This window comes from Macaca mulatta, chromosome 5 (genome assembly GCF_049350105.2).
Source record: "Macaca mulatta isolate MMU2019108-1 chromosome 5, T2T-MMU8v2.0, whole genome shotgun sequence".
In the NCBI taxonomy this organism is placed as follows: Eukaryota; Metazoa; Chordata; class Mammalia; order Primates; family Cercopithecidae; genus Macaca; species Macaca mulatta.
Genome location: NC_133410.1, coordinates 37047437 through 37105993, shown reverse-complemented (window position 1 = coordinate 37105993; position 58557 = coordinate 37047437). Strand labels below are relative to the sequence as shown.

The 58557-nt window shown below is 40.7% G+C and overlaps 1 protein-coding gene and 1 long non-coding RNA gene across 2 annotated transcripts; both read right to left on the bottom strand.

The window, feature by feature from the left end:
- Positions 1 to 11506: 11506 nt before the first annotated feature.
- On the bottom strand, positions 11507 to 14745 carry LOC114678276 (uncharacterized). Its single transcript, XR_003729598.2, has 2 exons — positions 12866 to 14745; positions 11507 to 12430 (listed from the first exon to the last, which is right to left on the bottom strand). It is a non-coding gene; the product is annotated as an uncharacterized LOC114678276 (long non-coding RNA).
- Positions 14746 to 18982: 4237 nt separating this feature from the next.
- On the bottom strand, positions 18983 to 54136 carry PGM2 (phosphoglucomutase 2). Its single transcript, XM_015138198.3, has 14 exons — positions 54041 to 54136; positions 50622 to 50789; positions 46013 to 46119; positions 43014 to 43098; positions 40699 to 40782; positions 40371 to 40564; positions 36165 to 36354; positions 35002 to 35099; positions 33628 to 33808; positions 33444 to 33537; positions 32095 to 32224; positions 30357 to 30546; positions 24983 to 25116; positions 18983 to 19562 (listed from the first exon to the last, which is right to left on the bottom strand). The coding sequence occupies exons 1-14, from the start codon at positions 54119 to 54121 to the stop codon at positions 19460 to 19462; spliced, it is 1839 nt and encodes a 612-aa protein (XP_014993684.1). The 5' UTR covers positions 54122 to 54136; the 3' UTR covers positions 18983 to 19459.
- Between the last annotated feature and the right edge of the window lie 4421 nt (positions 54137 to 58557).

Genomic DNA, 58557 nt, shown 5'->3' with positions numbered 1-58557 from the left:
CCCTGCTCTAGAGTAAGCGTTCTTAACTGTTTTTGTGGTATAGATCCCTTTGCCTGTGTAATGAAGCCTATGGAACCTTCCTCAGAATAATATTTGTAAATGCCTAAAATAAAATAAACTACATTAATAATGAAGTTCATATGTTATGATATCATGCTTTTAAAAATATATGTTGATATCTGTACTTCCATGTAATTGGCTACAAAGTATATGGAAGGCTGAGCTACATTCAGCCTTCTTCTCATTCTCTTGTTGCTAAATATAAAATGTAGGATGACGTTCTCCTTTACGAGAAGTTCTCTTTTAGGTAACCAATTATGTAACCAATTATATAAAGTTCTCCTTTAAGTAACCAATTATATGGAAATACAGACATCAACATATACTTTTAAAAGCATAATATTGTAATATATGGACATCATTATTAATGTATTAAATAACAAGATCTGCCCACAGGTGTAATAACTACCATGATTTTGAGATAGTGATAAAGATATATGATATTCTGAGATACTTGTTACAACCAAAATGTGACGTGAAAATCAATGATTTCTGTTGATGACAATGTCATGGGGAGTGATAATACTATTATGGTTTGTTATCTAAATTTGTAAAGGCAGAAAAATCTAAATTGTGATTAGAACTGCTAGAAGTAACTTAAAAAATGTATTTTTATTTTCCATCCAAGTTCACTGACCCCTTGGAGTCTATGCACAGAACCATCAGAGAGAACCTCTGATCTTAGGTTAAGCACCCATAAGAAATCAGTGACAAGACTCCCTACATCTGTGCATAATCCCTCCTTAATGTTCTGGAACCACAAGAGGCTAAAGCCTCTTTAGATTTGAACATTTCTTGAAAGGAAGAACTCATACTTGTCTCATTGACCAGCATCGGATGGTCTCAGACCACTTCCTGGCTACATGAACTTGAACAAGTTATTTTCACTGAACTCTGGTGTGTCTATGTGTCCCCTCTTTAAGATGATGGGAATAAAAATAATAGTACTTACCTTATGTTGTTGATAGGGTTAATGAGTTAGTAAATGTAAAACACTTGGAACAGAACTGGCACGCAGTATAGCATATCATGATCATTGTCATTTTTCAGTGATGTAATTCTCTCTTGTTCTTCCTTCTCTGGATGCTATCAGCTCTTTCACGTAGACTTCTCTCTCTTCTCTTCCTCCTTCTGCAGGGGGGAACAGGAAGCTAACCCAAGAGGATGTTTTCTTTCAGGTAAAAATTCAAATAACTTCAATCTCAGCCGGGCTCAGTGGCTCATGTCTGTAATCCCAGCACCTTGGGAGGCTGAGAAGGGTGGATCACCTGAGGTCAGGAGTTCAAGACCAGCCTGACCAACATGGTGAAAACCTGTCTCTACCGAAAATACAAAAGTTGGCCAGGTGTGGTGGTGCACGCCTGTAATCCCAGCTACTCAGGAGGTTGAGACAGGAGAATTGCTTGAATCTGGGAGGCGGAGGTTGCGGTGAGCCAAGATTGAGCATTGCCAAGATCGAGCATTGTACTCCAGCCTGGGCAACAAGAGTGAAACTCCGTATCAAAACAAAACAGAACAAAAAACCCTTCAATCTTTTGGAAAATTAAGACTTCAGGAATTCAGTGGTTGTGCTGCTGCAGAAACGCTATAATGATTGCTTTAAGGAAAAAGTTCGGAACATTCTTCCCGCTTTAAATGGCCAACGTTTTGCCAGGGAGGGCAGGGGAAGCTTATCCAAACTGAGTAACATTTTTAAAGTTAAAATTTAACAATGTAAGTAGTCTTTCAAACCCTGTTTCCCCTCCCACGATGAGATGTTGTAGGGAGCTAACAGGTACAGGGCAAGCACAGTCAGGGTCAGGCAGTTCCGGCAAGAAGCAGACTAGCAGGTGTGGAGAAGACTCACAAGTCAAATGCATATAGTGCAGGATAAAATATAACAATTTTTTTTCTTTTTTCGGGATGGAGTCTTGCTCTGTCGCCCAGGCTGGAGTGCAGTGGCACGATTTCGGCTCACTTCAACCTTCGCCTCCTAGGTTCAAGCACTTCTCCTGTCTCAGCCTCCTGAGTAGCTGGGATTACAGGTGCGCGCCACCACGCTTGGCTAATTTTTGTATTCTTGGTAGAGATGGGGTTTCACCATGTTGGCCAGGCTGGTCTCAAACTCCTGACCTCAAGTGATCCACCCACCTCAGGCTCCCGAAGTGCTGGGATTACAGGCATTGAGCCACTGTGCCCAGCCAACAAAATGTTTTAAGACGCACAGTTATACCCCCAAAGAAAGAGATGTTTCCTAGGTGCTTAAACTAGCGTGAACTGTCCGGGCGCAGTGGCTCACACCTACAATCCTAGCACTCTGGGAAGCTGGGACAGGTAGATCCCTTGACCCCAGAAGTTCGAGACCTGCCTGGCCAACATGGTGAAATCCTGTCTCTATAAAAAATTCAAAACATTAGCCAGGCGTGGTGGTGCATGCCTGTAGTCCCAGCTACTTGGGAGGCTGAGGTGAGAGGATGGCTCGAGCCCGGGAGGTCAAGGCTGCAGTGAGCCAAGATAGTGCCACTGCACTCTAGCCTGAGTGACAGAGTGAGACCCTGTCTGAAAAAAAAAATTTTTTTTTTGGAAAGTGTGAACTAAGAGGAAGAGCAAAAAGCAGCAGCTGAAGTGGCCACAGCCTTGGGAATGTATGAGACCAAGTGTGGCCTCTAGGACTAGGGGTTTAACATTGATACCTGACTGGAAACTGGCCCCGGGGCTGCTAAAAGGCAGGAATTCAAACTAACTCAGTTGTTACTGTTTTTTCAATCAAAAATTACTATTGGATTCTCTTTCAAGCGGCCAGTTCTTTTTTTTCTTTTTCAATTATACTTTAAGTTCTAGGGTACATGTGCACAATGTGCAGGTTTGTTACATATGTATACATATGCCATGTTGGTGTGCTGCATCCATTAACTCATCATTTACATTAGGTATATCTCGTAATGCCATCCCTCCCACCTCCCCCCACCCCACAACAGGCCCCGGTGTGTGATGTTCCCCTTCCTGGGTCCAAGTTCCCACCTATGAGTGAGAACATGCGGTGTTTGGTTTTCTGTTCTTGCGATAGTTTGCTGAGAATGATGGTTTCCAGCTGCATCCATGTCCCTACAAAGGACACGAACTCATCCTTTGTTATGGCTGCATAGTATTCCATGGTGAATATGTGCCACATTTTCTTAATCCAGTCTGTCATTGATGGACATTTGGTTTGGTTCCAAATCTTTGCTATTGTGAATAGTGCCGCAATAAACATACGTGTGCATGTGTCTTTATAGCAGCATGATTTATAATCCTTTGGGTATATACCCAGTAATGGGATGACTGGGTCAAAAGGTATTTCTAGTTCTAGATCCTTGAGGAATCGCCACACTGTCTTCCACAATTGTTGAACTAGTTTACAGTCCTACCGACAGTATAAAAGTGTTCCTATTTCTCCACATCCTCTCCAGCACCTGTTGTTTCCTGATTTTTTAATGATTGCCATTCTAAGTGGTGTGAGATGGTCTCTCATTGTGGTTTTGATTTGCATTTCTCTGATGGCCAGTGACGATGAGCATTTTTTCATGTGTCTGTTGGCTGCATAAATGTCTTCTTTTGAGAATTGTCTGTTCATATCCTTTGCCCACTTTTTGATGGGGTTGTTTTTTTCTTGTAAATTTGTTTGAGTTCTTTGTAGGTTCTGGATATTAAGGTGGCCAGTTCTTATTTATGGTGTCCTATTCTTTCCCCTAGAGTGCTAGAAACCTGAGAGGACTGCCTACTTTATGAAAAAAGGATCCTGGATTCCCTGATACAGGACTAGAGAAGCTTGTACTTTGCTTGAGACTCTGGGTAGGGATTGAGTGGGCCAAGCTGGGGGGAGTTCATGATCAGAAATAAAAACTCCAAGCCTGTGTCACACAGAAGCAAAACATGTGATTTATGCTCACAAATTAGTGCCAGAATCCTAAGCTAATAAAGCTATGTAAAAACGCCCCAGTAACTGTGTTAGTTAGAGAAGTTATAAATATCTTCTCCCAGATTGTCAATTGTGTTTTAAATGTTTATACGGTCTTGTTGTACAGAAGTTTTAAATTCTAATGTGGCTGTATCTTTTGCTTTATGGCTTAGGCTTTTTGTGTCTTGAAAAATCTTTCTCTATCATCATATCCTAAAGACAATCTCCTACAATTTCCTCTAAAACATTTAAAGTTTGTTGTTCATATTTAGATCTTGAATTTAACTGGGATTTATTTATTTATTTATTTATTTATTTATTTATTTATTTTAGAGGCAAGGTCTCTCTCTGTCACCGAGACTGGTGTGCAGTGGTATGATCACAGCTCACTGCAGCCTCAGTCTCCTGTGCTCAAGTGATCCTCCTGCCTCAGCCTCCCGAGTAGCTGGGATTACAGGCACATGCCACGACACCCAACTAATTTTTTTGTTTAACTTTTTGGCAGAGACAAGGTCTCACTATTTTGCGCAGGCTGGTCTCAAACTCCTGGGCTCAATCAAGCAATCCTCCCAGGTCGGCCTAAAGTGCAGAGATTACAGGCATGACCTACCATGCCCAGCCTTGGGATTTTATTTTTGATCTGGTTTTGGATATGACTTGAGGCAGGGATCTAATTCTAGCTTTTCCACTTGGATAGCTAACTGCCCCAGATTTTTGTATTCAATAGCTCTTTTTCTTATAGACCTATGATACCGTGTTTGTCTTATACCATTTTCCTTTCATACATATGCCTATTCATTATTCTTTTCTATTGGTTTACTTGTCCATTTATTTGCCAATTTTACTTCCTGTACCTTTATAATACATACTACTATTTGGTAGTATAATTTCGTTCTTCTTAGTGTGAAGAATTGTGAAGGGTCTGAGAATTTATTCCACTTGCAAACTAACAAGTTAGCCTGTCATGGGTACAATAAAAATGGTGAGTCAGAGGCAAATGATTTTGTTGCTCAGAGTACAGCAATTCTAAGCTTCATGTTCACCTCATTTACCCTTGCACCCAAGTCCTATGAGTGACATGGAAGGGCTAAGAGGATGCCACACACAATACAGTGAAGAACTCAAGTTTAGGAAACCCCACACTTGCTAGCAAATCTGCCAATCCTTTATCCAAGAGGAAGCCATTTCTTCATTATCCTGGACATCAAACAAATCTGCCATTGCCCTGGAGGGAGACACTACTTCTACCTTCCCAAGCTGTTTTCTGTACAAACATCCTTGAAACATAGTACAGAAACACACACACACACACACACACATCTGTCAATGCCTCTCCTGAGAAGATGTGCAGAAATACAAGAGACCAATGGAGAATTGTCTCCTAACACTTACTTACTCTTTTTCTGTATTATTTTGCCTGTTTTGGTCCTTTACTCTTCTTTAGGAATACACAGATCAATTTTTATAGTTGTTTCAAGTAGCACTATGTTGCTAAATATAAATTTATAATTTAAATTCACATATGTTATTTAAATGTGTTCTTTACAACCACATGTAAATAGTATCTTATAATTGTTATTGTAAGTGTATAAAGCAATATTAACAGTTTAAAAAAGACCACAAAACAAAAAGTTTTAAAAAAGTAAACAAAACAGTGACAGTAACAACAGAAACAAACTAGAAAAACCCCTGAGGCCTTGCAGAAGCAAACCCAAAATTGCTTTGTAATCGCATTCCTGCAGGGTAGGGCACAAAGAGCTCTCACCAACTCAACAAACAAACAAAACACTCTGCCAAAGATCGAAAACAAGAAAGCTCAAAACACTAGCAAGTAACTGACTCTGAGGGACAGTCAACACGCACACCCAAGTGCAGAAATAACATTTCAAGAACTTCAGGTTATAGAACAAATGGAAAGAATAAAAGAAGTATTTAGAAATTATTCCAAAACTGAAAGCAAAAACAGGAACCACAAGAATGGATTTGGGCACTAATCGAAAAGAAAAGGAAGATCTGAAAAGAGAGTGAATAGAACTTTGAGGAGTTTGTAAAAAGTCACTGAAATTCAAAACCCCCAAGAAAAGTTAGCAGATTAGAAACAGCTAGAGAGGCTGGGTGCAATGGCTCACGCCTCTGATCCCATCACTTTGGGAGGTGGAGGTGGGCGGATCACTTGAGGTCAGGAGATCGAGACCATCTTGGCCAACATGGTGAAACCCTATTTCTACTAAAATATAAAAAATTAGCCAGGCATGGTGGCTATAGTCCCAGCTACTCAGGTGGCTGAGGCAGGGGAATCGCTTGAACCCAAGGGGCGGAGGTTGCAGTGAGCCGAGATTGTGCCACTGCACTCCAGCCTGGCAACAGAGCAAGATTCTTAAAAAAAAAAAAAAAAAAGAGCCAGAGAGAGATTAGTAAACTAGAAGACTGCTCCAATGGAGTTGCTAAGAAAGTAGCACAGAGATAAAGTAGTGGAAAACAATAAATATGTACCCAATGAAACTGCAAAATACTGAAGACAAAAGTCTTAAAAGCAATCACAGTGATCAAAAGACACAATCTCCCTTATGTGAAGTTCAAGATCAGGCAAAAACTCATCTATCTGTTCGCTGTCAGAATAGTGGTTATTTCTGGTAATTAAGGGCAGGGTTCCAACTGGGAGGAGGCATAGGGTATCCTTTGAAATGCTGAGATTGTTTCATGTCTTCCTGGTTACATGCTGTATAAATATGTAAGAAGTCACTGAGCTGTACATGCAAGACTTTGTGCACTTTATTAAATGTATATTATAGATCAATAAAAATACTTTTAAAAAAGTAATCAGAAAAAAAGAAAGACTACCTATAAAGGTGTAACAGCTGGATTAGCAGCCCACTTTGGTCAGAAACAAAAAAGTCCAGAATGTTATCCAATAGTTACTTCAAAATGCCATGGAAAATAAGCATCAACTTAGGTCCTTTACCTAACAGAACTATTATTAGGTGACTAAAGACATTTTCAGACCAAGACTAAAACAACGTCAACAGGTTGGTGAATCTATATAAGCATTAACCTTCAAAAATTGTAATTATAGGCCAGATGCAGTGGTTCATGCCTGTAGTCCAGCACTTTGGGAGGCTAAGGTGGAAGGGTCACTTGAGCCCAGGAATTTGAGACCAGCCTGGGCAACAAAATACAAAAATTAGCCAGATGTAGTGGTGTGTGCGTGTAGTCCCAGCTACTTGGGGGGCTGAGGTGAGAGGATTGCTTGAGTTTAGGAGGCAGAGGCTGCAGTGAGCTGTGATCATGCCATTGCACTCCAGCCGGTGTGACAGAATGAAACCCTGACTCAAAAACTTTTTTATAATTTTGAAGGGTTTTTGAATTATCCTGCATGCACACACAGATACACACATACACACACACCGAGAGAGAGAGAGAGAGAGAGAGAGAGAGAGAGAGAGAGAGGGCTGTGAAATGATGCATGGGAAGAGTATTCATTGCAGCATTGTTTGAAACAGCATAAATTAAAAACAACCTCAATATTCATCAAGAAGGGAACGGATTAAATAGATTATATTACACCCATATATTGGAATATCGTTTAGGGATTAAAAATAATGAAATATATTTTTGAGTATGATATAGAATAAATATATTTCTATATGAGTTAGATTTTCTGCATTAACAACTGCAAAATCTCAGTGGGTTATAACAATGAACATGAATTTCTCATATACTCCATCTACACAGGAGGAGAAAGTGAATCATTGCAAACATCAAACATGATTTCACAATTGCTAGGTTAAACAACGAGAGTGAAGAACAGTGTGTACAGTGCCCTACCACTTCTATAAAAGAAATCGAGCCAAAATAATTCATCATATAATTGTTTTGCATATAAGATCTCTGGAAGAACACGCATGAAACTGGCAAAGATGGCTGCTTTAGGGCATGGGAACTAGGTGGCTGCACTAGGGATATGCTGGACTTATTTCACTGTTTACCCTTGGCACCTTTTGAATTTTATGCCATTTGAATATATTATCTAAGAAAAAAATTAAATTTCCTGTATTGTTTGGGTGGAGGCTAGAGATAACAACTTTAGACTTGATCCAGCAGGTATAGATGGTAAGATTTTAAGAGTAATCACAGAAAGAATTGGAATTGAGCATACAACTAAAATGGCACAGGAAAAGAGGGGTAAAAATATTCTCTTGGGCACGTAAAAAAAAAAATATATATATATATATATATTTAAGAATCATTCGTGTTTTTTTCTGTAAAACTACCTTTGCATCTCATTTGACCCTTTTTCTATCAGGTTATTACTGTTTCTTTTCTTTTTTTTTTTTTTTTTTTTTGGCATTGATATGTAGGGTCTCCTTTTACATTAGGGAGATAAGGCCTTTGTCTGTGACACAGTTGCAAATATATTTTCCTAGTTTGTTGCAGGATTTTATGGAATGTAGGTGAATTTTTCAGTCTTTTAAAAAAATAACTTGAGTCATAGTTAGAAAGCCTTTCCCATTTTAAGATTATAAAAGAATTATCTAATATTGTCTTTCAATACTTCCTGTATGAGTCTCATTGTTTTCTCCAGGAAACTTTTATGTAGGCAGAAACAATACTGAGTACAACTGCATGTCTTTTAAGGGGCCTAATACCTCCTGTGTGTCTTCTCCAGTAGAGAATCCATTTCTACTGATGATCTTACATTTTTCCCTAATCACTGATTAGTGTCCTCTACGCAACTGGAAAAAAAATGGGTTTCACAATGATTTTGAAAAAACAACTTGATTTTATTCTCATTATAGAGGAAGAAATTAAAGTTTAGAGATGTTAGGAAACTTGTTCAGTATTACATAGAAAGTAGTGGTGTTGGAACGGAAACTCAGGCTGAAATCTTAACTCCTACAGGCTGTGATGGGCACAACTTAGAAATGGTATTTCTTTGCAGCTTGATTGAGGTATAACTGACAAACTGTGTGAATGTAAGATACATAATGCGATGAATTGTATACAAATACATTGTGAAATGATTACCACAATCAAGTCAGTTAACACACTAATCGCTGTAGTTACCATTTTGTGTGATGATAACATTTGAGATCTACTCTGTTAGTAAATTTCAAGTATACAATACAGTATTGTTAACCATAGCTGTCATGTTGTACATTAGACCCCCAGAACTTGTTCATCTTATAAGTGGAAGTGTGTACCCTTTGAACAACATCTTCCCAATCCGTTCATGGCCCAGCTCCTGGTAACCACCATTCTACTCTCTGCTTCTATGAGTTTGACTGTTTTTAGATTCCACATTTGAGATCACACAGTATTTGTCTTTCTGGGTCTGGCTTATTTCACTTAGGATAATGTCCTCCAGGTTCATCCATGTTATCACAAAATGCCAGATTTCCTTCTTTTTTAAGGCTGAATAGTATATCACAGTATCTCTATCCATCATTCATCGGCACTTAGGTGGCTTCCCTGTCTTGGTTGCTGTGAATAATGCTACAGTGAACATAGAGTGCAGATATCTCTTTAAGATAGTAATCTCACTTTCTTCGAATATATACCCAGAAGTGGAATTCCTGGATCATATGGTAATTCCATTTTTAATTTTTTGAGGAGCCTTCATACTGTTTTCGATAATAGCTGTGCCAATTTACATTCCCACCAACAGTGTACAAGGGTTCCCTTTTCTCCACACTCTTGCCGACACTTGTTATCTCTTCTTGTCTTTTTGAATAATAACCACCCTAACAGGTGTGAGATAATACCTCGTTGTGGTTTTGAGTTTTGCGGATAGTTAGTGACAGTGAGCACCTTGTTATATAGCTGGTGGCCATTTGTATGTATCTGGAGAAATGTCTATTCAATTATTTGACCACAAAAAAGAACGAAATTATGTTATTTGCAGCAACGTGAATGGAACTGGAGGTCATGTTAAATGAAACAAGCCAGGCACAGAAAGACAAACATCGCATGTATCTCACTCATATTTGGTAGCTTAAAAAGTTGATCTCCGAGGTCAGGAGATCGAGACCATCCTGGATAACGTGGTGAAATGCCGTCTCTACTAAAAACACAAAAAATTAGCTGGGCGTGTGGCGAGTGCCTGTAGTCCCAGCTACTCAGGAGGCTAAGCCAGGAGAATGGCGTGAACCCAGGAGGTGGAGCTTGCAGTGAGCCGAGATCATGCTACTGCACTCCAGCCTGGGTGACAGAGTGAGACTCCATCTCAAACAAAACAAAACAAAACAAAACAAAAAAAACAGTTGATCTCGTAGAAGTAGAGAGTAGAATGAGAGATACCAGAAGCTGGAAAGGGTGGGGGCAGTGGAGGACGAAAAGAGGTTGGTTAACTGTACAAACACATAGTTATATAGAGAGAATAAGTTCCAGTGTTTGATAGAAAAGTAGGGTGACTATAGTTAAAAACAATGTATTGTAGATTTCAAAATAGCTAGGAAAGAAATGTTCCCAACACATAGAAATGATCAATACTGTAGGTGATGGATACCCTAAATACCCTGACTTGATCATTACACATTGTATGCATGTTATAAAATATCACATCTACTCCATGAATATGTACAAATATTATATATCAATAAAACATTTTAAAACTCCATTCATGAATTTTGCCTGTTTTAAAGTCTGACTCTTTTTCGTTATTGAGTTGTATGAGTTCCTAATATATTTTGGATGTTAACCCCTTATCAGATATATGGTTTGCAAATACTAGAAATGATACTGATTATTCTTTTCTTTTACGTATTACTGTCAATATCAGTAAACGAGGCAGCGAAAAGATACCAGTTTTCGAAAACAGAGCTGTACACACTAAATGGGGAGATTATGAAACATGGTTTAGAAATCTAATTTGCTCATTTGTCCAATGATATTAATACTTAGCAATTTATAAATTGTTCTCACATGGATTATCTCATGCCATCCTACAACAAAAAGATATTTCAGTTGTTAAAATAGCATTTGTTCTCTAGGAAAATGGGAGGAAAGCGACATATATACAATGTTATTCATAGCAACAATGAATTAGCAAAAGATTGGAAATAAATGTCTATCTTTTAACTAAGGGACTGCAAAGTGTGTGCAGAACAGTGTGTACAGTATGCTCCCACTTGTGAGCAAATGCGTAATACTTCAACTTCTTCATCCTTTCAAGTTTTCTAAATTCAGGAAATGGTACATTCAATATATTTTTTTAAATCACCATGATAGTCAAGATTCTCCCAAATAAAAGGATACCTTGGCCACAAGTTCTGGGTCTCTTTAGTCTACAGGGTTAGTTCATTCAATCTGAAGTATACTTCACTAATATTTTAGGCTTTCACTCATTACCTAGGCTCTGGCTTGTGCAGCTAACTGGCAATTCTCAAAGAAGTAGAAGCCTGACCAGCCTGACCAAATCCCGTCTCTACTAAAAATACAAAAATTAGCCGGGCGTGGTGGCATATGCCTGTAATCCCAGCTACTCGGGAGGCTGAGCCAGGAGAATTGCTTGAACCCGGGAGGTGGAGGTTGCAGTGAGCTGAGATCGAGCCATTGCACTCCAGCCTGGGCAACAAGAGGGAGACTCTATCTAAAAAAAACCCAAAAAACAAAGAGGGCTGGGTGCTGGTGGCTCAGGCCTATAATCCCAACACTTTGGGAGGCCAAGACGGGTGGATCACAGCCAAGAGATCGAGACCATCCTGGCCAACATGGTGAAATCCCATCTCTACCAAAAATATAAAAATTAGCTGGGCATGGTGGCACGCACCTGTAGTCCCAGCTACTCGGGAGTCTGAGGCAGGAGAATCGCTTGAACCAGGGAGGCAGAGGTTGCAGTGAGCCGAGATCGCGCCACTGCACTCCAGCCTGGCGACAGAGCGAGACCCCATCTTAAAAAAAAAAAAAAAAAAAAGAAAGAAAGAAAAAAGAAATTGATGATAGAAAATAGATGATAGAGAATAACCCGGACCAAACTGTGTAACATCACAGATGTCTTTTGGAATCTTTTTCTTTGTCTTACATAGTGGACTCGCTCCAGCCTATTGCTTGCCACAGAAATGCAGACTCCAGGGCAAACTCTGTGGCTATCACACAGTGCAGTGTCCTTTCACAGAAGATCCACAAGATCCTAAATGCATACTTTCTGTTCGGACTAGTCACAGGATATGGATCTCAAGTGGGTCCATCCTTAAAAGCACCACAAACTCATCCTCAGTTAAATCTCTTGGTGTCTTATCAACAAAAGTAATGGTTCCAGTTCCAGGCAGCACACCAAAGTACATGCCATCCGAAGGCAGACTGCCCCGTCTCCTCTGACCTGTGGTTGCATCCAACACACAGCTGATCCACTCAACCAAAGCCTTCATCAGATCTCTTCGTGGATTCTCACAATGTGCTCACATTTCTTCCTTTGTGTGCTGATCTTCATAACTTGACACAGAAATGTATTTTGTTCTAGAACAGACAAATAATCAGCGAAAACAAATCTCTAAGGGCCTAAGGTGTGAGAAATCACTTTCTTTGAACTATTGAAGCCCCAAGGAGCTATCTGAGGGCATTAAGTACTTGTTCATCAAGCTTGACGTAAATTACCAAGCCTGCTTGAAATAGCTCACCAGTCCTTTCTGCCTGCTTCTAAGGGTGACCTGCCTCCATCAGTCTGACAGTATTCTGTGTGAGTGACACAAGACACGTCGATTCATGTTTTCTTTTTAACTGATTCCCATTGATAATTTTGATAATTCTCATTATGCAGAGCAAAGCAGGAGAAGGCACACTGGCCACTAATAACTATCCTTGGTACTTTGAAAACAACTGGATGGTGGAAGTGCCACCCTCCTCCGCTCCCATCAAGTATTTTTGCCAAAAAAAAAAAAAAAAAAGTCAAACCTGAATCAGATCATGCTTCTTGATTTAGTTGTACTAGTTTACAGGAAATCCAGGGCATATAGGAACATGTTACACCATGAGGAGACAACCAGCAATATCCAAAATGCAGGAAACTCTGAAGGACAAATGATTTGGTAGTTTGGAATAAACTACAAGAAAAATTAAAGAGATGAAGAATGTTTAGATTGAAAGATTTCAGAGGCTATCCATCAAATGCAATGAGTGAATGTTATTTGAATCCTGATTCAAGCAAAGTGTAAACAAAACGTATGAGAGAAATGGGGAAACTTGTACACTGAGTAATTGATATTAAGGAACTGTCAACTTTTTTAGGAGTGACAACAGTAGTATGGTTGTCTTGATGCAGGAGTTTTGCTTCTTCACTCAGCTACATCCGGGCTCTTGTCTCACCAGGAAGAATTAGGCATGCAGACATTGAGGAGTGAGTGGAGTAGAATATATTAAGAGAAAGGAAAGCTCTCAGGACAAAGAGGGGACGTCGGGGGTGCTTCTCCGATCTGAAGACAGGAAAGTTCCCCCCAATATAGCTGAGCCCGGGGTTTTTTTATGGGCCCAGAATAGAGAGCGTGTGCTGACTGGTTTGTGAGTATGCAAAAAAGGTCAAAGCGAAGACTCTACTCAAAGGTGGGAACAACAGTGTAGAAAACAAATTAAGAAAAACTAGGTATATGTAAAATAGGTGAAAGATAGGGATCAATAAGAGGAAAGCACATCAAATGGGAAGGCAAGTTCTCAATCCAGTCTGAGGATTTACCTGGGACAGTTTCCGGCTTGAAGGTTGGGTTTCACTGGGAACCTGCCCCTATCTGCCTAGGCATTTGCCTGCCTTTATCAGTGTGTGTAAACAAGTCCCCATCTTTTATATATACTGAAATATTTACTGATATAAATACTGAAATACTTACAGATACAATGACAGGCCTGGGATATGCTCCAGAATTGCCCAGTGGAAAGATGGGGAGCAAGGAACATATAGGTGAAACTAGATTAGTCATGAATTGAGTTTTGCTACAGCTGGGTGATGGCTACTTGGGTGTCCACCGTACTATTGTTTGTGTAAGTTTGACATTCTCTGTAAGATGGATAAGTAAGAAGAAATTCTCAAGATCAGAAAAAGACAAGTAAAAAGTCGCCAAAGGTCCTGGGCAAGTGTTTTGAAGTGTCGACGTACAGAGTAGACTGCAGGGTAGGGAGGTGGGGAACTTGGTGGGAAAACCTAACTTGAGGCCAGACTACATTTAAAGCAATTTAAGGACTTCGGAGTGGGAAAGTCCAAGTAGGGAAATGGTGATACAAGGATGGGGCTTGGCAGAGACGTTTGTAGTCCTGCACTTAGGATAATGAAAGCCACAAACGTAAAGAAGTGTTCAGGGGGCAGAGAAACCCTTACACCATAGGGAATGAACCAACTAGGAAAGGAAAAAAAAGAAAGCCTGTTGAGCTCATAAAGGAGGTAATTAGCCCAAGCTCCCATCTCCAGTTTACTCTTGTTTTAGTAAACCAAGAAACACCTCTCAGAAACGGAGCTCCATTTCACTCTTGCCACCTAGAGATTTAAAAAATCTCGGTGGCTCACACCTGTAATCCCAGCGCTTTGGGAGGCCGAGGTGGGTGGATCACGAGGTCAGGAGATCCAGACCATCCTGGCTAACACGGTGAAACCTCATCTCTATTAAAAATACAAAAAATGAGCCAGGCGTGGTGGCGGGTGCCTGTAGTCCCAGCTACTTGGGAGGCTGAGGCAGGAGAATGGCGTAAACCCGGTAGGCGGAGCTTGCAGTGAGCCAAGATCACACCACTGCACTCCAGCCTGGGCGACAGAGCAAGACTCTGTCTCCAAAAAAAAAAAAAAAAAAAAACCAAAACTGTCTTTTTCCAGTTAAGGTGAAATAGTTCGGAACAACGCATTTTAAGGACATAATCAGGCTCTGTCATCTCTGTAACTTGCAACCCTAACTTCCCTTTGGAAGTTGCGCAATGCTATTTTGAAATGGTTTCAAAAGCTATTTAGACCTGGAGCTGGCTCTTTGGTCTGTGTGCCCAACTTCATTCCACACCGGGTTTGGGCCAAACACTAAAGTGGCCTTCACTGGACTCAAGCAGGAGGTGGCCGACAGCTCTGCTTCTCAACAAGAATCTACACAAGGGAGCCAGGTGGGAAAACACCAGATTCTCCATTACTGTTCTCCATCCTGATGACCTTGAGCATGAGCACGATGGTGTTGGAGGGCCTCGTCTCTCCAGTATTCTTTCTCCTCCAATTAATCTGAGTAGTCACCATGCTTTGTGTGCCTGGAGAAATCTATAGAAGAAGTGATGTTATTTTAAACGTTGATTGTTATCTGCCTAAGAGTGCACATCTTGCTTTCAACGGTTGAGTTACTCTACACAAATATGCTTGTAGCAAGAATGGAACAAAGGGATAACCCAGGGGAATGACATGCAAACAGCCTCCCAGAGCCATGTGGTTTTTAAACACAAAGGTTAGGAATCTGAACTTAGTAGTCTTAAAATAGACAAGCACAGAAGGGGACATGACAGAACTGCTTGCCCATAGTTCAAATACTTGACTGTTTCAATGCAGCATACTATATTAGAATTATCTGCGTAAACATGTACTTCTCTTGCTAGGCTATATTTTAGATCAGGACTGCACGTTTATTGCCAGTATCCAGAAAAATGCCTGTCTCCTCACAGGGTCCAACATGACCCAATCAGTAAACACCTAAATGAAAGCACAAATAGGTTTGAAGACATAGTCTTTTAGGATGCAGAAATCATATATATGACCGAGATGCAGGCCATCCTTTCAAAAATCCCTTCAAAATAGGACACACATATTCATTTCATCACTTAAAGCATTTGTTTTTAAAACCACATGGGATTCTAATGTCATTGAAATAGCAATACTTTCTCTTACTAGCATCATGATTGAGGGAAATCAATGAGATATATAAATGAGAAATACTCCCAATGTTCCTCAATGGAAAGAGGAACAGCTGCTATTTCAGAGACCACAAAGAGGAAAAGTAAAAATAGTTATTTCCTCCTGCAAGTCTTTCTCCTACATTTAACTTGGGGCCTGTTCTTTCCAAGGCATCAAGAAAAAATGGACTGCCCGTTCTACACTCAAATCAACAGGCTTCCCCAAATAAGTTCAGCAATTAGAAGGCACAGTGGGCTGCTGTGACAGCTCTCAGTCCTGATCACAGGCCAGTGAGCACGCCTCACGCCCCTGCAAAGCATTTTCCCAGCATCTGCATGCCATGTGCTTCTGTCTTGCTTGTCCCCATTCATCCCCTTCAGGCTTCAAGGCAAAGCAACATATGAACATAAGCCTGCCTTCTTTCGTACAAAGTATTTTTCCCGTCTGAGATGTTAGATCTTAAAAGAGGGTGACCTGGCCGGGCGCGGTGGTTCACACCTGCAATCCCAGCACTTTGGGAGGCTGAGGTGGGCGGATCACCTGAGGTCAAGAGTTTGAGACCAGTATGGGCAACGTGGTAAAACCCTGTCTCTACTAAAAATCCAAAAAATTAGCTGGGCATGGTGGTGCATGCCTGTAGTTCAAGCTACTTAGTAGGTTGAGGCAAGAGAATCACTTGAACCCTGGAGGTGGAGGTGGCAGTGAGCCTAGATGGTGCCATTGCACTCCAGCCTGGGCTACAAGAGCGAAACTCCGTCCAAAAAAAAGAAAAGAGGGTGACCTAAGAATTCTGCCAAAGAGAATTCCCAATGATTTATTGTTACTATAATTGCCCTTTATAGATTTTCATATAATGTAGAGACCTGTAGGATGAAATGACCTCAGAGACCATTTAGTAAAATATCTTATTTTTTTGAGATAGGGTCTCGCTCTGTCACCTCCAGCTCTGTCACAGGCTGGAGTACAGTGGCGCATCACAGCTAACTGTAGCCTCGACCTCCCAGGCTCAAGTGATCCTCCCACCTCAGCCTCCCAAGCAGCTGGGACCACAGGAACGCACCACCACACTCAGCTAATTGTTTGACTTTTTGTAGAGATGAGGTCTCACTGTGTTGCCCAGGTGGTTATTAAACTCCTGGGTTCAAGGGATCCTCCCATCTCAGCCTCCCAAAAGGCTGGGATTACAGGTGTCAGCCACCATACCCGGCCAATATCTTCATTTTAAAAATGACAAAATTATCACCCAAAGTCAACAGTTTACTTCAGGGTTCATTCTTTGTGTTGTACATTCCATGGGTTTGGAAAAATGTATAATGACATGTATCCATCACTATGGTATCAGAGTATTTTTATTGCCCTAAAAATCCTCTGTGCTTGGCCTGTTCATCCCTCCCTCCCAATCCCTGATCTTTTTCTTGTCTCCATAGTTTGAGTGATAATGATGTGTGTGGGTTAATCAATTATACCAAATGTATCACTCTGGTGAAGGTTGTTGACATAGAGGGAAGCAACATATGTGTGGGGGTAGGAGGTCTTATGGAACTTCTCTGTACCCTCCTCTCAATTTTGCTTTGAAATTAAAACCACCCTCTAAAAAGTCTTTTTTAAAAATGATGAAAATTGAGACTCTGAGAGGTGACCAAGGTCACAGAGCTGTTTCAAAATAGGCCAAGATTAAAACCCAGTGGACTTACTGTTGCCAGCTTTATGTGCCAGGTGGGCTACCCTACATCCCATAACAGGAAGAAGTTGAGAAATACCTAATGAACAGCCATGGTGAGCTATTTCTTAGAAATACAGGTGACAAATAGAGTTCGGGTACATCCCCTCTAGGTCCAGTGAAATCATCTGCTCATGTGAGTGGCAGAGGAGTGTGATGCATTCTAAAGTTTCCATCTTGGCTTCTGTTTTCATCATCTCCCCTTGCTTCCCCCACCCCCACTTGCCAGCACCTCCACATTTTTGTCCGTGCTGTGCTCTGTGCTCGGAAGGCTTTCTCTCCCATCTTCAGCTGCTCCTCATCCCTAAGGGTGAAGCATCTCATTCAGCACCTCATCTATGAGGTTTTCTTTGGGCAGCATGAATCCCTCCCTCAGATTGTGTTGCTGAATACTTGTAAAAAACACTATAATAGAATTTGTAAGTACTGCTGTTACTTATTAGCCCTCCAATTAGACTGACTTCCATCAGAGCAGGATTGGGTCATAATCAACTTTGTATTTCCAGAAACAAACTCCATGAGAGGGTGAAGGGTATGTACTCAAAAAAAAAAAAAAAAAAAAAAAAAATGCAGACAGAACACAGATCTAACATTTCTTTTTCCACAGTACAGTCTGACACTAGAAAACATTATAAAATAAACATAAATATGGCTTCTACAATGAAGCAGTTTGTAGAATATATTGAATACTATAGATTTAAGAGTTCTGGTAGGACATAAGCTACATATGACTAAAATAGAAAAACAGTTATAATACTATCACATAGTATTGTCATTTTTCATTGTTCTGAAACTGTTCATAACCATTTAGGTTGACTGTAATCATAATAATGGCAATCATTTGCTTTAAAAATCAGAAATAATGTAAAGTATATAAAGTATATAAGGAAGTTTGGTCCTAGCTCATGGGTGCCCAACTGGAGTCATTTTGGAGGGCTGTAAAACCACGAATTATGAGAAGATAGAAGGTACAGATTAAATAATAAATCTATTTATTATTAGAAATTGGCTTATAGGAAATCTATCATATAAATCTAGTTTTAGATTTTAGACCACACAAGAACAAGAGAAAAAAAATCAGCGTCAAGTAAACAGTTCTTGCTTATAGGTCTTGCTGCCTCCAAACCAGGAATTACATTAAATTGTGCTAATGCAAAAAAAAAAAAAAAAACAACAAACAAACAAAAAAAACAGAAAATAAGCTACTTTCAAGTTTCAAGTAAACAACTGTTTGGTTTTTCAAGATTTAAAAAGATAAAATGAGTTTCAACACATTACACAAAGACAGTGAAGCTGTTTTTTCCTAGCACATGTACGATGTACTAATGTGCTATGTGCATTATTCGAACTAAAAAAAATTTAGGTCAAAAAAACATACCTTTTTAAAGCATCTTTTGCTCCACTTCATAGGTTTCTGCAAATTATATTTTCCCCAAACATGAACACAACATTTGATCTATTCATTTATTTTACTTTATAAGGAATTGATAGAAATATAAATGTACATATGCCTAAAAAGTGGCTATCCTACATATGACAGCCTAGAATTTACTAACTCCATAGGTTTTCTGGATATTTCAAGCACACATTAAAACAATTACAGAGAGGACATACATTTATGATTTATGCAAATTAAGGCACATCAATTACAATCTATTTTTTTAAGTTAGTTAAAGAATCTTCATTTATAAAAATTCAAAATATGTCCAAACTCAACTTTTTAGTAGGAATGTTAGTTTGTTGGGTTTGGCCATCTTTTCTTTTTTCACCTTGAAGGTCAAACATGAAACAATGAGGAATGTAGGTCTTTGTAAAACACATAAATACCTGTAACATTTTGAATCATTTGGCCCTTAAAAATATTGCTTAACAAGTTAAACTCAGCTTAATTGTAGGCAAATGCAAGTATACCCAAGACTGGACTATTTTAGTCTGCTTTTGGCTGCAGATTGAACTTCTGTGGCTGGAAAAAATGTTCTTCAATAGCACTGACCAGTTCATTCAGTTCCTTCTTCAATTGCTCAGGATCACTGGAAAATAAGGGGGAAAAAATCCAGGTCAAGGGATTGTTCCAAAGCACAGTTTAAATGCTCCCCCTACACTGATCAAGTGACACGAAAATACAACCTTAAGAAGAGGACTAAAAAGGAAAAAAACAGAACTCCAGAGACTTAAGCATGGAACGTATCTGTTGACTTAGACAAAACACCCCGTGAGACAATATGCATTATTATCCCCAAAGATTTTTCCAAGGTCTGAACCACAAACAAAGTTATCCTTTGCTCTTCTCATAAGAATTTGTAAGAAACACAATTTTTGGCCTAGCATCCCTAAAAGATCTGTAATATTTGTACCTAAGGGTGTAGAGAAAACTTTCATGATGTCAGTTGCCATTAAATCCTGCTAAACTTTTACAAACATCTGTGTTAACTCCTCAGTCTCCCAGAACACAGACATTCATGATGATGTCTGCCCTCAAACTACTAGCATCTAAGCTACAGCCTTGTCTATAAGGCCTTTCTAGAGTGAACAGCGATGGGGAGCCTCCGGGTGGGTGTGAGGAGTCAAACACCAAGAAATCAGACCCCTGTGATCATATCATAAAGAAACTATTTCTTGAACCAAACAGTCACAACTAAAGTATAAACAAAAATCTGGGGAGATAAATCCCTCCAAGAAAATCAAGTTTTCAGGGCTGTGGGAAACATTCATTCATATACAAACATTTGAAAGGTAAGTGACAGATAAAACTGACTTGCAGTTAAAGAGGTTTCCAGCATCTTCAGTAGCCTAGTGTGAGTACTCTAAGTACTTAACACCAAAAAGTTAAATTTAAAAAACTAAATCCTTTGTACTTTCCATTACTTCACACTCTTCATACCATCTTTAACATACGCAGAGTTTAATAGAAATCTCTACAATTAGTTAAAATCATTTCAACATTGTAATAGCTAAACAGCATTTTAACAGCTAAAGCAATCCATTTCATTGTAGACATTAATTCTGGCTCTATACTTACTAGCTCTGTGCCCTTGGGCAAGTGGCTTGGCCTCTCTAAGGCCCAGATTCCTCATTTGTAAAATTGGGATAAAGACTTTACCTTCTCAAGAGAGTTGCTGTACAGATTGCGATAAATTATATAAAGCAACTAGCACTGAACCCAGCCCAAAGACCTCAATAAACGTAGCTATCATTATAATTATTTTTATCCCTACTGGCAACATATAAAGTAATTATGCTTTTTAAGTATATATGAATTATATCAGTTTTCTTTTCCTTCTCCATAAATGTGCTTTGAAGAAAATAACAGTTCTCAGGAAGGCATGTAAGCTAATCATTTTTTAAAAGTATACTTAAAACTAAAACTCAGTGAAATTACTGATTACTAATTTAGTATTCAAGTTTATTTCTTAATCATGACATGAGTGAACATTATGATTCATGTATATACTGATATAATGTTTTTGATATTGCATTTTATGTGTGAAAAAGAAGTCAGTACCACAGTGTAAAATTCAGTGGTACGATTCTTAAAACAAAAGTTTTGTGTTACTATTCTCCATCCTAATCAATAACTGTTTCATTTGTTAAATTAATGTTTGAAAACACTTCATAACATCTTTAAAAATAACAGGACACATCCTATAATCATTTAAGCCAGGGATTCCTGTTTCTGAAAAGTCTAAATCTAGATGGATCTCTTTATCGGAATGTTTAGGAAAGTATCATGCATAATTAGGCATTTATTTTTCTCTAATCATGAAAAACCATTTAAGCTAAATGACAAGTAAATACAATGCAGTGTTCTTGATTTGGTTATAAATACAGAGAAAACAGCTATTTTGGGGACTTTTGGGAATGTCTGAATTTATGTGTCAATTTGGCTAGGATAGTGTCTCCAGTTATTCAAACACTAATGTTGTGATGCTGTGAAGGTATCTTGTAGGTGTGATTAATATCTATAATCAGTTGATTTTAAGTAAAGGAGATTATCTTAGACAATGTGGATGGGCTAGATTCTATCTGAAAGGCACTGGGAATGGAACTGAGGTTTTCCTGAAGAATTCCACCTGTAGATGGTAACTTTAACCCATGCCTCAGAGTTCCAGGCTCCCTTTCTGGACAGCCTCTGGATTTAAGACTTGCGGAGCCAGCCCCCATAATCAATTGCACAAGTTGATTCCTTGCAAACAATGTCTTAATAGATACATTCTACTGCTTCTGTTGGTCTACTGGAACCCTACCTAGTACCATTATTATCTGTTTGCCTTAATATTAAGAGAGTATTCTTAAGAGATGCATATTAGGAGTGAAGTATCATGAAGTCTTATGATATGTCATGAAATATCACAGAGTCTTTCAAATGGTACAGAAAAATCTCAAATACATAACATATACGGTGAGAGAGCAAATATTGCAAAATGTTAGCAATTGCTGAGTCTGGATTGGGGTCAAGAAACTGTGGTTCATGTAGTTTTACTGGAACACAGCCATGCCCATTCCTTTACGCATATGGCTGCTGTCTGACTACATTAGCAGAGCTGAGCAGTGGTGACAGAAACCCCATGTCTGCAAATCCTAAAATATTTACTATCTGGCTCTTTACATAAAAAGTTTGGTCTGAGTGAAGGGTACGTGGGTATTCATTGCATTCTTATTCCAACATTTCTGTAGGTTTGAAACTGTTCAAAATAAAAAGTTGGACAAAACTAAAGACATCTCCCCCAAGAAAAAAATATTTTTAAAGGAGCACATACTTGAATAGGATTTTCCATCTTAGTTGAAATTCTATAATTGAAATCCATGACATAAGGCATATTCATAATATTTAAGCTTTTCAGGAAAGAAGGAAATCTTAGTCAAGACTAAGGCTCACGCCTGTAATCCCAACACTTTGGGAGGCTGAGGCTGGTGAATCACTTGAGGCCAGGAGTTTGAGACCAGCCTGGCCAACATGATGAAACCTTGTCTCTACTAAAAAAAAAAAAATAAAAATAAATTAGCTGGGTGTGGTGGTGCGTATCTGTAATCTTATCAGGAGGCTGAGGCACAAGAATCACTTGAACCCCAGAGGCGGAGTTTGCATTGAGCCAAGATTCCACCACTGCACTCCAGCCTGGGCAACAGAGAGAGACTCAGTCTCAAAAATAACCAAAAAAACAACAAAAACTTTATTGCTGTTGTACGTTAGGTATGCTGGTGCCTTGCTTAAGCCCTGACCACATATCCATCGACTGACATAGTGCTGAATATCCCATTTAATAAATGGAAACAATGTTTCAATGAATATAATAAAAGGACAAATTTTCAAGGTTTTTTCACGAATTTATAAGCTAACATTTGAATTTAAGTCCACTCAATAAGCCATGTGAAAAATGTTAATACCATAAAACCCTAAACATTTAAATAGTGTTATTATTACAAAGGAAAGCTTTCCGAAATATAAGATATATTTTCATCAGATAATGAAAAGCAGTGGACAAGATATAGAAAAAACAGATCCTTAAGTTGGACTGTTTAGTTGGAATGTCCATTTCCTTTTAAAAGAACGAAACATAGAAACAAGAAAACACTAAATAAGAAAGAATTACAAAAAAATGTTTACCAAAAACTATATGCAATATAGCAGCAAAGAGCTTACTACCTAATGCACATGAAAACAAGGTTCTTGCATAATACTACAATAAAATATTGGTAATCCATAATTGTTAGAAAATGAGCTTTTATATATGTTCACTTAATAGTTGAGTTTTTGCGCTTTAAGCACAAAAAGGTTTTGAATGGGAATCCATAGTGAAAATATATTACACAGTCCCATGACTTCTTAAATATCTCTTTATTGAACATCTTGACATTTGAGAGCCATAAGCATGACTGTGTTGTACTGGAGCTGTATTCTGGGCTCATTTGGGTATAGAACGCAGTTTCCCTCATGATAAACTCATGGAATGGTGAGTTTTCTAAGTCCTTGTGTCCATGTTTTCTAGTTTTGTTTTGTTTTAATATTTCCTTTCGTGCTATCAGCAGTCACTTCTCCTTGCCTAAGAAAAGTTTGCTGTAATTTCCCATTCCTCTAATTTGCTACATTTAATCTGCTAATAGCTTGGCAATTTAAGATGCTCAGGAATTTTCATCTGTTTTTATTTGCATAAAATTCAAGTTTGATTCACAAGGCTGGAAAAACTCTTCTATGAGCAAAGCTTTGGTTTGTCTATGTTGTCACAATTACCTAGACGGGTGCTGTTTACTACAGTGGCCATTAGCCACACGTGGCTATCAAGAACTTGAAATGTGGCAAGTGCCACTGAGGAACTGAATTTTTAATTTTATGAAGTTGAGTTAATTGAGTTCAAGTTTTAAAACTGATACTTGATTCAGTTACTAGAAAACAAGTATGTTTAGAATACTCTGCATATTAAAATCTACTTTGTCTACTCTAAATTTTATTAACTCTACAGATCAAGCATTTCTGATAAAAACGGAGCATTCGAATTGAGATATGCTCTAAGTGTAAAATTACTGAATCAATTTTGAGGACTTTTTTCCAAAGGGAAAAAAAAGAATGTAAAACATCTCATTAATAATATTTACACTGATTACATGTTGTAATAATTTTTGGATATAGTAGGTTACGTAAAATATATTATTGAAATTAATTTCACCTGTTTCTTTTTACGCTTTTAAAAGGTGACAAGTAGAAAATCAAAATTGCACCTGTGGATTGCATTTTAGTTCTGTCGGACAGCACAGACTTAATTCACTTTTTACAAAAACTTTTCCTGATTTTCAACTGTATTCTGAATAGGGAAATGCTGGTTAACCGCACGTTGGATAGGCATGAAATATCACACTGACACACACTAAGGACATGCACTGAGCTTGTTAAGGTGCAAAATGTTAAGTTGTTGCAGAGTGACCAACTCAAACACTTTACCGAGGTCATAGACACTTGAACCTGAAGCTACCAGCCCATCAGCTCTTTGGTAGCAACGGCTCTCTCTGGTGAGGCTCTCTGCGCCCCCGCTGGAATCCAGCACAGACCTGTGTACAACGGGTACTCAGAGATACTTCCTGAATGCATGTGGAATGGATTATAATTTATTTTATCAGAGACATGGGAAGACTGAAGTTTGAGAAAAAGAGAAAATCTCATTGGTGTTAGCCACCAATTGAAAAGTGTTTAGAAAAAGGCACTTTTATTACTATACTGAAATAAGGATAAAATTTTCCCATACAAAGAAATTTAGGACAAAAGTAAAAAAGTAAAAAGTAAGCTTTTCCCTGGATGCTCAGACCGACTGTTAATATTACAATATTGGGGCAGGTTCTGAAATAGGATTTCTAATTAAATTACCTATTAGGAAGATGGAACATTTTACTTGGCATTTGAATAGAACCAGTTAGGAAGTCTGGGGGATAAAAATCACACCACCTGCCATCCACATCATACCTGTTTCCAGGTGGGGCACACAGCTCTGCATAGTACTTGATTTTGGGCTCTGTCCCACTGGTGCGCATCGTGGCCACGCCTCCATTGGCAAAGGTGAAGGTGATCATTTGGCTGCTTTTACTAGTGGGAAGAACCTAGGAATTAATGCACACATTATAAATTTAAATAGTAACATTCTGGCCTAACCAATATCTTCCCTTGCATAAGTAAGAAAATAAATGCCAAACATTTCTTTTCTATTGGTTAGAAAAGAAAAACATTTTGCAGGAAATCAGAAAATGTACTCCACATGAATGAAATACTAAATGATGGTAATTTACGAAAATGTGGTCTACTAAATGGAATACTATTCAGCCTTAAAAGAGAAGGAAATCCTGTCATTTGCAACAATATGGATGAACCTGGAAGATATTATGTTGAGTGAAATAAGCCAGGCACAGAAAAACAAATGCTGCATGATCTCACCTATATGTGGCATACAAAAAGGTTGAACTCACAGAGGCAGAGAGCAGAATAGTGGTTACCAGGGACTGACTGGGGGAGGTGGGTGAGGGTAAGGAAGGGGGAGTTTGGGGAGATGCTGGTCAAAGGGCATAGAGTTTCAGTTAGAAGAAAAGTTCAAGAGATCTATTGTACAATACAGTGACTATAGTTAATAATGATGCACTACATACTTGAAAATTGCTAAGAGAGTAGATTTTAAGTGTTCTCACTACAAATACATGATAAGTATGTGAGGTAATATATGCTAATTAAATTGATTTAGCCATCACAATGTACACATTATTTTAAAACATCAGATTGTACATCATAAATGTATACAATTTTTATTTGTGAATTAACATAACTAAATTAATTTTAAATAAAGAAAATTAAGTAACTTTGTGTATTAGCTTTTACTTCCCTAGTTCTATTGAAGTTATTAAAGTTTTATTAAAACATATCATTTCATAAGATATAGACTTAAATAGATTAACACACTACAAAAAAAAAAAAACCCAAACTAGATCATAGTTACTGTTACAAAGTGAATCTTTGCAAAGAAAATTCCATAAGGAGCTTTTTTTTTTTTTTTTTTTTTTATATAAATAAAGCTTTCAGGCTGGGCGCGGTGGCTCATGCCTGTAATACCAGCACTTTGGGAGGCCAAGGAGGGTGGACCACGTGAGGCCAGGAGTTGGAGACAAGCCTGGCCAACATGGCAAAATCCGGTCTCTACTAAAAATACAAAAATTAGCCAGGCATGGTGGCAGGCGCCTAATCTCAGCTACTCAGGAAGCTGAGGCAGGAGAATCACTTGAACCCGGGAGGCGGATGTTGCAGTGAGCCGAGATTGCGCCATTGCCCTCCAGCCTGGGTAACAGAGGAAACTATGTTGAAAAAGAAAAAGAAAGAGAAAAAGAAAAGGAAAGGAAAAAAAAAAGCTTCTATAAGAAAATAAATGCCATATAAACTTACTGGTTAGAAAAGAAAATGGTCTCGAGGAAATGGTTTATTTATATTTGATAGGTCCCAAAACTCCATTAAAACTACAGAAGTACTTTCAATAGCAGAAACACACGGGCAAAGAGACAAAGAGGAGGTAGCAGCTGATAGGGCTGCCAACCCAGCACACAAGTCAGAAAACAGATGGAGGCACAGAACTGGTATGGACCCAGAGAAGGAAATCTGAGTACTTGCGGAAGGAGACATGGGTGAGAACCAAAGCAAGGCACTCTGCAAAATCCTGGCCAAGCTCAAGAACCAGAGGCACCAGGTACTGCGAAAGGCAGATGTGAGGCAGGGGCGGAAAGCAGGAACAGCGTCTGAAAGAAGCTCTTAGACTCTGGTTCCTTGCCCTGAGCCCACACCGTCACAGAACCACCTCTTCTCTATTTCTGCAGGAGATGGTTTAAATTCTCTGCAGATTAAATCAGAAACATTCAGGAGTTGGGGAACCTGGGCAGGGCATGATGAAAACAGAGGGATCAAGTAGAAGCCCTCCGGCTGACACCCCCAGCTCTGCCCCAGTCATGCCTCCAGGGCCTTGGCATCTCATCTTATAATCCTTGGGTAGGTGATTAAGGTCTCATTAAATCAGACAGGGGATCCCCTTATAAAGCTAACTTGCTACCAATATCCTCCGCGTGAAGTATGTCATTTGATCTGCATATGTACACAGAGCTTCCAATCAGTTCTTAGGTGCCCAAAGGATAATTAAGGATCATCAGACTTTTGGGGAAAGACATCAGATAAAAGACAAAGTCCAAAACAAACAGAATAAAAAGAACTTGGTGGAAATAAAGAAAATGTAGGAGAAAAAGAAGACGTATATTTTTAAAAAACTATAATTAGGTCTATAATCCTTAGAGAGATAAGATATTGTTTACATTAAAAAAAATATCACCCTGGGCAACACAGCAAGATCCTGTGTTACTAAACTAAAAACCTTAGCCGGGCATGGTGGCACACACCTGTAGTCCCGGGTACTCAGGAGGCTGAAGCAGGAGGATCGCGTGAGCCCAGGAGATCAAGGCTGCACTGAGCTATGATCACGCGACTGCACTCCAGCTTGGGTGGAAGAGCAAGACCCTGTTTCAATAGGACACTATTTTTAATAAATTAGAGAGTTATAACTGAAATAGCCAACAGAGGCGCTGAAAGCTAAAGCTAAGGAAATCTCCCAAAAAAAACAGAAGAAGAAAGAAAGAAACAAGAAAAGTAGAACATCAGTCTTCGAGAGCCAGCATCGAAGAACTTTTCAAGAAACGAAAAACTGAAAATGCAGGGGAGGTGGTTATTTCAAAAAACAACCAATTAGCTCCCTTTCTTGACACATAATCTAGAAAACTTCTCAGAACTAAAATAAATGATTCTACAGACCAAGTATCTAGAAACATGAATAAAAAGGGACCTATACTATAGCATATCACTGTGAAATTTTAGAACCTGAAGCTTAGAGAAAAGTTCCTAAAATCTTCCCAGAGGAAAAAGCAAACAAAACAAGTTGTATGATAAGGACTGAATAAGTATGGCATCAATAACCTTACATGCAGCATACAGTAGGCCTTAACTATCTGCTGAAAAAAGAAGGATGGGAGGCTCAGCAGCAATGCTGGAAGCCCAATAATAATGGAGCAATGCTTGCAAACTGTGAGTCAATGAAGTGTGAGGACAGAATAAGACATTTTCAGACCTAAATGCCACCAAAAACTTACTATCCAACAACTTGTTCTCGGAAAGCTATTAGAAGATGTGATCTAGGAAAATAAATATAGAAAGAGGAAGCCATGAGGTCTAGGAGCAAGGGACACAACCCTGGAGAAGGGCATTCCCAGGATGACAGCTGTGCACCCAACCAAGAAAGCAGCTGGCCCAGCCAGGTGGAGGAACCAGGAGAGTGGCCATTGGACATGGACCAGGAAAACCCTACTGAGAGGCATTTGAAGGATTTGGGAAAAACTACTGACAGGTAGATAGAAATCCAGGCAAATGGAAGAACAAAGCAACTATTACTACATGAATTAAGGCAGGTGCAGTAGCTTACGCCTGTAATCCCAGTCCTTTGGGAGGCTAAGGCAAGAGGATCACCTGAGACCTGCCTGGGGAAACATAGGGAGAGACTCCTCTCTCCAAAAAAAAAAAAAAAAAAAAAAAAAAAAGCTGGGCATGATGGCATACCCTTGGTTCTAGCTACTCAGGAGGGTGAGGTGTGAGGATCACTTGAGCCTGGGAGGTCAAGGCTACAGGGAGCTGTGATCATGCCATTCACTCCAGCTTAAGTGACTAAGTGACACAGCAAGACCCTGTCTCCGAGAAAAAAAAAAGGTACAGGAAATACAATTCTCTATACAAATTAGGGAAACCTAATCAAAATACACTACTTAGCTAGCAGGCAACGGCAGTTACTAGTCATAATAACAAAAGCATGGAATCTGATTTAACCAAAAGGTGTGGCATAAACGTACTGTGAGGATGGGGAGAAGACGATTATTAAATATAGAAATTGTAAGAACTAAATCTTTATCTCAAAAATAGAAAATCAACAAATTGTAACGCTGGTGTATCACAACATCACTATATGAACACATGCTTTACAAATGTGGTCTTGGTGGCATGGCAATGAGGTGGCAGGGGTGGGACTGCCATGTTTCATCATAAGCGTTTTCATATTATTTCTGTTTTTAAAATATGCTGTGTGCCAATGAAAATGAAAAACAGAACAAAGTAAACATCAAAGAACGTGCTAAACATCTCATAAGAATATTCTTACTTTCTTCCCCCAACCCCCTGACATAGTTAGCAACACTCTTCTGCTACCTTTGGGTCCTTTTGTCTCCAGTGTAGGATCTGCATGGTGTGAAGAATGCAAACTCAGGCTTTACAGCCAACAGCTCCCACACACTCAGAGAACAGAGTAAACTAACTAGAAAACAAACAGTGGTTCTCAAAGTGAGGACCAGTTGCATCAGTACCACCTGGGACCTTGTTAGAAATGAACATTTTTGGCTCCTACCCCAGACCTACTGAATCAGAAAGTGCAGGTGTGGGCTCCAGCACTGTTTTCGCCAGCCTTCTTGGTTACTGATGCTCCTGCAAGTGCGAGAACTGACAGGGAGAGAATGCTGGATCCTGAGACAGAAAACCCAGATTCTCCCTGGACCACCCCCAACTAAGCTCTGTGACCACAGACAGGTTCCACACTGCTGAGCACTTATTGCTTATTGCCTAAGGTGCTAAATGACCATAAAGGTTTTGATGACTTGTTCCTCTTTTTTTTTTTTTTGAGACAAAGTCTTGCTTTGTCATCCAGGCTAGAGTGCAGTGGTGCAATCTCAGCTCACTACAACCTCTGCCTCCCGGGTTCAAGCAGTTCTCCTGCTTCACCCTCCTGAGTAGCTGGGATTATAGGTATATGCCACCACACCCAGCTAATTTTTGTATTTTTAGCAGAGATGGGATTTCACCATGCTGGCCTTGAACTCCTGACCTCAAGTGATCCACCGGCCTCGGCCTCCCAAAGTGCTGGGATTACAGGTGTGAGCCACCGCTCCCGGCCTAGTAGAATCTCTTTTAGTTCTAGCCTATGGTTTTTAACTTACCACGCCCGGCTAATTTTTGTCTTTTTTAATAGAGACCAGGTTTTGCCATGTTGGCCAGCCTAGTCTTGAACTCCTGACCCTCAAGTGATTTGCCCACCTCAGCCTCCCAAAGTGGTGGGATTACAGGCATAAGCCACCACACCCGGCTTCCATATATTTTTTATAGCTTATTTATAATCACGCCTAAGTGCCTAAAATCACTTTCAGTTAATTGTATGATTAAATAATTTGTTCAAATTATTTTAAAAGATAAATAGAAAAAAGGTTGGTTGAGAAGAGAAGACATTACTTACAGCTTTCTTATCAGGCTGGCTATCATCATAGCCAGTTGTAAGGTCCCTAATGGCAGAAATTTCAAATTTGCCACAAGCTTTTGGATAATTATTTTTTCCATCGTAGTTTCTGAGGTTTTCAAATAATTTCTTAATGGTGTCTTGATCATGGCAGATAAAATAGGAAGCTTTAGTAATATGGTAGCCATACCTATCAAACAAATACAAATTCATGCATATGAGGAACAAATACTTTTGTAGGGTGGACACAGAACATGTACCAACCAGTGTATTCTAAAATAAATATGGCTGGGCGTGGTGGCTCACGCCTGTATTCCCAGCACTTTGTGAGGCCAAGGTGGGCGAATCACCTGAGGTCAGGAGTTTGAGAACAGCCTGGCCAACATGGTGAAACCTCGTCTCTACTAAAAATACAAAACTTAGCCGGGTATGGTAGCAGGCACCTGTAGTCACAGCTACTCTGGAGGCTGAGACAGGAAAATCACTTGAACTCAGGAGGTGGAGGATTCAGTGAGCCAAGATTGTACCATTGCACTCCAGCCTGGGCAACGAGAAACTCCGTCTCAAAAGAATAAAATAAAAATAAAAATAAAAATAAAATAAGTAAAATAAAATAAAAAATAATAAAATAAATGTAATAGCCATAACTGACTCCAAAGGAATAATTTTTACAAGACCATTAAAAAAGAGGGCCAGGCCAGGCACAGTGGCTCATGCCTGTAATTCCAGCACTTTGGGAGGCTGAGATGGGTGGATCACCTGAGGTTAGGAGTTCGAAACCAGCCTGGCCAACATGGTGAAACCCCCAGCTACTAAAAATACAAAAATTAGCTAGGTGTGGGGACGCCTGTGATCCCAGCTACTAGGGAGGCTGAGGTAGCAGAATTGCTTGAACCCGGGAAGCAGAGGTTGCAGTAAGCTGAGATCATGCTACTGCACTCCAGCCTAGGTGGCAGAGCCAGACCCCGTCTCAAAAAAAAAAAAAAAGAGAGGTCCAACAATCTACCCCAGGGATCACCAAATGACTGCCTGGTCTTCCACCTGCATTTGCACAGACAGCCACGTCACACCCATCACTTTCTGTATTATGTCTGGATGCTTATGCACTACATAGGCAAGGCAGAGTTGAGTTATTGCTACAAAAAATAAATAGATGTATTATGAAGACATTTAATCTTTTTTGACATCGGACACTTAAAATCACGTTCTTTTATGTTGTCATTTGTTAAGAATTAATGCAATCAGGAATAGTAATTACTAAGTGGTTAAGTATCAAAAGGAAAAGGTGATCTCTTTAGTTTTTTTTTTTTTTTTTTTTTGAGACAGAGTTTAGCTCTTGTCGCCCAGGCTGCAGTGCAATGGTGCGATCTCGGCTCACTGCAACCTCTGCCTCCCAGGTTCAAGCAATTCTCCTGCCTCAGCCTCCCGAGTAGCTGGGATTACAGGGGCCCACCACCATGCCCAGCTAATTTTTGTATGGTTAGTAGAGACGGGGTTTCACCATGTTGGCCAGTCTGGTCTCAAACTCCTGACTTCAGGTGATCCACCCGCCTCAGCCTCCCAAAGTGCTGGGATTATAGGCGTGAGCCATTGTGCCCTGCCTTATTTAATTTTTATATGAAATAGAATTCATCACCAAAATAAAAGCATTAGAAAGGATATTAGTATCTCATGCATAAGTATATAACAGAACATTTCAAAATATTATTTCGATCCAACAGAGTCAATAACAACTTACTCCACATAAATGGCCTTTAGTTGCTGAGACAAAGACAAATTCTTGGTTGCTAGAAAGCTAGCCAACTCTGCACTTATGACAGCGGCACTGACTCCATCTTTGTCCAGAACAAAAGGGCAGCACATGTATCCTGCAGAAACACACGTCATACATACATCTATACAATACAGTGTCAAACCACATGTGAGTATGAATCCTGGCTACTGCATATTAGAGGTTGTACAGTGTTGCGTGTATGCTCGTTTCTCATTAACTACCTTATGTTTAAGACTTTAGCCCACTGCCTAGGCCACAGCAGGCCTTCAAGAAGTATTTGCTGAAGAACCTGCAAGATTTTCCCTCCTGGCCACATTGTGCTCAATCACTAGAGTCATGAAACTCCTTCCAGCTCATGAAATTGTTTCTAATTGTCCTGGTCAATACATATCTCTTCCTTCTTTGAATCCCAATAGTATTTGTTAGTTACATTATTCATTTTGACATCTGGCCTATACTCTTGTGTGTGATTACTTCACTAAATCTATCAAAGCTGCTGTAGGCTAAGGTCAGTGCCATCATTTCTTTTAGAGTCACTGGGTAATAGACATGCAATTAATACTTGATAAATGAATGTAAGAAAATCTTTTCTAAAGTAAAAATCTATGGAAAGACAAGTCTGCCAAATCTGACAATAAACGAGCAGAACCTGAGCGATGACACTTTCTCTAATCAGTTAAATCGTGTGTTAGTGTCCCAGAGAATATACAAATGAATATAAACAAATCTAATGCATAATAGTTTTTACTAAATTAATAGCTTAAAAGCATTTGGTACAATGTGAATTTCAAATTTCTATAGCTAGCTCTCCTTTCTGTTCATTTATATTGACAGTTTAGGACAAGGGTTTTTCTGTCATTCTGGCTGGACCTGGTTCGTCCTTTTGGGTGACTATCATTTTGATGACAGCAGCGAACTATGCCTTCCTTCTCCCTTCCTCTGCATAGACCCTAGCATAGATCCTCATTAGCACTTTCGGAGGAGGATGGACTTTAAATACCACAGGGCTTAGGCCTGGATATTAGACACCACAGTGGAGGAAACATCACACCTCCCAAAGTCCATATACTGGCAGTCATGCATACAATATCACTGTTCTCAGTCATTCAGGCCAAGGATTCTGACATGAATGACTTGGTTATTTTTAAGACATTACTTTTTGCTGTAAATCATCTGAGATGTCAATTTTGGAGTAGGACAGTTCGACATTCAACCTGAGTGCTGGAGAAGCAAAATAAACCGGTTTGAATCCAAATGCAAACTTTTCCTTTTGCTTTGTAACCAATTCCTTAATGTTCATGATCACTTCTTACCAATAGCTTCTTCAAATGCAAACAAGACCGTTTTCCCCTGGTCCATTAGCTGTTTGGCTCTGTTTCCCATCCACTTAAAGCCAGTTAATGTTTCCTAAAGGGATAATTAAAATGAGAAAGACATGTCTTAGATCTTCTACAGAGCAGATGAAAGGAAAATGAGTGAATCCCAGAAACAACTTACCTCAAAATGAAAACCTTCCTTTAAGGCAATGGCCCGCAAGATTTTAGAGGAGACGGTGCTGGACAACATGTACGTGTCTTTGAGAGCACCGCGATCCTGGTTCTTCTCTTTCCAAGATGTAAAAAGCCACCAGCCCAAGAGGGCCCCCAACTCATTGCCTGAAAACACCCTCCATTCACCACTGAAAGAAAAAAAAACAACTATTCATTTCCATTATCTTAAGGAAGACTCTAGAGTGTCATGGGGATAAAACAATTTAGCAAACAAAGCCTCAAAGTATTTTCTGCAAGGCTGTTCTTGTTATTCATCATCTTTAAATAACTGGTCAGAAATGTAACTGCCATTTTACAAACATCTGAGCAGCTACCATATATATCAGCCAGTTTGCCTGAACAGACATCCTCTCTTTGAAGACTGTATAAAATAAGTATGTCAGACATGACACACAATGGCTCTATATTAATCTTTGGCAAAGCCTTTGGTTTTAAATATAACAAATATGCTGGCAAGATCCCCCATATACAGAGTAACTTTTGCTATCTCAATTTCTGGACTGGTTAGTGTTGCTGATTCTGAGACGGGACAGCTCAGTACCACTTAAGATCAAGCTCGGTCCTAAATGGTCAGAACATCAGAGAAAAGGTGTGCGATTTCTGCTTCTCTTGGCAGTCCAGATGGCTAAAAGTAAATCTCATCTATCAGGATGTATCACCTTAGCTTAACTTTCTCAACACTGACATAGAATGGAATCTGTTTTATCACAATCTAAACACCCTGCCATTTCAGCAGCAGCACCCTCCTGCCCCCAAAACATCACATAGGCTAACTGACACCCAAAATAGCTTGGGCCCTGCCTACCTTTCAACTTTAGGCCCCACGTACTTACTTCTCCTTTGTTCAAACTCTCTGGTCAGACTTGTCTTAAACACTGTGCCGATACCCCACAGGAATTCCTCCCTGGTCTGTCCAAACTAAATTCAGCATCTCCTTGAAGATACAGCTCCCTCCTAAACCCCTCAGCAAATACTGAAGCACACAGCTAGCTCCAAAGTGCTTTACCCTCATTAGACACTGAGACATTACTTATAATAAAATCAATCATAAAATGAGAAGTTCCCAAATAGGAGTTTCAATTTGAAACACATACTGGGTTGATTTACTCTGCATTATGCTTGCCAATCACGTAACCTCCCCCTACACTAGATCTCTATCTTCTCTCCATCAGAAGACTCCACAGGAGGTTCAGTGAAACGATCATTTGCAAAATAAATGGGAAATGTTTCCAAATAGGTCTCATCTCCCCAGGAACATTTTACCAATGAAGAGATCATCCTTCATATGTTCTATAATAGAGGTAATCACAATTAATTTTACCTGTCTTGCTTTTCTGCCACAGCAAGTCTATCAGCATCCGGGTCATTTGCTAAAACAATTCTGGCCTTGGTTTTGTCAGCCAAAGCAAAAGATAAAGTCTGAAGAAGAATATGAAAATAAAAGATTATTTAATCAAGAATCGAGCATATGGTAGTCTTTAAAAACATTCAGCTCCTTAAGAACTCAAGAGGTCTTTCCGCTCTTAGAAAGATAATATAGGACCAACCAAGACCAGCTCCAGAAGTGAAATTTAGCAAACAAAAGCTACAGCTGGTCTTGGTTGGCCACATAGTATCTTCCTAAGTCAGAGGTCAGATAATGGGAGCATCGGTGTGTGAACCAAGCCTACCAGTGTGCCCGCTGCGCATGTGCCAGTAGGTGTGTGGTTGGACTGGTATTTTCGGGCATTGCCATGTGATCAGCCTCACAAATAAAACACAATAAACTGATTCTCTGAATACCACTGCTACCCCAACATTTAAAAATGTTATAGGAACCATACTGTAAGCAACACTTCTTCATATCAGAAAAATGACAAGAAATAAAAATCATAACCTGATAAAATTTCACTCTATTACTGCTTCTTTTTGGCATTAAGGAGACACGGCAAATTAAATTAAATTAAATTAATTGAATTTGAAGCACCATTTAGAGCTCAGTTCTCATATCCTGATCCTGGGGTGTTTAATTTGAAAGATCCTTTAAGAAATGAATGACTAACAGATATACATATTTCCTTTTTTTTTTTTTGAGACAGAGTCTCGCTCTGTCACCCAGGTTGGAGTGCAGTGGTGCAATCTCAGCTCACTGCAACCTCCGTCTCCCAGGTTCAAACAACTCTAATGCCTCAGCCTCCCAAGTAGCTGGGATAACAGGCATGTACCACCACACCCAACTAATTTTTGTATTTTTAGTAGAGACGGAGTTTCGCCATGTTGGCCAGGCTGTTCTCGAACACCTGACCTCAAGTGATCCGCCTGCCTTGGTCTCCCAAAGTGCTGGGATTACAGGCATGAGACGCTGCACCCAGCCCTATATACATATTTCCACACCGAAATTAGTTTTTCTTCAGCACAATGAAAAAACATAAAATGTATTTTACTTGACAGTAATAGTTTTGAATATAAAAGCAGATTTCATAATTTAAAAAAAAATTAGGTTACCAAGACACCTTTCCCCTCTTCGGGATTCGGGTATTTCACCGTTGGAAACTCAGGATCCGGATCTTTCTGTTCAGGAACAGCCTCAGGAGGAACAAGGTCAAAAGCCTTGAAAGCTGACTGCACAAAGTTATGACCCACCCCATGGACAGAGGTGTGCACGAACTTCACCTTCGTTTCCCTGTTCACGCTCCTAGAATCAGACACACAGTGGAAAATGATAAAAGGTAGAAACAGGGCTCTCAAAACTGCAAGGTTTGCAAGAATGTACAAGACAACTGAATATCTTTCTAATTCCATTTCAAAAAAACAAAACGTATCCATTCTCTCCCAGATATATATATTCCCTCCCTCAACATACTCAAGTTTTAAATTCTACTCTGTAGTTATTTTCAGCAAATCTGATTATTTCAGGTTTTATGTATCCCATCTAGAGTGAGATACAAAGAAGAACCTCAAGCTCATGTTCCTACATGAGATTCACTGCTGGCCTGATAGGTGCCCCGACAGTGCCAGAGTCAGCCCGGGACAGTTCCAAGGCTCCACACACCCATACATCCCCAAAGCGACAGGTTCCCAAATGCCTTTTATCAGCTTCAGAAATGATTTTAAAAATGTCCTTTTTAACAAAATGTGTTGGGTTATCCCATACATAAAGATATAAAAAATAAAACTTTTACTTTGGGAGGCCAAGGCGGGCGGATCACCTGAGGTGAGGAGTTCAAAACCAGCCTCACCAACATGGAGAAACCTCATCTCTACTAAACATACAAAATTAGCTGGGCATGGTGGTGCATGCCTGTAATCCCAGCTACTTGGGACACTGAGGCAGGAGAATCGCTTGAACCTGGGAGGCGGAGGTTGCAGTGAGCCGAGATGGTGCCATTGCACTCCAGCCTGGGCAACAAGAGCGTAACTCCATCTCAGGAAAAAAAATATTAAAAAAAATAATAATAATAAATAAAACTTTTTGTTTGCCAAGTAACAATCCTGTTTGATACCATGCCATGACTTAGGGACTTCATACAGACTAACAACAGATATCAAAATTAACAAGAGAAGTTACAAAAAATAAAAGGCTTAAAAACTTCCAATGCTCTGATGACTGGAATCTTAGGTTACTATCCATTTCTTTTGGGAATGAATAAATGAACACGGTGTTGTCTAAGAGAATCATGGTTTAAAACAAGCATACCCTGAAAATAAAATGCATCTGGGAAAATAAATACGTAAGATTAGGGAGGAAAAATCTGGAAAAACAACTCTCTTGGATTTTAAAAAACATAATAAACCTATAGTAATTAAAACAGCTTGGTACTAGATAGAAAAAGGCAGATTAAAGGAACAGAATAGAGAATTCAGAAGTTAATCTAATTTGAAATGGGAAATGAACACAGAAGTGGTTAACATGCTCTGGAGTCAGAGTCTGAATTTAAATCCTGGGGCTCGGCCATCCATAAGCTGTGTGACTGTTGGCTATTAACCACTCTTCCTTATAGTTTTCTCATCTATAACATGCATGATAATATACTATAATTTACTGGCATTACTCTGAGGATTAAAATGAAATTACATGTTGACAGGGCACAGTGGCCCACTCCTCTAATCCTAGCACTTTGGGAGGCTGAGGCTGGTGGATTGCTTGAGCTCAGGAATACAAGACCAGCCTGGGCAACATGGTGAAACCCCATATCTACAAAAAAAATACAAAAAAATTAGGAGGGCATGGTGGTGCACAACTGTAGTCCCAGCTACTTGGAGGGCTGAGGCAGGAGCATTCCCTGAACCTGGGAGGTCAAGGCCGCAGTGAGCCAAGATCATGCCACTGCACTCCAGCCTGGGTGACAATGTGAGACCCTGTCTTAAAAAAAAGAAAAAAAATTACATGTGAAGGGCCTCCAGCAGCTATCTGATATGTAATAAGCACTTGATTAACGTTAGAAATTGTTTCATAAAGGTGACCTTTCCAATTAGTCAAAAAAAAAAAAAAAGATTCTTCCATTGATGTTGGTACAACCGCAAACCTTTTAGAAAAAAACCTATAATCTGCTTTCCTACTTCATGCCCCATATAAAATTAAAAATCACTAATGAAACAGAAGATTGAAATATTATAAAACACAAACATGAAAGTTCTAGAGAAAGAACAAGGGAAATTTTTTGTGTTACTTTAATAATTTTGTTACAGAGCGTGTCTTCCTAAGCGTGACATAAAACACAGAAGCTATAAAATAAGATTAATAAATACTATACAAATTTGTGAACAGTTCAGCAAAGAGTTTCAATAAAAAATTCCAAAGAAAACAGAAGAGAAACATCTAACAAACATATATTATATATATTTTATATGTATATATTATATGTATATATGTATATTATAAACAAAGATGTTTATAAATATAAAAGGTGAACAAATACATAGAAATATATAGGTTAAAGAATACAAATAAAAGTGAGCTATTACTTTCAACTAGGAAATCAGGAAAAATGAGAAACTGGATCACGGCGCAGGAGGAAATGTAGATATCATATGCTGTCACCATCTACTGCTGGTGGGAGCACCAACTGGTATATTTTTGGCGGTCAATTTGCTAAGCACTATCAACTTTGCGAATGCATAGACAATTCTGATGCCAGAAAGTTACCTTAAGGTTACGCATGCGCACACACATGCACGTGCGCGCGCGCGCGCGCACACACACCCGCACACTCGCAAGCAACTGTTCACAAGGGGGGTTGACTCCCGAGCTACTGGGAGTGGAAAACCAGAAATGCTTCATTTTTCGTGAAGTTAAATCAGAGGGGCAGAGGGAAAGTTCACAGATGTGTTTTGTCTGGACTACACACCATTGAAAAAAATGGTACAACATGTAGGAATTAGGAGATTTCACACACAAAATGCAGGTTTCCGGTTTTTTTGGGAACAGGAGAACACAGATGATCTGGCAACTGGGACCCATATTTTCATGTGGGCAACACTCAGCTGGCGTGGCTGCTCCCTTCAGGAGGGACTGGGCTTTCATACTCTGCACTGGAGTGGACACCATCAGCTGATCCAACAAATACAATATCAAAGACACCTACAAGTTCAGTTTCTTTGAATCCATGGTTTCTTGCTAGGGGGACAATCAGGAGGGGTGGGACCTACAGCATACTCAAGAAGACACTACTGTCACTCTGCTAGACCACTTCCTACCTTACGGTAAGGACTGAGTCTGTGTCACTGAGTTAAACCCACCGGTGCAGCAGCCTTTAAGACAGAAAGTCGGGACTAATAGGGACTAACATAGGGAGGTGTCCGTGACAAATTAATTGGGGGGAAGAGGGCACAGAACAAACCACACACACACACTATATTCCCATTTATGGTTTTGAAGTATATTACACATATATATATATGCTTGCACATGCACAGAAAATTTTTGGAAAGATAGAAAAATACCAGTGTTTCCTATTCAAGACTTTTAAGCAAGTTTTTAAAACATACATATATATGTACACACACACATGCACACTGACATGTATGAATATGTATGAATCACATACATGTACGGAATCTATAAGAGGTCAGCAAACTAAGGCCTATGGGCAAGCCACCACTTCCGTCTGCACTCCTTCACTGACATTTCATCTATGACGGCTTTTGTACTAAAACAGCAGAGTTGAGTAGTTGAGAAAGAGTCCATGTGGTCCTCAAAGCCAAAAATATTTACTATCTATCCCTTTAAGAAAAGTTTGCCAAGGCCTGATCTACAGCCTCTAAAATAGGATGCGGCTGGTTGGGCATGGTGGCTCACACCTGGAATCCCAGCACTTTGGGAGGCCAAGGCCGGTGGATCACTTGAGGCCAGGAGTTCAAGACTAGCCTGGCCAACATGCCACAATACCTTGTTTCTATTAAAAATACAAAAAAACTAGCTGGGTGCAGTGGCTCACACCTGTAATCCCAGCTATTTGGGAGGCTGAGGCACAAGAATCGCTTGAATCTAGAAGGCAGAGGTTGTAGTGAGCCAAGATCGTGCCACTGCACTCCAGCCTGGGTGACAGAGTGAGACTCTGTCTCAAAATAAGTAAACAAAATAAAATAAAATCAGACACAGCTGAAGCACATGAACCAGTTAAAGAGAAAAACTTCATGAACACTGATAGAATTTGGCTGAATCACATAAACTTCACTCACTCAAGGCCAGTGAAGACACAATTCGTTTACCTGTGGAAACAGTACTTTTTAAGGTCCTCAAAGTAGTCATTATTGATGGAAGCACTGGGATTGTGAAGAAGTGGACTGCTATCAATTAAAGAGTCGTCCCAAGCTTGAGGCCACGGTTCTAGGTTTTCTTCAATAGCTTGAGAAATCCCTTTATCATGAGGAGAGATGATCTGAGCTCCATTATCCCAATAGACCTAGAGAACCCAGGAACACATTCAGAAGGTTTACAGTTAATGGAAATAAGGCACCTATTGCCCGTGGTCCCAAAGAATACAGATATAGGATTCCTACAGAAGGATGTATGTGTGGAGTAGAAAAAGGAAAATACCTTATAACCATTATCCTGCTTTGGATTGTGAGATGCAGTTATCATGATTCCAGCACAAAGTTTCAAGCGCAATACCGTGAAGGGCTGTAACATAGCAGGAAACAAGAACAAACAGTTTTTAACAAAAAAAGCAGACATCCTTAAAATGTCTATTTTATATTGTTCATGCCAACTTGCTCCCTTTTAATAAATGTAATATATAAATAGCATAGTATTTCTGAGCCACACCCCAGCAGTATGCAACTACCCTTAGAACTAACTGACTGCTCAAAATTCCAGGATGCATTTCCTAATAAGAAAGGTGAGTAATTTCCTCAGTGCCTTCTCATTCCATCTTCTACTTGGTTGAGCTAGAAAATTCTTCAAACACAACAATGGTCTAAGCCTCCATTCCAATGCTTTCAAGGCTTCTACCTGAGACAGAAGTTTGTGGATTCAGTTTACTCCCTCCAACTGCTTCTCCCTCTTCTCCTCTCTCATCTGCTTTTAAGGAAAAGGTTGAGAAAAATACTGAGGGGCTGGGGGTGACGGCTCACGCCTATAATCCCACCACTTTGAGAGGCCGAGACAGGTGGATCACTTGAGGTCAGGAGTTCAAGACCAGCCTGGCCAACATGGTGAAACCCTGTCTCTACCAAAAATACAAAAGAATTAGTCAGGCATGGTGGCAGGCGCCTGTAATCTCAGCAACTTGGGAGGCTGAGGCAGGAGAATCACTTGAACCCGGGAGGCGGGGGTTGCAGTGAGCCGAGATCGTGCCACGGCACTCCAGCCCTAACTCTTTTTGAGACAAAAGTGAAACTCTGTCTCAAAAAAAAAGTTGAGGTAATGGAGAATGCTCTTACACATTGCTCATTTATCTCTCACTCCAGGGTTATTTATATTTCAACTTAGCTCCCATCTCTACTACTTCCCAAAATGGGAGAAGGGGCTGGATTATTCCCCCATTATGGCAAATGACATTGATTATACACAGGCAACCTGAGATTTAAATTGTCTGTCCCCTCCACCCTCCCACCAAGAATCACTGCAGTCACTCAATCCCCTGGAAGTTATGTCATATGTCTCAGGTGTCCTGGGCCAAAGAAAAGAGGAGAAGGACTCCTCAGTGTGGACAAAGGATCATGACACACTGGTTCAATTCATGTCTGACATAAAATTAATAGCTATTAACGCTTAGTACAGAAGGTAATTAGGATGCTTGAATACATGACAATTTTTCCATCAAACAATGAAACTTGAACTACATTTAGATGTGAATAGAGTGTGTACCAGGTTATTTACAGCCTAGGGGTGCTGCATCTACCTGTCAGTGCACTAGAGCCAGCAAACACAAAATGAGTTGGAATCTCCTTCCGTAGCGATACAGTCTCATTTCTACTAGATGCGAGTAACTGCATCCAAATCACATTTTTCAAAACGTATCTTCAGCATCTGGCCCAGCTCTTAAAAGTTTTGTCTATGTCAAAGCAACAGCTGTCTTAGTCCCTACTGTCTTTTCTTTAGATTGTGCTACACAAAGGATTTGATAAAAGTCTTACTCAAACATGCCGAGCATGCTCTCTGTACTAGCCATGAATAGTATTTAGAATAAAACATTTGTATAAAACAGGGGTGCGCCAGCTTGTCAAAAATATTCATGACAAGACAGGGTTTGAGGTGAATTCAGATTTTGACCCAAGAAGTTTCTTAATTGTGATAGCTGAGAAAAACAACTACAAACCAAATTTAAAAACAGAGAAAAGGCCAGGCACGGTGACTCATGCCTGTAATACCAGCTCTTTGGGAGGCCAAGGCGGGCGGATGACCTGAGGTCAGGAGTTCGAGACTAGCATGGCCAATGTGGTGAAACCTCATTTCTACTAAAAATGCAAAAACTAGCTGGGCGTGGTGGCAGGTGCCTGTAATCCCAGCTACTTGGGAGGCTGAGGTAGGAGAATTACTTGAACCCAGGAGATGGAGGTTACAGTGCGCCAAGATTGCACCATCGCACTCCAGCCTGGGCAACAAGCGAGACTCTGTCTCAAAAAAAAAATTTTTTTGCTAACTCACTCAAATATCCTTAGAATGCAAACAAAAGGAAAACTGCACTTTAAAAAAACCAATTCCAATGAATCAAAAGTTGAATACCAGAGAAATATTACTAGGATGTGGGAGAAACATTCCAGGAGAGAAAAGAAAATGCCTCATACATGCCAAGGAGCTCCTCTGTCATTCAAACAGTCCAATCCCAATAGCCCTAAAGACTGTCAAATTCAGCCAAGTCCCATCCCTGATCATGTGACAGGAAATTATGAAAGGAAATGGCTACTTACCACAAAGGGGGTTGGCGTTATATCAGAAAAGAGGTACACAGGAATCCCCTGACTGATAAACGTGGTTGCAGCAAGTCGGGCAAACCTGCGAATGCAGAGTGACAGGGAAGAAAAGGAGAGTTGAGTGATCAGGACTGTGAGAGATGGAAAGAAGGGAATGAATGCTGAATGTTCTTCAGGTGAATGCAGCAGCCAGATCAAGGACAGCATTTATTACAATCTTAACCCTGGCGTGGGACAGTAAAGCTGAAGGACTCTCAGGAGTCATCTCATTTCACTCTTTTGTTTTACAGAAATGGCACTAAAGTCAAGAAAGGCCAGGCCTCTTTCCCTGGGTCTAACAGCCCCTTAGTGGCGGAGCCAGGCTGCATCCCAGCCTTTCAGCTCTCCATGTATCTCAGTGGTTCTCAGTCAGGGCAAGTCTGTACCTTCTCCTTCCAGGCATCTGAAATGTCTGGAAACATTTTTGCTTGTCACACTGGGGAACAGAGAGAGTTGCTACTGGCAGATAGTAGGGAGAGGTCAGGGGTGCTACCAAACACCTTACAATATGCCCTACAACCACAAAAAAATCACCCAGCCACATGTCAACAGAGCAGAGGCTGAAAATCCCCGCCTAAGCCTATCACAATCCAGTGTACACCACACAGACTGGAAATTGATTAGAGATTGCTTTATTTGAAATATAAGACATCCTGGAGTATGCATGTGTGTATATACACACAAACACACACACACACACACACACACACCCATACACATATATACATCTTGGTTCCAATCAGCCTTTGAAAGAAAACTTAATTATTTGACATTTTTCTCAACTTCCACAGAAACTTGCTCAGGGCAAGACACAGAAAATGGCATGAAATCTTCCTTCAAGCTGGTGTAAAATACATTACCACAAATAAATGAGCAATTTACTCAGAATGAACAACATTATACCATCCTTGTGGGTTAAACAATCAGATCATTCATCCTCTCCCCAAATACTTCTTGAGCACCAGCTTCATCGAACAGTATTCTGAAGGCTGCCTGGGGCACAAAGAGCAGATTTCCACTCTCTCTCTCTCTGTTACAAATGTGCACAAAAAAATGCGATGCGTTCTCTGCATATACTTAACAGTCACTGCTTACGTTCCCCACTAGATATTTAAAATTGGAAGATTAAAGAATAAACATTTCTTTGGGCGAAATTCAGAAACTGAAATAGTTTCCAACTCCTTACGAAGGTTCCATTCACTCATTATGAGTATCTTACCATGTGTTGGTTAAACACTTATGTTATGATGTCTAAATGTCTCACGCCTTGTAGGTAATAGAGAGTAGCCTTGCGTTCCACTCTATCCCATCCCATCAAACTCTGAGACTTGAACCATAAGCTTAAATCAGTAACATCACTCACTTTAAGGAAATGATAGGGCCCTAAGGCCAAGGGCAAAAAAATCTGTACCTTAACTGATAATGTTAACATATCTCTGAAGGTTGTATCAACCAGAAGCAGGGCAGTCAGCTTAAAATGAAGAAATTTAAGAAGCTCAGCAGGCAGATTTAGCCACATATAAGCACTGTGCATGCTCTGAGCAAAGGATCTGACCTGCCCTGGGGTGGCAGAGGAACATGGTCATGATTTAGTTCTAACCGTACATCCACTAACTGTAAATGACAAGCTGATATGCTAGTTTATACATCATTCTCTTGTGAATGTAGTTTATGTGCATCTACCCCCCAGAGCTATAACTTTTCTCTGCTTTACTGACAAAAACCACATTTTTGAGCTGCAAAGCTAAAGACTAAAAATCGTATGCCCCTGAGTTCAACCTGGGGCTGATGCCGCCTGGTGATTTTCTCTGGCTATGCACCCCTCCTCACGGCCACACGTTTGTCCCCACGAGTGCTTCTGTCTTAGATTGGAAGCTCCTGATGGGCAAATAGAGGACTCTATAAACTCATCCAGCTCTGTAAAGTTAATGAGACTTTTCATTAATATTCAATATGTATAATGCTAAGATACTACTAATACTGATACTCTGGAAGGATTAAAAATTCATCATAACAGAGGAAGTGTTCAAGTGAAAAAGAGGGTTATGTAACACGGTTAAGGGCAGGGGTTGGTAACTACAGCCCATTTTGTAAATAAAGTTTTACGAGAACACTGCCATGCTTCTGTGTTTATGCATTGTCTATGGATGTTTCTCTGCTTTATAGTGGTGATGGGAATCATGTGATATGCAATGTGTACGATATCCACTATTTGCCCTTTAGAGAAAAAGTTTGCTGACCCCTGGTACTAGCCTCCTTAGGTTTAAATTGCGACTCCTGCTTTCACATTATAATCTCAGGGTAAAGAGATAAAAGTGCATACCTTACAGGTTGCTGTGAGGATAGAATGAGTAAATACGTAAGTGTCTGGTTCATAATCAGCACTCCAATGATTGCTGCTATTACTGTTATCATTATCACCATCAGCATCATATGCCTACAGCTACATAATAGAGTCCCACTGATTTGAGAATGTTTCAGAAATGTAGCTTGATGTGGGCATTCAAGAGTGGGAAGGGGGTCAGGAGGTTTATGAACAGCAGGGTAAAAATTATGTATAAAGTTAATGGATGCAGCACACCAACATGGCACATGTATACATATGTAACAAACCTGCACGTTGTGCACATGTACCCTAGAACTTAAAGTATAATAAAAAAATTAAAAAATTAAAAAAATTATGTATAACAATGCAAATGAGAGGGAGAAATACTACTGCCAGTTTAAGAAATTTTTGTTTAGATAGGTATTACATTCTAAATTGTCTAAATAATTTTATTTCCTCAACCCAATGTAAAACCAGAATCTTTAAAACTTGCCAAGAGAAGTTACCCATTGTTTTTATTGTTAAGCAATGAGGCTAATGAATATATTAAAGTCAAGTAATTGAGATGGTGATTAAAATAAAACTGCAAAATAAATTATAAAAACATCATTTTGTAAAAATGTTTCAATACCTTCTGCTGCTACCCCCACTGGATGGATGGGCTCGGGCGTCAAAGCTGATCACGATGCCTTTCTGCTTTAAGTCACTGAACTGTTTTTCCAGGTATCTGCAAAATCCCTACAAATATGCCATAGATTTAAAAAGCATAGCTTTAACATATTTTTACATATACCACGTAGAAAAACTGGACAAAAATTAAGTTTTCTCAAATTTCATAGAACACTATAGCAGAGGGGGAAAAATTCACTCAGTAAGGAAAGCAAACTGAACAATAAGAAAGTAACAGCTTGGTTTATTATCTACGTGTTTTTGTATTAGGTACTGTGTTAGTCATTGATCACTTAGTAGCTGTTATGTCTAACCTCAGATCAACTTTGTTAGGAAAACTTTTTTTTTTTTCTCCAGAGACAGGGTCTTGCTCTGTTGCCTAGGCTGGAGTTGCAATGGCACAATCAAAGTTCATTGCAACCTTGAATTCCTGGGCTTAAGCAATCCTCCCCGCTGCCCCAACTCAGCCTCCTGAGAAGCTAGGACCACAAGTGCATGCTACCAGGCCCAACTAATTTTTAAAATTTTTTTGTAGAGACAGGGTCTTGCTACGTTGCCCAGGTTGGTCTTGAACTATTGTCAAATAATCCTCCTGTCTTCACCTCCCAAAATGCTGGGATTATAGGTGTGGGCCACTGCCCCTGACCAGAAATCCCATTTTATAGATGGTTAAAATAAGGCTCAGAGAGGCACAGTGACTTGTCCTGTTTCAGATATTCGAGTAGCAGAGCCTGGATTTGCACCCAGGGCTAGTGAGAGGTGCTTCAGTGTAGGGCCTAAAAGCACACACTCTAGAAGCACAATCTGTGAATCTGTACTCCACGCTGCCACCCACAAGCAAATGACAAGTTCCTTAAGTTCTTGGTGCCTTAGTTTCCTCCTCTGTAAAACAGGAATAACAATATCTACCTCATAAGGAACAAATGAATGAAAACATGCAAAGTGCTGAGAATTCAACACCAACTAAGTACTATATTAAGTATTTGCTGTTGTAAGCATTATTTTTGTTGTTATTTTCCTTCAAAGCCATATAAAACAAAGAAAACTCTGGTAGACTGGGCAAAAATAATGATTCATTTTACATTATTTATTTCACTTTTGCTAAAGGCGTATTAAAATATATGTAACTCTTTTTCCTTTGAGATGGGGTCTCACTGTGTCTCCCATGCTGGAGTGCAGTGACATGATCACGGTTCACTGCAGCCTCAATCTCTCAGGCTCAAGTAATCGTCTCACCTCAGCCTCCTGACGTGCTGGGACTACAGGCACATGCCACCATGCCCCGCTAATTTTTAAAAAACAATTTATGTAGAGATGGGGTCTTGCCATATTGCCCAGGCTGGTTTTGCCCAGGCTGGTTTCAATTTCGTGGGCTCAAACAATCCTCCTGCCTTGGCCTCCCAAAGGGCTAGGATTATAGGCATGAGCCACCATGCCCAACCTGTTACTTTTATTTTGGGTAGGAGGGGATACATCACAGCCTTGTTGCCAGAGCAAAGCTAATTTAGAATGCCTTTAGCTTTTCCTTGACAAATACGTTGCACTGGGATTATCTTCTGAGGCTGTGATACAGGGAAAAAAAGGCCACATGTATTGGTTTCATGCGTTCCCCAGAAGGTACCCACATGCCTGATACTCTAAGACTGACAACAGTGACAGTACCCCTCTTCCTGCTCAACCCTTGAGCTGCGGCCCCAACGCTCCATGGGGCAAAAAGCATTCACACCTCCAGATTCTCTAAAAATCTCAGAGGCCTGCTGAGGATGAGGACCCGAAAGAATGGCCAAGAGAAAAGTGAATTCCTACTCTAGATGAAAGACTCAGTGGCGGGAAGAGGGAGGTTTTCAGAAATAAAATGTTATTATAAAACATAAGCAGCATGTTTATTTGGATGACTTCAAAAAGTAGAACTAAGACCAATATGTAAAGTCTACAGAAAGGCAGATTTTGGCTTAAAATAATGAAACCATCTTTTAATGAGAATGGTCCAAAGATAGAATGGCCTCTTGCAGAGGACAGTGAGTTTCCCATCACTGGTATGCCATGGCTAAATTAAATAATCTAAGAACACAGAATCCAAAAATAGAGCATAAACACAGCATAAATTAATTGGCAGGAGGAAATGATAACCTCTATCAATGAGGCAAACAATACAAAAGTTTCCTCCAGTCTCTCTGTCCTGTTTCCTCTGACATATTTTTGAATCACATACATCTGCTTCTTAAACGAACCAGGCAAACTTTGGGGTACCTCAGAATGAGGCTCCACACCCAGAGACCAGCAGGAAGGGCACCTATGCCACCAAGAAAGTCTGATGAGTGAAAAATTACCAATGTATTTGTCTATCAGCATTCTGCCAGGGAACACTACCCAAGACGGGGTAGAAACCTGGGCTGTTTGTTCTGGGAATCCTCTTGCCTCTAATTTTGAATCCACTCCTAAGATTTTAAAGATATACCTGCTGCTCAGATAAAACTTTCTTAACTCTTCATTTCTCTGTCTCCTATTATAAGTATCCAAGAATAGGCTGAATGAGCACTTCAGAGTGGTGGGGTCGTGCAGAAAATGACCCCAAGTGGTGTCTGGTTGAATTACATGACCTTTAGCATACTGATCATCTTCTTTACCACAGGGTTTACCCCCAGAGAAGACCAATTCTAGGAGAAAAATGGGTAAGACAGTCTTTAACGGGAATACATTTCATTATTCTCAGAAACTAGGTGTAGAAAAATACAGGGGAAAAAGCTCTAGGTTAATCTACAATCCCTTAGAAATCCCTAACGATTAGGCCCAATGGCAGGTGTAACCAACTGGATTGTCCAAAGATGGCCCCGGTAATATAAGCCATCGCACGTGTTCCTCTTACAATGTGACATTAATGCTCCTCCAATGAGAAGTGGGTATTTATGTGCCCTCTCCTTGAATATGAGACAGCCTTACTGACTCACTTTTAACAAACTGAATATGGTAGAAGTGACACTTTCAAAGCTAGGTCATAAAAGTCAGCACGGCTTCCAACTGGTACATTCTCTCTCTCCCTCTCTGGATACTCCATTGGAAGCCAACCATCATGTTATAAGGAAGTTCAGGCCACATGAAGGGGTTCCAGCCCCAGCTAAGATCCCAGCCAATAGGCAGTAATAATTTCAGATGTGTGAATGAAGGTCCCTTCAAATGATTCCAGCCTCCAAACTGGACCAGATGGTACTGAGTGGAGCAGAGACAAGCTGTCCCCACTGAGTTCTACCAAAATTGCAGATTTGTAAGCAAAATAAATGTGGCTGTTGTTTTAAACCATTATGTTTTCAGTGATTTGTTATATAGCCCTAGTAACAAGCACAGAAGGCAACCTTATTCAGCAGCACAGTTCCTATGTTATCCACAAACCGAATAGGATTCCCGAACTTACCCCATTCTAAGTTTTCCTCCAGCATCTTAGGGAGCCCTATTGCTTAATAAGAATTTGTGACCAGGAGTTCCCATGGCAAATCTTTTTTTTTTTTTTTTTTTTTCTGAGATAGAGTTTTGTTCTGTTGCCCAGGCTGGAGTCCAGTGGCATGATGTCGACTCACTATGACCTTGCCTTCCAGGTTCAAACAATCCCTCTATCTCAGCCTCCCAAGTAGCTGGAATTATAGGTGCACACCACCACGCCTGGCTAATTTTTGTATTTTTGGTAGAGACAGGGTTTCACCATGTTGCTCAGGCTGGTCTTGAACTCCTAGGTGCAAGTGATCCGCCTGCCTCAGCCTCCCAAAGTGCTGGGATTACACGTGTAAGCCATCGTGCCTGGCCCTCATGGTAAATCTATACCCTTAGATGAGCTTTCCTTATTGGAGTTTTGTTACAACATGCCCAGCTCTGCCTTTTATGCTGGGATGTATATGTGAGGCCCATGTAATCACTATTAGGCAATTTTTTCTAGCCTTTCTTTTCCCAGAATTAAAGTGACATTCATCATTAACAGGTCTAAGCTGAAGAAATACTGGTAAGAATAATCTGTTCTATTTCATTTCCCTCATAAACAGTACTGCCAATACCCAGTGGAAGTGCTTCTGTTTTGTCAAATTATCTCTTTCCTAAAAGCTGGGTCTAGACTCTGACAAAAACATTCACAAGTTAAGGCAAGGAAACTTAGACTCAATCCAGACTATAAAACAAAGGAGAACAGGCTCTTGGTAATTCCAGCAGTTAGAAAGGCTTTTTAGCACTTGCTATGTAACCATGGCAAAAATAATAGAACCTTAAAAGTTGTCAGTTTAGTTGGTGCATTTATACTGGAAGGAAAGCCCCATGAAAGAATCTGTTTGTTTGAGTCACTCTCATATCCCCAGTGACCGGCACATAGTAGGCACTCAATAAGTGTGTTGAATGAATGAATGAATGAATGGCTATATGAGTCCTGATCAAGTGCTACTTCGACCAACTTACTTTATGGAGTAAATGGTGGCGACTTCCTGTGTCTAGCCAAGCTGATAAGACATGTCCATAATTAGAACAAATTAGGTCTGTCAAATAGAAAATGAGCTAGGGGATACATTGAGTTACTAAGAATTATAAAAATGTGGTACCTGTGTAGTCTGGATGATGGTCAAGTCATTCATACGAGAAATTCCAGGTCCCATAGCAGCTCGAAGGCCAGCTGTCCCAAACTCCATTCGGGCCCCAAAACATTTTCCTAGTTCTTCTTTATTACCTTCTGCTATTAGTCGTTTCACTGCCTCCAAAGTTAAGAAATTCTGCAAAACAAAAATATATAGATACAACGAGACACCCAAGTGAATGAAAAATAAGAAATGTAAAAAAACCCACAATTATTCTAACCCATAGGAAAAAAAAAATATATATATATATGTAGACCTTTCAATTTTCTGATGCTTTCGAAATCTGAAATATGAAGTCAGTTTGACATTATAATGTAAGTGTTCTTTTCTTTCCTGTCAAGGTAAGCACTTTTGGAGAAACAGAAGTAGAGGTTTTACCATATGAATCTAACCCCCAGAATGGAATCCCAGCACACTACTTGCCAACTCTAGGTGCTTGTGCAGATTATTTCAGTTCTCAAATTCTGTTTCCCCATTTGCAAAATGGGAATAATCTAGAACCTCCCTTACTCGATTTTTAAGGTTTTAAGGTGGTTTACTTCAACTTAATGTAAAACATCTTTCTCTACCTGGCACTTAGTTGTGATTAAACGTTCATTTTTCTCCCTAATGCCCTCCAATTTTCCAGAGAGATTACACAATTTAAATCAAAACCTTACTTTTGTAATGTTTTATAATTCATACCAGGCATTCACATACCTGGTCAAGTTTGAATATTATAACATCTCCAAGAAGTAGACAAATAACAGAAACCTAATTTTATAGATGGGGAGGTCTCAGAGATTGAGTGACTTGCTTAAATTGCAAGATAAACATTAATCTAGTGCCTCTTCTATAACATTAACTGCTTCAAATAGACGCTAATATGATTCATTTAAGTTCATCATACATTGTCCTATTTTTTTTTTTTGGTATGGTAGTTGCAGAAAATATTAAGGTTGGAGAAAAATAATGACAATCACATTAATTTCATATGAGCTTTTAAGTTATGAATTCAGGAAAACAACAGAGGAAGTACTTTATATTCCTGTTTTACAGTCATTATCCACTTAGATGAGCACTCATACAGGACATGGCCATGTAATTAAACTTTGAAATACTATTGCAAATACAACCTTGGCTTTCTGGAATTAAGCCCACTTTTCCAGATTGTTTCAGATTCAACAGGAATCAAGTAAACCCCACCTTTTTTGGTGAAAAGCAGCAGACACTAATTACAGAACACAGTCTTACCTATCAGATTCAGACACTAATTACAGAACACAGTCTTACCTATCAGACTGTCAGCTGCCCCCAAAGAAGGGCTCAGATCGGGTACATAAAAGAGGCTCATAAAAGAGGCTCAATAAATATTCGTGGAGTGAATCAGAAAACACAGACTTCACTGCCACACCCAATATCGAGTGATTCTCCCTTGTTCACAGTGTAGGTCCGGAAAATCTTAATTGGTCTTTGATATATATGAAAGACCAATTATATATATGGTCTTTGATATATATGAAATTTGATATATATGAAAGTAGCCTGAGAGAAACAAAGGAGACGGACAGATAAGAATGAGAAGTCAAGAGGAGAGCAGGATCAAAATCAGCCCTGGCAGTGACGAAAACTGACAGCAGAGAAAACAGCAGGGATGAAGGGCACGGTGGAAACACAGAGGGCACCTGCCAGGGTGCCTTGCCAATCGCGGGGGGGTAGTCAGACTAGAGGGCTGCAGCGCTTTTAGCTGGTGGGAGATTCACTGGAGAATGAACGGGCTTCTTCTAAGTTAGGTGCCAGTTTCAAAGCAAAAAAAGAAATTAACAGAGGATAGAACATGAGAAGTGGTTAAAAAAAAAAAAAAAGGACATCTCATCTCTACCCAGAGAGATACAATTTTTCTATACACAGATGCAACACTGTGTAGAAATTAGATTGCTTTCTTCTTCTCCTTTTTCTTCTTAGGGAAAGTGCATTATGAACTCTGACTTCAAAACAATTCTGTACTCTACAAATTGCAAGTTATCAGAAATGGAAACATTTTTCTTCCCTTGAGAATCACAAGGTTATCTTCCGAGGAAAAGAAAAACGCCCCCAGGGAGTTGCCAAGAGTATCCTGGAAATGGGATTTGCTAACATTTTATTTGTAGGGGCCGGAGAATGGTAAATAAAGACAAAGACCTGACCCCTACTGACCTTGTAATCTGCTTTGTTCATTCAAGTATTTCAGTGACCTACTAGGCGTCATGCACTATGCCTATGCCAGGCACTACAAACCAAGGTAGTGAGAACAGAGAGGCCTGGCCACATAATCTATGGAGGTCCAGTGCACAATGAAAATGGGTGACCTCTTTTTTTACCATTAAGATTTTCAAGACAGGACAGCAGGACATTAAAACAACAGTGGGCCCTTCCAGGAGCGGGAGTCCTGTGAGACTGCAGGGGTCTCTCGCCCCTGAAGTCGGCCCTGGAGACAGACATTAAACAAACCCACAAACAAGTGTTTTTGGAGTTTTTTGTTTTTACCATTTGTAGTAAGAGCTAGAAAGGAAAATGACAGGCCGTTTAGAATGAATATTAGGGAGAAATAATTTACACTTCGGAGCCAAGGAAGGACTCTCTACGTAAGCCACATTTAAGTTCAGGCACAAAATGAGTCACAACGGGAGAAACAAGTTCGGCAGAGGAGAGCAGCGAGGGACATTCCGAGAAAACCGAACAGCAAGCAGGAGAACAGGTAGAAAGGGCGAGACGCAAGTTAGAGAGGAGAGAGGGAGTGATGTCCAGAGCTGGGTTCCTGATTCTCTCTAAGAAAAGGAATGAAGAGACAGAAAACCGTGCTGTGTCCAAAGGGTTCCTCCTCTGCAGTCAAAGTTCTAAGGGGTACTCCTGAAGCCAGGCGGGCCCACCCAGGAGGATCCTTGGTTTGTAACCAAGCCCTCGGGATGGGAGGACCGGACCACAACGCTGCTCAGCAAAGGTCTCAGCGGCCAAAGGAATAGGCGGGACGGAGCGATTATGGGTCCATGGGGATGCACAGCAGACCACGGACCACGAGCCAGCTGTCTGAGTGACAGGCGTGCGTCCCTCAGCTAGACAGCGTCCAGGGTCTGGCCGCGCTTAGACCACCCTGGCTCTCTCCTCTACTCCAAACTTGCAGTCCGGCCGGCCGGATGGCTGGTTTCGTCCGGGAATAAGCTTTCCCGGCCTAACTCCGAACGTGCCACATGCCTGCCAGGCCGAAGGAGGCCTAGCAGCGGCCGCACCCTCCTCCTGGGTCTTCCCGGGAGATAAGCGGGGTGCACGGGGCGGGAAGGCAGCTCAGGCGGGGTACGCAGCGCCGCGCCTGGGGAGGGCGGAGCACCCGGCCCCGCTCCGGGCGCTCCCCGCCTGCTGACGCCCCTCACCTTGTCCCAGCGCAGCCACTGGGCCGTCTCCCGGTCCAGCCGGGCGTCCTCGCCTAGACCGCCGCCTTCTGAGGCCGCCATCGCTGAGCTTGCGCTGCCGCGGCGGAGGGAAGTAGGCGGCAAGGTCACTCTTCCGGCCCGGCCCCAAGAGGTGGAGGCGGAGGCAGGGGCGGGGAGAGCCGCGGCGGAGCCAGCCGGTCCTTGGGAAAGTGACGCGCGCCGCGACAGGCACGCCTCCTTGCCTTTTGTGGGTGTGCCACGGGGGGTGGGAGTGAGCGCGGAGGAATTGCGCGGCTGGGGTGAGTTGCTGGAACCTGGCACGAATGAAAGGCTTTGCCTTGGTCTCTGATGCAGCCAGGTTACAGCCAGCCGTGAGTTCCTGCTGCGCGCCAGGCACATGTCAGATGCTGGGATACCAGGAAGTGCACCCAGATAGGGGCCTGAAGATTATGTAGAAATTCAGAAGGTCAAGAACAGCCAGAAAAAAATATTGAAAAAGAAAAACAAAGTGGGAAGACCAGTGGAATATACGATAGAGACCAGAAACAAAAATACACGTGTATGGACAATTTATTTCAGAGGCGGGGCTGCAGAGCACAGGAGGAAACTATTTTTAGGTAATGGTGCTGGGTCAACGGGATATCTACGTAGGGAAAAGAAAAAGAGAAATTGGCCCCCTACCTCTCATCACACACAGCTCTGAATTCCAGATCAATTGTAGCTCTAAGTGTGAAAGGTAGCGTGAAACTTATGGAAACTAACATAGGAGCACATCTTCCTGACGCTGGTATCACCAAGCCATAAAGAAGATGCATACCCATAAGCATAAAAAGGCACGTGCAGGAATATTTCTAGCAGCATTATTTGTAAAAGCCTCAAACTGGAAACAACCCAGATGACCATCGACAATACAATGGATAAATACTTGGTAGTATATCCATACCAACTCATATAAATAAATCATGGCACATTGATACAGCAGTGCAAGTGAACTACTGTTATACACAACATCATGAATGAATCTCACAAACACTGAGTGACGGAGTTCAAAAACCCGCCTCCCCACCCCCAAATACTGGATCATTCATCTGTAGTCCCAGCTACTTGGTGATGGGGGAGCTGGAGGGAGTCCTGAGGAGGGAGGATCGCTTGAGCCTGGGAGGTCGAGGCTGCAGTAAGCTCTGATTATGCCGCTGTTCTCCAGCCTGGGAGACAGAGGGAGACCCTGAAAAAAAAAAAAAAACCAACCGAAATATATAAAATTATAGGGAGAGGGAACAAATCAGTGATTTTCAAGAGCTGGGGGTGGGGGGAGGGGTTGGCTACCAAGGGCACAACGGAATTTGAGGGAGTTGTGGAACTGTCCCGTATCTTGATTGAGTTCGGGGTTTACGTTTATCAAAACTCATAGAACTAGGATATAAAGGGTAAAGTTCACTGTATGTAAGTTATATCTTTTTTTCTTAAGTTTTAAGATTAAAAACTAAAAAGGAGGCAAAACTAATCTATGGATGTCAGGGGAGTAGTAGCTTTGCGAAGGAGGGAAAGTGCCTTCTGGGGTTCTGGGACTGTTCTGTTTCTTGACCTGGACGATGGTCAACAGGTGTGTTCACTTTGTAATATTCACTAAGCTGCAATCTTATGAGTTGTGCATTTTCTGTATGTTCTTCAATTTTTATTATTATTATTATTTTTTGAGACACAGTGTCGCTCTGTCACCCAGGCTGGAGTGCAGTGGTACGATCTCAGCTCACTGTAAGCTCTGCCTCCTGGGTTCAAGAGATTCTCATGCCTCAGCCTCCTGAGCAGCTGGGATTACAGGGGCATGCCACCATGCCCAGCTTATTTATTTATTTATTTATTTATTTATTTATTTATTTGAGACAGAGTCTTGCTCTGTCACCCAGGCTGGAGTGCAATGGTGGGATCTCAGCTCACTGCAACCTCCATCTCCTGGGTCCAAGTGATTCTCCTGCCTCGGCCTCCTGAGTAGCTGGGATTATATGTGTGAGCCACCGTGCCCAGCCTTTTTTTTTTTTTTTTCTGTATTTTTAGTAGAGAACGGATTTCGCCATGTTGGTCAGGCTGGTCATGAACTCCTGACCTCAAGTGATCTGCCCACTTCTGCCTTCCAAAGTGTTGGGATTACAGAGATGAGCCACTGCGCCCGGCTATGTTCTTCAATTTTAAAAAGAAAAAATATATATCCAGGATCTATGATATCTGTTTAATGTCATGGGGGAGGCATATTAAACATGTAATCACAGCAGTTAATACATAATTACAAACTGATAAAATGCTGGAGGGAAAGCAGAGAGATGTCATGAGGCTGCAGGCTAACAGAGGCCACCTCAGTCCGGAAGCTTGCCTGAGCACTGGAAGCTTAAGAGAGATGTGAGGGAAGGATGTAGTTAATGTGAGAGTGTGGTCCTTCCCCTGACTGCAAAGCCTGAGAGACTGGAGCACAGAGAAGAAGAGGAGGACAGGCTGCCTCAGTTTCCCCAAATGTTAGGTGGTCTGCAGGTCCACCACACTCAGGCTCTCTCTTTTCTCTGCACCAGATAAGTCGTCTTCTCAGTCATGCTCTGGAAAAAAATTGCAGGACATGGAGAATCAGAGACCCAGGCAGATCTCACTCACCCTTGTTTTCCTCTCAAATGCCAGTTTTCCGAGACGAGTCTGTGCAGCCTTCAGCCTTCTGCCAAGGTAGGAGGGGGGCTAGTGGGTCTCTAAATATCCAGCAGTTCTGGGCCTCAGAGTTCATATCTGATGGTTGCAGCTGAGTCTCTACTGTGGTTCAAAACATGTGGGGAGTAGTGTCTAAGGAAGTTATTTTGTCACCTTTTTTTTTTTTTTGAGATGGAGTCTTATTCTGTCACCCAGGCTGGAGTGCAGTGGCATGGTCTTGGCTCACTGCAACCTCTGCCTCCTGGGTTCCAGTGATTCTCCTGCCTCAGCCTCCCTAGTAGCTGGGACTACAGGCGTGTGCCACCACACCCGGCTAATTTTTGTGTTTTTAGTAGAGATGAGGTTTCACTATGTTGGCCAGGCTGGTCTTGGAAATCCTGACCTCGTGATCTACCCACCTTGGCCTCCCAAAGTGCTGGGATTACAGGTGTGAGCCACCATGCCCAGCCAGGCACCTTTTATTATGTTAGAAACTGTGGGCCCAGGGTGATATCCAATCAGAACTATTTTAACTTCATTTGAGACACCAAGGAGCAGATTTTTCAATATTCCTTTACAGAAACAAGGAAAGAAAGCAAGTGTAGTTTCCAAGTAGAGAGGAATTTTTAACTAGTAAGTTGCCAAATGGTAAATAAATTCTTTTCTCTTAGTGAGAAGGGCACCAAGATTTTAGTTACTGCGTTGGAAAACATGCACGCAGCCACGCTCTGTTCCTCCCATCTGCTTCTCATGTGAAGCAGACGGTTGTGTCAGGGACTTTTCTGGGGTCGCCTGCTGACCTTGGAGGTTCTGACAGTGACACTGCAGAGACCTGAAGCTGATAATTTCTTTTTTTTTTTTTTTTTTTTTTTGAGACGGAGTCTCACGCTGTTGCCCAGGCTGGAGTGCAGTGGCGCGATCTCGGCTCACTGCAAGCTCCGCTTCCTGGGTTCACGCCATTCTCCTGCCTCAGCCTCCTGAGTAGCTAGGACTACAGGCGCCCGCCACCGCGCCCGGCTAATTTTTTGTATTTTTAGTAGAGACGGGGTTTCACTGTGGTCTCGATCTCCTGACCTTGTGATCCACCCGCCTCCGCCTCCCAAAGTGCTGGGATTACAGGCTTGAGCCACCGCGCCCGGCCGATAATTTCTTACATATGACCCCGCAGTTATCATTTTATATCTGTGGAAACCCACATGGAATAGTAGATTGAAGAAGGGTTCTCAGGGAGTAAGTCAGACCTTCTTGTTTTGTAAATGAGGAAATGGAGACACCCAAAATTTAAGAGCCTTTCTCCAAGACATACGGCTGGTTAATGACAGAGCCAGGATTGTCACTCTGGGTCTCCTGATATCCCAGTCAAACGTTCAGTCCCTCTCCTGTTTCACTCAGCCCATCTCTACACATATCCACTTCAAAGGAAGTTCCATGAACTCTGGCAACCTGTTTCCATGTGATAATAGCCTGCTCTTGATGAAAACCAAATCCTAACCATGTTTGATATCGATGATGTTAGGCGATGCTTAAAATAACTTCATTTGTTTGTTCGTGCTGTCTTGCTGCCTGGGAACGCTTTCACATGAGTGTCCCAATTTCTTTGGAAGTCTTCCCAATGTCCTCGAATACCTGGTCAGTAATTCTATCAGTCCCTTGGTATCCAGTCCGGAAAAAGTTCTTCCAAAACTTTTTATTCTGGAAAGTTTTAATTATTTACGAAATTGATCCTTATGTAACTACCACACAGCTCAACAATGATCAATTCATGGCCAATCTTGTTTCATCTAGCCACTTCCCCTTCCTGTGTTAGTTGGAGGAAGATGCCAGATATCATATCATTTCACTTATACATA

Coding starts and splice junctions, on each gene's coding strand:
- PGM2 (XM_015138198.3), bottom strand. CDS start 54,121: ATGGCGGCCTCAGAAGGCGGCGGTCTAGGCGAGGACGCCCGGCTGGAC. Junction 50,790..54,040: donor AGTGGCTGCGCTGGGACAAG/GTGAGGGGCGTC, acceptor TTTGTTTTGCAG/AATTTCTTAACTTTGGAGGC. Junction 43,099..46,012: donor AGTGGGGGTAGCAGCAGAAG/GTATTGAAACAT, acceptor CTGCATTCGCAG/GTTTGCCCGACTTGCTGCAA.